Here is a 72,089-nt window from a genome sequence, read left to right on the forward strand (position 1 = left end):
GATGAAAGAGGAGAACACAGAAGGAAAAGGAGGGACTCCCCGATACCCTCTTGTCTTAGTTAGGGGTACTATTGCTGTGATGAGAAACCATGACCGAAATCAACTTGGGAGGAAAGGATTCCTTTAACATTGAAGGAAGCCAGGGCAGGAACTCAGGCAGGGCGGGAGCCTGGACCAGGAGCTGATACAGAGGCCATGGAAGAGTGCTGCTTACCAGTTTGTTCTCATGACTTTCTCAGTCTTTCTCTTTTTCCATTAATTAATTTGTTTATTCACTTTACATCCCAATTGCTGTCCCCTCCTCTCAGTCCCTCCCCTAATACAGTCTCTCCTTCCACCTCCCCTTCCCTTTTTCTCTGAGAGGGTGGAGGCTGCCACTGAGTATTCCCCAACCCTGGTATATCAAGTCACTGCAGGACTAGGTGCATCCTCTCCCACTGAGGCCAAACAAGGCAGCCCAATTAGGAGAACAGGATCCACAGACAGACAACAGCTTTCGTAAGACCCTCCTCTCCAGTTGTTAGGGGACCCACATGGAGACTGAACTGCACGTCTGCTACCTAAGTGTAGGGAGGTGTAGGTCTAGACCATGTATGTTTTTGGATTGGTGGTTCAGTCTCTGAGAGCCTCCAAGGTTCCAAGTCAGTTGACTCTGTTGGTCTTTCTGTGGAATTCCTATCCCTTTCAGGGCTCTCAGATCTTTCCCAACTCTTCCATAAGGCTCTCTGTGCTACCTCCAATGTTTGGTTGTGGGTCTCTGCATCTGTTTTGGTCAGCTGGGTGGAGCCTCTCAGAGGACAATTATGCTAGGCTCCTGTCTGCAAGCATAATAGAGTATCATTCATAGTGTCAGGTATTGGTACTCACCTATGGGATGAGTCTCAAGTTAGGGTGGTTATTGCTTGGCCATTCCCTTAGTCTCTGCTCCATCTCTCTGCCTACATTTCTTGTATATAAAACAAAATTTGGGTCAAAAATCAAGTGGCGCCCTTATCTCTCCACTGGGGGTCCTGTCTGGCCACAAGAAGTGGCCTGTTCAGATTCCACATCCCCACTGCTAGGAGTGTCATCTAAAGTCATCCCCATAGACTTCTGGGAGCCTCCCCATCCCAGGTCTCTGACAAGTCCTAGAGATGTCCCCAACATGACGGGGAGGAGTATGGGAGAGGTTCACGATCAGATGTGGGGTGAGAGTGAAGAGTCAGTCTGCTTAGGACAGAAGTTCTCTACCTGTGGGTCATAAACTTTTGGGGGTTGCATATTAGATATCCTGCATATCAGATATTTATATACCTGCATATCAGATAATTATATTACTACTATTACTGAGTAGTAACAGTAGCAAAATTACAGTTAAATAAACAAAATAATTTTATGGTTGAGGGTCACCACAAGATGAGGATCTGTATTAAATGGTTGCATCATTAAGGTTGAAAATCACTAATCTAAGACTATCAGCCCAGGGATGGCACCACCACAATGACCTGGGTCCTCCCTCATCAGTCACTGATTTAAAAAAAAATAATAATAATAATAATGCCCAAAGGCTTGCCTACAGCCTGATCTGATGAAGGCATTTTTCAACTGAGGTTCTCATCTCTCCAGTAACTCTAGGCTATGTTAAGTTGGCATTAAAGAAGCCAGCACACTTCTTCTTCTTCTTCTACTTCTTCTTCTTCTTCTTCTTCTTCTTCTTCTTCTTCTTCTTCTTCTTCTTCTTCTTCTTCTTCTTCGTCTTCGTCTTCGTCTTCGTCTTCTTCTTCCTTCTTCTTCTTCCTCCTCCTCCTCCTCCTCCTCCTCCTCCTCTTCTTCTTCTTTTCCCCAGCACACCTCTTAATGAGCATTTCTTTTATTTTTATGTCTTTTTATATGCTCTTCTTTGTCATGGACATTTCCTTCACTGTTCTCAGTCTTTTTCCAGCATTTACTTTACGTAGCTTGTGTTTTATTCTCTTTTAGGACATCTTCCTTGTTTCTCAGGCTAGATTATCTATACTTTCCTAATATTTCCACTGTATTGTTAAAGCACTGACACAATTACAGTCTAATTATCCCTTAAAACAGTTGAGAATGTGATTAGAGAAAAAAATAGTGGGAGGAGAAAATTCCACAGGGACAGACCCAGAAGTGACAGAGACAATGCAATTAGTAGATAAAAATAGTGTCATTTATTATATTGGGTTCCACGCATTTGAGACAGAAAGGAAAGTGAGTGTGTTTAATAGAAATGCTGATACCTGCAAAAGCCCAAGGTGAACTACCAGATATTAAATGTAAGTGAGGATTATGTCATATGGTAGTACTAAAAGTAGATTATTAGAATATAGAATATTTTAAAACCAGAAACAATATTAAATGGAAATAATAAAAATAACTGGTTAAAATAAAACAACTTCAGGCAAATTAATATGTAATTAGAATGGCAGACGGAGAGAAGAAAGTGAAAACAAAAAAATAAGCATTTGAAAAACAATGCCTAAAATACACAAACTGAATGTGAACAATAATTGCATGAATCTTCTAGGATTCTTGTACGTTCAGAGAATAAGCCAAGAAAATGGACAGTAACGTGCATCATAGCTGAAAATCACAAAACCAGTGATAGAGGAGAAAAGTCTCTCCTTTTCTCTTAACTCTTTTTTAAGAGTTAAAAAACTCTTAAAAATATATATATACATATATTTCCAAAAAGTAAAATATGGATTCTAAAAGACACACAAAAGCAAAAGGAACTCATCATCTTGCCTGTACTATTAAAAACTAAACAGTATAGTCTGCTTGGGGAATGAAGGGAAATTGTCCCAGAGGAAACCTGTGAAAAGAACCTCAGAAATTACGAATATGGAGGGTTTCTCTTGTGGCTGTTGCTTGCTTGTTTTTAAGAAACTTGGGCTGATACTATGGGTCAGGGTAAAGGCACGTGCCACCAAGACTGATGACCAAACTTGAAGTCATCCCCAAGGACAACCCACATGATGGAAAAAGAGACATCAACTCCCACACGTTATCCCCTGGCCTCCACCCAACGCTGTGGTGTGTACATGCATGTGTGCTATACATAATGCATGCATCCCCACACAACAGACCACGTTTAATAATTAAATAAAAACATAATGAAAATTAAATAAAAATGAAGTCTGATTCATTACTAAAATACCCTTGAAAAGTACCCAGTCACTTAAACCAAAATTACTCAGATGCGTTGGAGCAGGGCCTCTCCCAAAAGCATACTGTGTGACATGGTCTTCTATCTGGCTGCCTGGTCAGGCCTCGGGGAGAGAGGAAGTGCCTAGATTTGAAATGCCATGGTGGGGGAATACCCAGGGGGGCTTCCCAGAGGCTCAGAGTAGAGGCAGATGGGGGAAAGATTGTGGGACGGGGCGACCCGGGAAGAGAGCAGTGAACAGGATGTAAAGTGAATAAGTAAAAAAAAACGTAATTAAAAAAACTTATTTTTCAGAATGGAACAGAGGAGTCATGTGAAATAATAGTGCCTGAGAAATTTTTCAAAATTATGGACTGGAACCAAGCCATAAGTGTAGGAAAGTGAGAGAAACCAAGAGAAACAGATACATCACTCAAATACAGGCCTATTCTAATATTCTAACTACATATTCTAACTACATAGTGTAAGGCCAAGACAAACTACTGGGCCCTGAATCTAAGACCTCAGATGGGCTGGGCAGCATCACCAAGCTACATCCCCTGTCCTCTTTTTAGTTTTTATGAGACAGATTTTGCTAAATGGCTTAGACAGTCCTTCAACTCTCCTCTTGGAACCTATAAAGATCTTGACCTTGGAATGTTCCTATCTCAGGCTCAAGAGTGGGTGGGTTTCTAGCAAGGTTAGAAACTCTTAAAAAAAATCACAGGAGAAACACCTCATCAGTACAGGAACAGAGATTAAAAACAGCATCATGGTTCTCTCTTGTAGTGAAACAACCAAAAAGGTCAGAAGTAAAAGTTAGGATTCCAAAGAAAGCAGTGGCCATCTGAGGGGACCTGTCCATCCAATGAGAGTCTCTTACAAACGGAAAGGGGCAAAGGGTATTTCTTGCATAAACAAGGCAGAAAAACAAGGGAGAGCTAAGAATAAGGAAAATTAGAGAGATCAGAAACATGGTTGGAACAGGGATCAAAAGATGGCCCAGAGAGAGGTTAAGAGCACTGGCTGCTCTTGCAGAGAACGGGAGTTCAGTTCCCAGTACCCACGGGGTGGGTGGGTACCAAGCACCTCTAACTCCAGCTCCTATAAATTTGATGCTTTCTTCTGCCCTTCATGGGCCATCTACATGCACACATAAATGAACTGAAAAACAAAAATACTGTTTTTGGAAGAATGCTAGAGAAAGAAATTGAGAGCTAAAAGGGTGTTTGTTGCGTGTTCACGGTCAACACAGAAACATTCAGTGACCAAAAATATGGATTTTAATCACACCCCAAGTAATTCTCCAACTTCCTTCAGACTATAGCTAGTTGTCCCAAATTCAGCTTGTTTCTGCTACTTCCTGGTTAGTACAAATCCCCTAGCGCTGTCTCACAGGATGTGTCTCACTTCAAATACCCATCTTAGGAGGTCTGAAGATTACACACCGTTTCTATCCAAATTACCTAAGAGAGTTCAGATGTTGTCACAGCAGCTGTCAGCCTGCCTGGCATGTTGGTTAGGCAATGTCACCCCAGCATGAGGAGGTTGAAAAGGAGATATGGAGTTTGAAGACAGTCTAGGCTACGTGGAAAGTTCTACATTACCCTTGCCCTTACAGTGGAACTCTGTCCTTTTACACAGGTAAAATGTAGACAGCTGCTAACAGTTCAAGAGAGAGGACAGGTGACAATGGACAGGCTTGTGGCTGAGAGTACTGTTTGCCATAGGAGATACATGAAGCTCTAATTATCAGACTGGTGAAACTTTATGACCCAAGTCAATGGTTTACCTTCCCTTACCATTTAGCTGCAAGTTAATTAGCCTTTCACTAATAATGATGCATCGGTAGCTGGGGTATGGACTAGTCAATAAGGTGTTTGCCTTGCAAGCCTGAGGAACTCAGTCTGATCCCCCAGAACTCGCAGTTTGAAAGGTCAGATGTGCCAGTGCACATCTGTAACACCAGCTCTGGAGAAGTACAGGTAGATCTCCAGAGTTGGCTAATCGGGCAGTCTAGCCGACTTGGTGAGTTTCAGGTCAGTGAAAGACCTTGTCTTAAAGAGTAGGTGGACAGAACCTGAAGAATGACAGCTAAAGTTGTCCTCTGACCACCACACACATGAACACATATCTCTGTGCACACCAACAAACACATACACAGACACACACAGAAAGAGAAAACTAATTCATCGTATTAATTCTCCAAGTCGTTGTACATGCAGCATACTAATGCCCACTAACAAGCCACAGAACCCACACAGCCCATCCATGCACACTAACAAGCCACAGAACCCACACAGCCCATCCATGCACACTAACAAGCCACAGAACCCACACAGCCCATCCATGCACACTAACAAGCCACAGAACCCACACAGCCCATCCATGCACACTAACAGGTTTGGAAGCCCACACAGAAGCTGGAGTTTTAGCAGAGGCTCTTCTTCCCAGGGGCCCTGAATTCCATTTTCTCTTCAGCCTCAAAAGAATGCTGTTAACTCTTCTCAGGCTTCTCAGCCATGACTGTCCACCAGCAAGATCCTCAGCAGGAAAACCGATGCCAAATGTCAAATCTTCCCTGCCCTTCTTTCTACAGAATGTTGGATCCCTTAAAATCCCAGCTTTAATAATTCTCCATAACCTCAAGCCAGTTTTCTTAATGCTGTGTCTGAGTCTCATCATTTTTTTTACACTCTGTGCTTGTGTGTGTGATGTGCACATATACTGTGCATGCCTGTGTATGTGTGTGTGTGCTCGTGCACTCACACGCACAAGCACATGCATACCACAGCACATGACCAGAGGTCAGAGAACAACTTCAGGCATTGGTCTTCCCCCTTTACCTCCTTTGAGACAAGCTCCAGTACACCAGGTTCAATGGCTCACAAGCCTCTGAGGTCTTTCCTGTCTCTACCTACCTTCTCACCATAGGACGCATGGATTACAGATGCACTTGCTGCTGCATCTGGCTCTATGTGGGTTCTGAGACTATGCACACAAGTCCTCACACTGTGTGACTAAGTGTTCTACCCACTGTCTCATCTCCCCAGTCTCTCAAATTGGGACTTCTACATACTAGAAAAGTCCAATTGAAATTTCCAGTTGTCTGATAGCTCTCAGTCATCTCAAAATTATCTAGCCTTCACCCAGCAATTCCATGTCTAACTGCTTTTCTGAAGTCTTCACCGAAGGATATAAAGATGGACTTCTCAACCTTTGTTGAGACTCCGTTATTTGCCAGACATCGTTCCTAGTATTTTTTTTGTCTTTTTTTAATTCGATATATTTTTATTTACATTTCAAATGATTTCCCCTTTTCTAGCCCCCCACTCCCCGAAAGTCCCATAAGCCCCCTTCTCTCCCCCTGTCCTCCCACCCACCCCTTCCCACTTCCCCGTTCTGGTTTTGCCCTATACTTCTTCACTGAGTCTTTCTAGAACAAGGGGCCACTCCTCCTTTCTTCTTGTACCTCATTTGATGTATGGATTATGTTTGGGGTATTCCAGTTTTCTAGGTTAATATCCACTTATTAGTGAGTGCATACCATGAGTCACCTTTTGAGTCTGGGTTACCTCACTTAGTATGATGTTTTCTAGCTCCATCCATTTGCCTAAGAATTTCATGAATTCATTGTTTCTAATGGCTGAATAGTACTCCATTGTGTAGATATACCACATTTTTTGCATCCACTCTTCTGTTGAGGGATACCTGGGTTCTTTCCAGCATCTGGCAATTATAAATAGGGCTGCTATGAACATAGTAGAGCATGTATCCTTATTACATGGTGGGGAATCCTCTGGGTATATGCCCAGGAGTGGTATAGCAGGATCTTCTGGAAGTGAGGTGCCCAGTTTTCGGAGGAACCGCCAGACTGATTTCCAGAGTGGTTGTACCAATTTGCAACCCCACCAGCACATATACTAAAATTGGAACGATACAGAGAAGATTAGCATGGCCCCTGCGCAAGGATGACACGCAAGTTCCTAGTATTTTGTACGAGTTATTTGGTTAATTCTCACAACGACATAGAGATGGTAGACATAGTCCATGTGACCTGCAATTAAGGTAGGAGGCTAATCCAAAAGAGGACTAGGCTATAGGACAATCTGCTGCTGCCTCAGAGAATTAGTAGAGACTGCTTATTTTTAAGGTAACATTTGGATATAGACTAAACATGGTTTCAGAGAAGTGGTGTCTTCATTAATTCATTGTTGCTGCAACAAAATACCTATCAGGAACAAGTTAAGGGAGAGGTTTATTTTGGCTTACACTCCGGGGGAGCAGTGGTACAGTTCACACCGGGGCTTGTCACATCGCATCCACAACCAGAAACAGAAAAGATGACACTTGGTGATCAGCTGGCTACTTTGTCCCTTTTATGCAGTCTACAAACACAATCCACGGAATTATACAGCCCACATTAGGGTGGATATCCACACTTCAATTATAATTGAGATGATCTCTTCTCTAAGACTTGGTATCTCTAGTGCTGAGTTCACAGCAACTCTTTATTAATCACCCTTTGTTCCCACAGTGACTTCCCTGGATCGTCCATGGACAACTATTGAATAAATGACAGGCTGGATAAGTGTATGGAGAAATGAATGAAGAGGTGGTGGGAGGGGGAGGAGGAGGAGGAGGGGAAAGGAGCAAAATACTTCATAGCTAATACAAATCCTTTCCTTATATGTACAAAGAATGAGGTCTATAGTTTGCTGGTTTGTACATATTTCTGCATTCACACTTGATCTGCCTCCATCCCCCAAGACTCGAGTCCAGTTTTCGCATTTCAAGTGTACTGGTAGCGGAAAAAAAAACTACGGCATTTAAGTTTCTTCTAAGGACCATTTTCTCTTTTCACCTATGTGTTGTTTCATGCTTCAGAGAAAACAAGCACTGAGCATCTTCGGGGATGAGGGTCTGCCCACTGCCATATTCTCACCATAAAAGAACATCCTCTTCATGTTCACTGGCTTTTACTATCGTGTAGGCAGTGAATTCTGATACACCTCAGAGTGTCATGTCCAGTAGGTTCTGACCAGGTTTTACACACATCAGAACAGTGTAGATAAGAGTCACCCACACTCCTAAGGGCTAGGGAAGCAGTGGCCACACATGCTCTCTCTCTCTCTCTCTCTCTCTCTCTCTCACACACACACACACACACACACACACACACACGAACATTCCAGGCCTCTGCTGAATGCAGAGGGAGTTCCACTAACATTCCTCTCAGCACGGCAGATCTCAGGCAGCGGCGGCTGGCCGCAGAGCTCACGCTGAGGACAGGAAGAACACATATTTGTTAGATGATATAACAAACTGCCAATGGGGTTCAGCCAGCAGTAACCCCTCAGTTAATCCTGATACTTACTCGCTGCTCCCTAAGCAAAATCACCGTCGACATCGTCAAAATCACCATCTTTGAGTACCTACTGTTTCTAAGCCACCCTCTGTGTGATACATTCCGTAAAAGAAAACTATATTCACAAGAGAGAAAAACAAATCTGATATTCCCCCGTGAGTCAATTCCTGTCCTGGTTTCATTTCTGCTGCTGTGACTAAAACAACTGTGTGAAAACCAGCTTAAGTTTTTCCTGGATTGCAGGCCATCACTGTAGGGAAGTCAAAGCAGCAAGCCAAAGAAACTAGTCACATCACATCCAAGAGCAGAGAGGGTGAATATATGCAGGTACTAAGGTAGACCGCTCTACTCTAACACAGTCCAGGTCCCCAAATCAGGGAGTGAGGTTGCCCACGTCAATTAATAATCAGGACAATCCCCTCCAGATACGTGTACAAGGCCACCTGATCAAGATAACTCACTGAGACTTGCTTCCCTTTGATTCTCGGTTGTATCAAGTTGACAGTTAAACTAGCCACCACAGTGCCAAAGCCCACACTTCCCAGGCCATCTAACTGATTTCAAGTCCTTCAGCTCACTGGCCATGTTATGACACGTATTTGTTTATGCCAAGTTAAAACCGACACCCAACAGTCAGTAAATGTAAAAGAACCAAACCACTAAATATTGAAAAAATAGAACGACATGCACTTCTAACAGTTACAGAAACAGATACATTTGGGAAGACTGTCTGATATTATTTGATAAATTCCAATAGCCTTGGCTATATCTATACCAACATCTCTGAGCTGGAATGGCCCAAATGAACTCATTAATCAAAACAGGGTTGAAATTTAGGATTTCTGCCCAGCCGATTCTCCAAAAATAACAATAGTGGAAATCCCTTCCAGAAAGCATCTCCTGGGGCTAGAGAGAGTCCAGCCAGTAAAGTGCTTGCCTCGCCATGCAGGCATAAGGGCCTGAGTTCAATCCCCAGCACCCACAGGAAAGCTGGGTGCAGTCCACACCCTAATGATCCAAGACTGGGGAGCCAGAGACAGGAGGAGCATCAGGGCTTTCAGCCAGTCAGTCTCAGCATCAGCAATATTCGTGTTCAGTGAGATTCACTGAGAGAGCATCTCAAAGGTGACAGAAAAAGACACTCGGGGTTAACTTCTGGTCTCAGTTCACCTCTGCATCTGTGCATAGGAGAGCCCCAGGCAAACACACACACACACAAACATACACACATACACACACACACACACACACACAGACACAAATGCACATGAAAGGAGGGAGGGAGGGAGGGAGGGAGGGAGGGAGGAAGGAAGGAAGGAAGGAAGGAAGGAAGGAAGGAAGGAAGGAAGGAAGGAAGGAAGAGGTCTTTGCATTCATCTTTCACAAGTTGTTCATGCCTACATTCCTAACATTTTGTACCTGGTTTGAAGCTGAGGTCACAGGTGCCTTTAAGATCATGCCAAGCCTGTTGTGTGGGCCCTGGGATCCAAACTCATAGTTCATGGAAAGTGTTTTCAACCATTGGGCAGTATCTCCAGCCTAGTGTGCACCTTTCTGGTTCTTTTTTTCCTTTCTGTTTTCTTTCTTCCCTCCTTCCCTCCTTCCTTCCCTCCCTCCTTCCTTCCTTCCTTCCTTCCTTCCTTTCCTTGTAGAAAAGCAATGCAGACCTCATCTTGCTTCACATGTGCTGTCTCACCATCACCCAGCTCAGTCACCACTTTTGATTTTCTCCTAGCATTTTATCCGTCTTCTAGTTATCCAGCCTCTGGCACCAACTTAAAGCCCTGCAGTCTCCTGCACTGCATCCAGGACCGGCCCCAGTGGCTTGCACCCTGGGTCCTAAGCCCTTGCCATTCTCTCTAGCCGCACTGCATGCTGTTCTATAACAACTCACTCTGTGCAAGAAGCTGGCGCTGTCTGTCCTTGCATCTCCAGTGGTGCCTTCCCCCGTCCTGGTCAGGTTATCCTTTAGTCAGATGTGAGAGTTAGAGTCATCATCCCCTATGCCTGCTGCCGCCACCCCCCACACCCCATCACTTTAAGGGTATAATTTTGTTTGGATCTAGCTCTGTATCTGGATCACAGATGAGTTCTCATGCCCCAGAGCTAGTGTTATCACCCAGAGAGGGGCTTCTAAGCATGGCTGTGATAAAGTATCCAGATTGGGTTACTTTGAGGTGATAAGACCCACCCTCAATATGGACGGTACCATTCTATGGGTGAAGGCCCTGAATGATGTGGAAGAGAGCCAGTGGGCTGGACACCAGCACCCTTTGCTCCCTGCTTCCTGACTGCTGCGAAATTACTCAGGGGCCTCATGTTCCCTCCGCCAAGATTTTCCCAGGGATGGACTGTATCTGTGGACTGTGATCCAAATAAACCTTTCCTTCCTTAAGTCGCTCTTATCGGCGTATTCTATCACAGCAACAGGAACACAAACTAATGCAACTTACCAAAGTTTCCGACAGAATTGACCTCAGTGTGAAGTTTAGCGCTTAATTCTGGCAAGAAGCTCGAGGTTGGCACTTGAATGTCTAGAGCAACGCCTGAGGGGTTCAGAAGTTTTAAACATACTCCTAACCTTGATGCAGGAACGCTACCCGTGGGATGACAAATTAAGGGAAGATGTGGGATGCAGATGCTTAAGGTCACAGTGATACCTGAAGAGAGTTCAGAGCTCACACTCAGCTGCTGTTCCTTAGGTACCATCTACCTTGATTTTTAGAACGGGGTATCTCAGTGACTCACCAAGAGTGAACTCACCAAATGGAACTCACCAAGCAATCTAGGCTAGCTGACCAGTCGACTCTTGGAATCTCCCTGCCTCCATTTCCCCAGTGCCGGTGTGGTAAGTATGCACCACAGCATCTGGCTGTTCCCTTTTTTAATTGGGTATGTTAGCATCTGGGAATGCCTGTGAGCTGAGTCCCAGCATCCCTCTCCCTTCTTCCTCTCTGCTTCCTGAGAGTAGATGCAGCATGACCAGCTGCCTCAGGTTCCTGCTGCCATGCCTTCTCTAGATAGACTGTACCCTCAAACTACAAATCAGCAACAATCCTGTTTCATCATGGCAACAGGAAAAGTAACTAAGACACTAGGATTGAACTCGGGTCCTCATGCTAGCAAGTTTGATACTGATACAAGCTAGAAACCCTGTCAGGTGCCACAGAAAGGGCAGAAGTGAGAGACATTTTGTGAACTAAGTTGGACAGAGAAACAAATATAAACATCTGTTTTGTAGAATCTAAAATGTCATCTCAAAGTAGGAAAGTCCCGTAGCAATTATTAGTGACCAGTAACAGAGAGGATTGGGTGTTACTAAACACACACATACACACACACACACACACACCAGGCTGGACATCTCTAAAAGAGTGGTAAAGCCTTTATTAATGCTAATGATATCATTAGCATACAGCCTTGCATGTCCTGAAATATTGTACCATATTCTGTAAATACATACAATTAATGCTAAATAAGAAGGATAATTTTAAAAAGAAATGTCTAGATTGGTTCTGGTTCTACTGCATCCACGCCAGGCTTGAAAGGCCTGCGTGCCCCTATTTGGACAGTGGCTAGCCAGGACACCGGGGTCTCCTATGGGACTTTTCCAGTGTTCACACGGGGGTTGGTTCTAACCACAAGCTCTCTATCTGATAGTGGCAGATGGAAACAGAAACACGGAGAACTGTGAGCAGAAAGTTAGAGCGCAGAGAAAAGCGTTCGGAAGTGGGCGGGTGTGTGTTTAAAAAAAAAATGGGTGGAAACCTCATGGCCAAGTTGTAGAAAAAAATAGTTGAAGTGTGCCTATCTTGGAGCGGAGCCCCTCCCTTCTGCTGGCCGCGCGGAGTGGGAGCCCCAGGTGCAACGGAGAAGCGGGGTTCACGGTCCAGAAGCTGGTGACCCTTTCCTGGCCCCCATCCCCCCACCGCAGTGAGCCCCACCGCGTTCTCCCCGCCGCCGCGTGGCGATGAGCAGCCCGGTCAGCACGCCGCCTCCCGAGCGCCTCGGTGAGTACCGGGACTGTCCCGATCCCAGCCAGACGCGGGTCGTACTGTGGCGCACCGAACGCGCGGAGTCCGAGCCTGGGGGACCGCAGGCCGGGGACACTGGTCCGGTAGATGTCCCCCGGTCCAGAGAGGCCACCAGCCCCGCGATGGCGGGCTGTTTCTTTGTGTGGGGCTTGGGAAGGGTCCGGGACCCGAGGGAGGGAGAGGCCGAGCCTTCAGCAACCAGGCACCCACCCCACCCCCCTCGCAAGGCAAAGTCGCGCGGTCAGGGTCAACTTCGCACCAGGGAGCCGGGCCAACGCCAAGAAAACTCCAAGAAACTCCAACAGTTCTTTCTGGCCCACTGGCCCCCGGGACAGGCGCAGACCCTGCCGGATCCGCTGTCCTTGACTCTTTAGGAGTCTGAAACAACAAACAAACAAACAAGACTGTCTTTTTAAACGCTTTAACTTCTTGGTGACTGGAGCCCTGAGAGTCTCCGGATGTAGGAAACTTTGATGGGCCTCCCCGCCCTGCTCTCCTCCACTTTGGGGCTTTTGCAATCCAAAGTTTTGTTTTTAAAAGAACACGACTGTTTATCCGTTTTACTACTCACCTCAGAGAGGAGTTTGTCTACGTGCTGTTTTCTAACACGATTATAAAATAATAGAAACCTTTTTTTATTTAAATTTAATTTTAATTTTAATTTTAATTTTTGTTTTGAGACAGAGTTGTATGTAAGTTAGAATAGTTTGTAGCCTGGACCAGGCCATGTTGTCAAAGATGACTTCTACCACCACCTCCAAAGCACCACACAGAGTTTTTGCCATATTAGAGAGGGGACTCCAGGCTCCATGTATGTGAGGCAAACACACTACCGACTGAACAACACCCCCCAATCTGCCACCACTCTTTGCTTAAGTCCTGTAAATACAGGTGGTGGAGGCCTCATGGGACCCCTGTCTTGTGTGGCTTGGGGATAGGTAGGTGCCTTATACTGAGGGCTGTGTGGTCGGCGACTGTGTGCTGCGTGTGTGCATGTCACCAGTACATGTTCTCCTGTATGTTGCGTGTATTGGGATCACCTCCACCACGTCTCTTAGCTCCAGCTCAGCACCCACATGGAATATTCTCACTGGGTTGTAAGACTGCGGTGCATATCAATAAACACTTGGCAGTTGAGGCTGAGATGCACAGGTGTTTACAAATGTCTACCACCACCCCGAGGTGAACTTTACCAGAGAGTGTGCATTGCAGGGTCCCGCGCGCATTTATTTCCGAGTGTCTCTGACTCAAGTTCCTGTGTGTGGGTGACCCTGTGTGAACGCGTTTACCTCATTGTGTGTGGATGCACAGGCACACGTGTGAACACATGCTCAGGGCCTGGCTTACTCACACATGTGAACACGTGTTTAGGGCCCAGGTTAAGGAACAGGAAGTCAGGACTGCTGTATTCATTTCATCTCGGCACCAAGGAAGTCTAGGCTGATGAGGGTCACCTGATTCCCCCAAACAGTTCTCTGAAATTTCCACTTCAGGCCTTGCTTGACTAATAGGGACAAACACCTCTCTGCTGGGGCCAATAGGCTTATAACCTTTGCTTATGTCGTTTACCAGATTACTTTCCCTGTTGGATTAGTGGCAAGGTTCCTGCTATGGGAGACCCCTGGGATCCTGTTTCTTGCTGCTAACTCAGACAGGATGTATCTATATCCTGTCTCCATAATGAAGCCATAGTTACTCAGAGCCTCAGAGCAGAGAGAATTGACTTCCCTGTGTCAGATCTGCCATGACCTACCAGGGTTTAGGGATTCTGCTAGGCCTGATTGTCACTATTATTACCAGCATGTTATGCACAGGCAGTCTGGTGTCTTGCCCTTGGTTGAAAGGGGTCACTGCTCAGTGTAGAGATGCCAGGTTTGGCAGCTTTATATAGAATTTGCTGTTGCTGGCAGAAGCAGAGAGGGTGACAAGAAGTGCCAAGTGAAATTACATCTCCAGCCTTGTGCAATCCCTCTAGATATTGGGGACATTTCGAGTCTCTTGGAACTGGCACAGTAAGCACCCCGAACCTATCCCAGGGTACCCTTGGTTGGGCAAGTAATTTAGTGGCTTGCAAAACACTCTGGGAAGCAGGGAACTGTGGGTAAGAGACATGCTGTGTGTGCGGTGGATGTGGGTAACTGCTTCCATGGTGAGTGGGGAGAGGTTAGGTAAACCAAGCAGGTTACCTCTGGGTGGCTGGCACAGCCACCTTCGTAAGTGGAATGTGACCTACAGGTGATTCTAAGCTTTCAGGATAAAATTATAAGCTTTCGGGGTTAAATCTATGAGACAAATATTTTATGTGTTTAAAATGTTAAATATACTCGGAAACTGTTCTCCTAAAGGTCATGTCAGTGTGTGTGTGTGTGTGTGTGTGTGTGTGTGTGTGTTTACTTATGTATATGTGGGTGCACCTATTTATGCAGGCAAACAAGCCAGCTGATTGCCTCTGCTGTCACTTCTCCGGTGCTGCTGTTCCCCTTGTGCTTCTGACAGGGCCCGTCACTGTCCTGGAACTCACTAAGGGGTGAGAACTCTCTCCACAGACTGACTTGCTTGTGAGCTCCAGGAGTCTTCCTATCTCCATTTTCCCAGTGCCCAGCTTTTTACTCACACGATCACTCTGCGCATTTTCACGGGGGTCCTGGAGATCAAATCCAGGTTCTCTCTTGCACAGCAGGTCATCTAGGAACTGAGTAATCTCTCTGCTCCCACACCCGTTTCTAGTGTCCATGACCACTTACTAGTCACCACGTGCTTCCTTGGTCTCACCGTCTCCGCTGGGTAGGAAATGTGGTCACCTGGGTACTATGCCTGTCCATCTAGAAGAGAGTCTAAGCGTGTTTTTCAGCTCTGATAAGACATGCTATTACTTTTGGGGGGAAATGCCTGCCAGGGCTCAGTCCATCCATTTCCCTATCTGTCCGTGTGGGGTGTCAGACCTGGGCGTTCACCGGCTTTGGGAGGAATCACAATATCTCAGTGTGTCAGCTTTCTCCTCTCTTGGTGGGAAGAGCAACCAACCAGCTTCACAGGATTAAGTCGGGAACGGAAGTGACTCGGAGTCACGCCTAACAGTGCTGGCTTTGAGGAAAGTGGAGTGGCTTACAGATGTGGGTCCTCTCTGCCATCTCCCAGCAGCGGTGGCTATTAGTTCACAGTGTGACGACAGTATTAGTGCTTTTAGGCCAAGCCCTGGTATGGACTTTGAATGGGGCACCCTGCCATGCTTGAAGTAATGGGTATTTGGCAGAAGAAGGACTGGAAGTTTGGGGAGGATTGAATGGCTCAGGCTTCCAACCTACTAAGTACAAAACCAGGCCGTCGGGCCCGCCAGACATGTGAGGTCCACCTGAGTGGACGTCTGTGCACAAAAAGGCCTGTGGTCAGCGAGCACATGCAAGGCCCAGTGTTCAGTTCACTGCACGAATGGCATCTGAGTAGCCAAAGCAGAGCCCTGGGTGACAGCTGCCAGGCATTCTGGAGTTCTCCGCTCTGGTCTGTGATCCCACCACCATCCATGCCCACCTCCCAGCACCACCGCTCCCTTTCCTGTGGTCAGAGCTGCCTCACTCTGCACGCACCTCCCCTGATGGGCCATGCTGTCCGCCTTTCCAGCTTCAGCCTTCTGCACAACCTGTATCCAGCTCCTAGATGTCAGGGCGCCTGCTCCTGAACACATCTGCTTGCTTGTCTATCGAGGGCTTGTTTGTGTAGTCCAACTCATAAACCGCCCCCCCCCCCCCGACCTTGGAAGCCATCCACTAGACAAACCTACACAGGGGATACTTTGCTGTCCCCGTGGGTCTGCTCATGCCCCTTCTCAGGAATCTGACCTCCTCCCCTGTGTCCCACTGTTTCCTGCTTAGGTCCTGACACAAAGAATTGTCAAGTGAGCTATTCAGAAACAGGTGGTGACTGTGTAGTCCACATTAACACTCAAAGGTAGCACCATTTCAAGGCCACAAGCCCCTTCAGGTGTCTTTGAGAAGTCACCCCTATAGATCCTAGGCCAGAACTCGACATATTCTGAAAGGCCAGTAAATAAAATGTTGAAACATGCAGACGCCACACCAAATACAAGACATGCAAAGCACACGACAGCTGAATAGCAGGCTTATCTCCCCTCCGCCCCTCCTGCCCCCTCCACCCCCCAGCTTGGCCTGGTGCTTCCTTTTGATCCATATATAATCTGACCTTCTGGGGGAGTGCTAGCTGCTGCCCTCAGGTTTATAAATTTTAATTTTTGTGCATTCCTCTAAAACAATGTTTTTTGTACAGGCCTTTAGCCATGGTAGAAAGAGACAATGGCCTCTTTCCCGCCTGTTGGCTAGAACCCAGCCCAAGCCTCTGGATTCCATGTGGGGGTAGGTGGGATTGGTCAGGACCTCCCAGCAGCTGCTAGAAAGCCCTGTGCATAGCTGCTTCCATGTCTTAGGGAGCCCCGAGCTTGGGAAAGTGCCTGCTGTCCCTTTGACCTCTAACTCTGAGGCCCTTGCTCTTTCTATTGCCTTGATATTCTACACCCTCACCTCTATCTGTCACCTCTCATTCATATCTCTCTGTGTGTCTTAGTCTCTATTTCCATGTGTGTGTGTGTGTGTGTGTGTGTGTGTGTGCGCGCGCGCGCGCGTATACAGATACAGATGTCATGAGTACTATGGTGTACTGGCTAGTTTTGTGTGTCAGCTTGACACAGGCTGAAGTTATCACAGAGAAAGGAGCTTCAGTTGGGGAAGTGCCTCCATGAGATCCAGCTGTGGGGAATTTTCTCAATTAGTGATCAAGTGGGGAGGGCCCCTTGTGGGTGGTGTCATCCCTGGGTTCTATAAGAGAGCAGGCTGAGCAAACCAGGGGAGACAAGCCAGTAAGAAACATCCCTCCATAGCCTCTGCATCAGCTCCTGCTTTCTGACCTGCTTGAGTTCCAGTCCTGACTTCCTTTAGTGATGAACAGCAATGTGGAAGTGTAAGCTCAATAAACCCTTTCCTCCCCAACTTGCTTCTTGGTCATGATGTTGTGCAGGAATAGAAACCCTGACTAAGACACATGGTGTCTATGTGGAGGTCAGAGGACAATGTGGGGTGTTGGTCTTCCAACCTTTTTTTGAGATAGGCTTTCTCTTGCTGGCCCAAGAACTTCCAGGAATCCTCCTGCCTCTGCCCCCATCTCCTTGTAGGTTCAGATGCCTACACTTCTACTTCCAACTTTTACGGTTTCCACATGGCTTCTGGGGATCCAAACTCTCGTTGTATGGTAAACACTTTACACAGTGAACCATCTCCTCATTGGCCCAGAGCACAGCAATTCGTCTAGACTATCTGACCACAGAATCCTCTTATCCCTGCCTCCCTAGTGCTGGGTCAGGACAGTCAACCCGAGGTCCCCATGCTTGAGGTAAGCGACTGGGCCATCTCCCAAGCTCTCTTCTGTCGTTTTTAAAACACCATGTAACACAAATAGATTTGGTCCATGTGCTGGTGGTGAAGAGGCTGCCTGGAGTGGTTAGTGAGTAGGATTTGGAATCTGGATTTGCTATGAACCAGCAAAGACCTTGGGCAAGTTGCTGGGCCTCTTTATGTAACCCTGGCTGTCCCACAAGGACCTGCATGCAGAGGATGCTCTATTCATCTCCTGCTCCACTACTGCTGTTTTTGTCATGTATTAACAAGGGGTCCACACTGTCATGCTGCACTGAGTCCCAGAATGTTATAGCTAGCCTTTGCCCAGTTAAGGGATGCTGACAATCTCTGTATGAAGGGAATATTCTGAATATTGAATATCTCCTGGCAGATTAAATATTTCCTAGGCTGAGGTGATGAACTAGTCAGTTAAACCCTTGCCCTGAAAGCATAGAAGCCAAAGTTTGATTCCCCAGGATTCACGTAAAAGAAAGAAAGAAAGAAAGAAAGAAAGAAAGAAAGAAAGAAAGAAAGAAAGAAAGAAAGAAAGAAAGAAAGAAAGAAAGAAACAAAGAAACAAAGAAAGAAAGAAACAAAGAAAGAAAGAAAAAAAGAAAGAAAGAAAAGGAGACAGCAGCACATGTTGGCTTACACTGGGGAGGCAGAGGCAGGCATGTGCCCTGGGGCTCACTGGCCAGCCAGTCTAGCCCACTGGAAAGTTCTAGATCAATGAGAATCCCTGTCTTAAAAGACAAGGGGGAACTCAGTCTTTTAGGCCCCTAGGAACAATACTTAAAGCTAACTTGTGGCCTCCACGTGCACATGACTATCAGATCCTGCAAGTGGGCAAGGAGGACCTCCCCACAGTGTCCTTCCCCTCCTGTACCATGGCACAGCTTTCCCTCTGAGACAGGAGAGCAGCCTCCACAGCACCGCACAGCACAGACCAGACCAGCACAGACCAGACCAGCACAGCACAGACCAGCACAGACCAGCACAGACCAGACCAGCACAGACCAGACCAGCATAGACCAGACCAGCACAGACCAGACCAGCACAGACCAGACCAGACCAGCACAGCACAGACCAGACCAGCACAGACCAGCACAGAACAGCACAGAACAGCACAGACCAGCACAGACCAGACCAGCACAGACCAGACCAGCACAGCACAGACCAGCACAGACCAGACCAGCACAGACCAGACCAGCACAGACCAGACCAGCACAGACCAGACCAGCATAGACCAGACCAGCACAGACCAGCACAGACCAGACCAGCACAGACCAGACCAGCACAGACCAGGCCAGCACAGACCAGCACAGAACAGCACAGAACAGCACAGAACAGCACAGACCAGCACAGACCAGCATAGACCAGCACAGCACAGCACAGCACAGCACAGCACAGCACAGCACAGCACAGCACAGCACAGCACAGCACAACACAGCTCAGCTCAGCACAGACCAGCACAGCACAGCTCAGCACAGCACAGCACAGCACAGCTCAGACCAGCACAGACCAGCACAGCTCAGCACAGCACAGCTCAGCTCAGCTCAGCACAGACCAGCACAGCACAGCTCAGCACAGCACAGCACAGCACAGCTCAGACCAGCACAGACCAGCACAGCTCAGCACAGCACAGCTCAGCTCAGCTCAGCACAGACCAGCACAGCACAGCACAGCACAGCTCAGCACAGCACAGCTCAGCACAGCACAGCACAGCACAGCACAGCACAGCACAGCACAGCTGTCACAGCTCAGCTCAGAACAGCACACACAGTACAGCACAGCTCAGAACAGCACTCCCCGTAAGCCAGGAGGGCAGCCTCCCCTCACAGCATGCCCCTTCATGTTTAAATCCATCAACTCTGTGGGGAGAAACTGTTATTCCTTAGGAGAGGGTCACCAACCCTGGGCAACACCCTGCCTCTCAGTAGCCCAAGGTGGACTGTGAGCAATTGTTGGCTCTGCCACTAGTATTCAGGGTGTCTCCTAGCCTGTGCACAGTAAAGGCTCAGCCTGCTCCTGACCTCTGACCTCAGGCTCTCTGTCCTTCAGTGTCTTCACAACCAGCGTTTCATTTCTTTTTCCTCTGTTCCTCTGCGCTATGCTCTGAGCATCCACAGTTGGGGCCTAGGCTTTGGTTTCTTTCTCTCAAGAGGCAGGCCTCTTCCTCTCCCTCCTCCTCCTCCCTCTTCCCCTTCTGCCTCCTCTTATTCCTTCTCCTCCTCCCCTTCCTGAGGAATGACACCCTCCCCTTCCCCTTCCCCCATCCCTTTCCATTCTCTCCTCTCTCGCTGCCCACACAGCAGGCTCCTGAGAGGTCCTGAGGGGAACCAGGCCCCTACTTTATTGGATCCTGTCCCTGTGTGTGTGTGTGTGTGTGTGTACACGCGCGCGCACTCAGGGGGTGGAATATGATGTTCTCCAAATGCCACTCCTTCCTTCCATTTCTGAAGAACCTCTCATTTTAGGAAAATGAATCTCAGGGATGCCTGAAAGTTCCTTTTTCCCCTTGTCAGTTTCGAGGTCTCTCTCTTTTCTGAACCTCTCTTGGCACTTCCTCCTACTCCTCTCACTGTGGCAGACTGCATGACTCAAAGCAGGGAGAAGACACCGCCTGTGAGCAGCACACACACGTTATCTCATTTCACCCCTGAGCAGCCCCAGGGGCGGTATTTTTATCTCCCTTTGCGTGCAATGGCACTGAAGCCAGGGAGGTGACAGGGGACTTTACAGACAGCCCTGCCTGTCCTCTCCTCCCTTCCTGTCTCCTCACCAACATCACTGAGAGTGTGGGTGAGGGGTTCAGCCAGGCCCATGCACCCCAGGACACAGGAATTAGAGCTCACTCACGGTACTGCCAGAGAATCACAGAACCAGAAGGGAGAAGTTGATCCATGGAGATGAGCAGAGCACTTGTCTTTACAGCTACAAAATATAATATTTGTCATAAAGAAGGTATCCCCAAGAGCAAAGATCTGTGTCTCAATGGTAGGAACTTGTGGTCCAAAGGCTGGGCTACCATCCCACACCTAGCTACCTGCCTGCCTTTCTGTCTGTCTCTCAGCATCTCTGTCTGCCTGCCTGTATACCTACCTCTTTCTCTTACTTTATTCTTTTGTAAAGATTTTGTATGTTACTATTGAATGGAGGGAGGCATGCTATGTGCAGAAGTCAGGAGGCAACATTTGGGGGTCGGGGGACAACTCTCGAGAGTCAGTTCTGTCCTTTCACACTGAGGCATGGGAGGTGGGTCTCTTATTTCTGCTGCGCTGTGGATTCCACAGGCCTCCAGGGCAGCGGCCACTCTGCCTCCTCTTTCACTGTAAGAGTGCTTAAATTACAGATGTGAACCACCACATCTGTCTGTCGGTGGGTTCTGCTGACCTAACCTTTCTTCATCAGGCTAAGACTACAGCACTCTTACCCACAAAGCCATCTCACGAACCCTTCTTTGGCATGTTAAACCATGAAACTGGGTTATCCTTCATTTAAAAGGATTTAAAAGTTTGAGACCTGTGGTTCATTATTCCAGAAACAATGGTATTGACCTAAGAATTGTAGGTCAGTGGGTAGAAGAGGATACTCTTTAGGGAAGACAGTGGCTTGAAAATACTTAGGAGACACACAAGCAACAACTAAAAGTTGTTAAGAGGGAGTTAGGCAGAAAGAATTAGCAGAGCATCCTGATGGAGAGTCTAGGGCAGTGGTTCTCAGCCTTCCTACTGCTGCGACCCTATATACAGTTAGTCATGTTGTGGTGACCCCAACAGCAAAATAATTTCATTGATACTTCATAACTGTATTTTTTGTTACTGTTATGAGTCATGATGTAAATATCTGACATGCAGGATATCTGATCTGTGACCCCTGAGGGTCATGACCATTGGGTTGAGAACTGTTGGTCTAGGGTTTACACTGACCACTTGTGTTCGGTGTATAGTCTAGTGTGTCAGTCACTTTCCCTGTTGCTATGATGGTTCCTGACAGGAAGCCACTTGAGGAAGGAAGGATTTATTTTGGCTCACAGTTTGAGGTGATTTAATCTGTCAGGGTTGAAAAGGCATGGAGGCAGGAGGAGACTAGTCACATTGTTACTGTAGTCTGGAAGCAGAGCACAAACAGGAAGTGGGGAGGAACTATAACCCTCCAGGCAGGCTGGAGTGACCTACTTCCTTCAAGGGTCCACAGCCTTCTAAGATAGCACCAGAGAGGGGCTGAGAATTTACAAACACACAAGCCTGTGAGGGGTGTTCACGTTTTAATCACCACAGAGATGGGCAGAGCCTGAAGTCAGGGCCTTAGCCTAGGCATCCAAAGAAAGGCAGCAAGTGTCACATGGCAAAGACCCACACCACCCAACTCAGGGTCACACATGCAGCCTTTCATCCGACCACAATGCCCTCTATGTAGACGCTACTAATTCCAAGTTATAACAGTGGTGCTAGGGGTTCAAAGGCCATATCCTCCACCTTCTAATGACTATCCCCTCACCTCCACCCCTGAGGGTGCCTTGGTACCAGATATGTCTCCTCTTCCCCAGGACTTGGTCAGCTGCCAGGCTGGGGCTTTCTACTTGACCCCAGAAAGACCCAAGGTCATTCCCATATCTGGTTGTTCACAGAAGGAAAGGCCTTCATTTCTTCATCTTCTTTCCTTTCTCTGGGTGAGTGCGTGGCCTGCGTGTGTTTATGTATTCCTGTGTGGGGGCATGTGTGTTTATGCATGTGCATGTGGAAGTCAGAGGTCAGTTTTCTGTTTTCAATCACTTTGCACTTTACTTTTTGAGGCCATGTATCTAATTGAACTTAGACTCAGTGATTTGGCTAGACTAGCTCGCTGCGATCCCTGTAGATTCCTGTATTATACATGTGGTGCACACATATAATACCATCCGGTGCTGGTATTATACATGTGCACCACCTCATCTGGCTTTTTATGGGGGTCCCAGGGACCAATCCCAGACCTCATGTGTGGGAACAAGCACGTCACCAGCCCAGCTGTCTCCTGAGACTTTTCCTTTTCATATCACTGTGAGCTTGTGCATGTGAGGCACATGCTGGACCCACTGCCTTTTTTTGCCTCTTTTAAATTCTAAGACAAGGTGTCCACAAGTCATCCAGGCAGGGCTTGAACTTGAGACTCTTCTGTCTCAACCCACCAGGTAGCTGAGACAAGAGGCCTGTACTATCAGTCACAGTAAAAAAAAAAAAAAAAAAAAAAAAAAAAAGCCTCAAACCGTTGACCTATCCCTGGGGCCTGCATTTCCTCACCCATCTTGCTTGTCCATCTGTAACAGCAGCTGGTAATGCTGTCTGCAGACAGATACATAATGGCAGTTTGTAGTTGTGTGGGTCCTATCTGTGCATCCACCCGCTTCTTCCCCAAAGGGGAAACAGTGGGCAGATGCTTGCTAGGGTTGCTGTCAGGAGACAATAATGCCCTCTGTGAGTTCTGAGAATATCTCCACCCCAGAGCTGCTATGGGTAATGCTGTGTATATGTGTGAATGTGTGTGAGAGCGTGCCGTGTAGGTCACAGGACAGCCTCTGGTACCAGCCCTCGCCATGTACCCTGTTAGAGTTAAGGTCACTTGTTTTTCATCACAGTGCATGCCAGGCTAGCTGGTCTGCAAGCTGTCAGGGATTCTTCTGTCCCTGTCTTTCCTCACGTTATAGGAGTGCTAGGATTACAGACATGTCACCACACCTAGCTTTATGTGTGTTCTGGGGATTCAAACTCAGGTTCTCACCCTTACACAGCAAGTACGTCTCTTACTGAACCATCTCCCAGATTGTAGGCAGTGGCTTTAATCCAATGAGTCCTGTCTGAGTGAGGCGTGTAGGAGACAGAGAGAGAGGCACATGGATACTGGTGACTGGAACCTGGTTAGGAAGTCAAGACCTAAGAACCCGAGAGAACCAAGGTGGTCTGTGTCACGTGGGAGCACCTGGTACAGCCTCACCTAGTTCAGACACATCTCACAGAACTGGAATCCTTGCCACGTGTCCCTGAAATTTCAAAAGAAATGGCTTCCTTCCCACCTGAAGTTCCCCACCCTAAGTCATGCTCATGAAAATGACGGAATTACCTCAAATTTCCACTGCAAATATTTTTAGTTTTAGTTAATTTTCTATCACCAACAGTATCAAGTCATTAAAAAAAAAGTCTTTGTTGAAGTACAAAAAAAGAAAGAATCTCCAGGTGAGCCTCTGAGTAGGAAGAGGCTGAGGAGCCACACTGCCTTGGGACCCTCGTGATGTCTAGCTTGAGACAGAGGTAGGACGTGTGGCCCAGTGGCTCTCAGCAGTTAGCCACTGCTTACTCTGCTCTCCACGAAGACACAAGGGCTTGGATCTCCACAGGGCCGTCTAGACGACTGATTTCTACCACGTGAAGTTGTAAAGGTCTCATCATAGTTTGTCATTCACCAATGTCTAGACCGCACTGTCATTTTACCAATTCATCCCAGGAAGAAAACTCTTTTTTTCTTTCTTTGTTTGTCTATTTCTAATTTTGTTTTTTGTTTTTCAAGACAGGGTTTCTCTATATCCCAAGTTGTCCTGGAACTTGATCTGTACACTAAGCTGGTCTGAAATTCAAATTCAGAGTTCTTCTGTTTGCCTCTGCCTCCCTAGTGTTGGGATGAAAGGTGTGTGCCACCACCAGCCGGCTTATGAAAAAAGTTCTTAACCTAACCTCAGCAAAGCCAGGTTGACACCATAAAGAAAGTTTGGAAATTTGGGGACTGGTGAGATTGCTCAGTGGTTAAGAGCAATTATGAGGATATGAGTTCAAACCCCCAAACCCACATCAAGCAGCCCTTAACAGCCTGTAACGCCAGCTCCAGAAGATCTGAAGCACACACATGAGCAATACTCACATACAAACACATATTCACATGCACACACATTAATTCAATAATATTCTTATTTTAAAAAAAAATAAAGAAAACCTGGAAAGTTGAGAGAGAAGCTGGATAGAAAATTCTAGAATGGAAACAGCTTATTCACAGATGTTGGCGGACTATCTCATGCACCTATGTTTGACCATATGCAGAATAACTCCACCTTGTCATGGCTCTCCAGCCTGAGACGTGAAAACAATTAGGATGCCTACACACAGAGCATTGGGTACAAGTCATGTCTGGAATACAATGTGCCCAATTCTGTCGAAGGGCATTTTGTTGCACAGACTCAGCTTTGGAATCCAACTGCCTCATGTCTTCCTAATGGCTGAGTTAATATCTAAACAGACATGTGGGCCTTTAAAGAACAGATCCAAGAAGTTTGTACTCAGCCTGGCCTCAACCAGCTCTTCAGCTACTGCTAAGTTATACTGAATTTCTACTTAACATGATATAGTTTCACATAGCTGAATCAAAGCAGTTTGTCTAGGCTGGGGCTATAGGTTACTAGGGAAAGCACTTGCTATACAACCAGGAGTTGTTTAACCTTAGAAAAGCATAGCATAGGGGTATAGGTAGCCCCTGTGCAGGACACATAGAGACTAGTGGCACTATGGAGTTTGCCATCCAGCTAGCCTTACGTTCTTGAGATCAGAGTGCCAGGCCAGTGGGGAGGCCCTGTCTCAGATAATGAGATGAACAACACTGAGAAACAGTCTCCAAGGTTCATCTGTGGCCTGAACACATACCCTAACATACGCACGCAACTACACACATGTGCATGAACACACACACACACACACACACACACACACACACCACCTTGTACTGAAGAAGCAAACTCTCTGGGTTTCTATGTCACTTGAGGCATAACTTAGAGAATGAGTTAAGTCAGGCTGAATTGGAAGGACGACAAATAGAAAAGTGGGGGGTTGGGGTGCAAACAAGCGGCCTGGCTTCCAGAAGGCATCACCCACCTTCCTGTGCGATGGAGGACTGAGTTATGTGTATCCTATCATGGAGCACAGAACCTCCCTGTGAGTGGAGAGGGGGCTATGGTCTAAACTCAGCATGACTCCTTAAATGTCTCTTCTGTAACACTATCCCTCACGTGTGCAGGAAGCGAGGGGTTTTAGAAAAAGAGTTTTCATTCACAAGATTGAAAGAAAGTTCCTTCTCATGAGCTGAGCACGTTTGTTCTTTGCCAGGCTTTGGCAGTTACCCTTGGGTCATTTCCTACGTGAGAATCCCAGATCCTTTAGAGCCAGCTCAAAACAATGTTTTTAAACATTGGAGCGAAGTGATGCTTGCTGTTCACAGGGAAAACAGACAATCCTAAAGGAAGGGGGGTGCATCTTCGAGGATGCCCCAGTCAACGGCGGGAGTGGCTGATGCTAATCTTAAAACACGCAGATGCCCAAAAGCCCACGTTTCCAACTCATGAGCACCACAGAGCCTTCATATCAGAATGTATCATTGGCTCAGAGCTGGCCAATGCCTTCATTCCTCTGTATCCAGACTGATGCTTCCCTGCCCCTCCCCCTGAATACAGCAGGCTGCCCAGCATCAAGGCACTGCCTGGTTTCCTCTGGTACATTTCATTTGTTTGTTTCTTTTGGTTTGTTGTTGTTGTTTTTTTTTTAATGTATGTGTGTGGGCAGATTGGTGTGCATGTTCCTGTGTGAGGGTGCATGTGTGTGCACATGCATGTACAGACCAGAAAACAGAAAACAATCTTAGGTTTCACTGGCTCTCTTCTTGACCTGGCACTCTCCAATTAGTTGACTGGCTGGCCGGCCAGAGGGCCCTGGGATTCTGCCCACCCACACCCCCTTTACAAGCATGTGCTCCCATTTTTGCATGAGTTCGAGGAGGATTAACCTCGGGTCCTTGTGTTTGCAAGGTAAACCACTACTGCCTGAGATATCCTCCTAGCCCTGCCGCCTGTTTGTGTAAAGTATATCTAGAACACAGCTGCAATGTCTCACTGTGATGGCTGAGCTGTTGCCACAGACTGACCTAGCCTAAACTGTTTATTCTCCAACTTTGTAGAAAAAAATCGGCCAGCTCCTCACGTAAACAGACAGAGTGATGTAACTTCCAAGTCGAGACCCAGCCTATCCCATTATAGCTGTCTAAAGAGACCAGCTTCAGGGCTGGGTATCTATGGAAGGGAGCTCTGCAGCTAAGGTCAGGGTCCAAGCAGCAACACAAAGCCACCCAGGCCACATCTGGCTAACTAATTTTCCCCAAAAGCACAATAGCACCTATCCCTGATCTTCATTGCCCTGGTTGCCAGCCAAGGGCCATCTTATAGTTGATCCTGACCATCTCATCACCTCCTGTGCAAAAATGGGCACCCTAGGCTCTGCCACCGTCCTTCAGAGAAGCCTCAGGTCACCTGAGCAGGTTCAGAAGGAAATGTGGAGCAGGCATATCAAGTATCAGACCGGCTCCCCCTGAGCCTAAAGCTGGGACTCCTCGATTGCTCTCCCATGTTCATAAAATGGTATGTGGCACCCCAATATGGGCAGACTTCCCACATGGGAGGGCCAGACCAGGCTCACTTCATGTGTCCTACTGAAGGTATCCCTACTTGGGAAACAGTCCTCAGTCTTGGAAATTGAGACTCTGGGGTTAAGAGTACCTGTATCTGCCCCGTGTAAAGCAATATCTCCCAAGCATAGGCAGGATTCTCTCTGACCCTGAACTGGCCTGGTCTTGCCAGCTGTGCCTGTGACACAGTGTGACAAGTGTCCCAAGGAGTTTTCTGTGTGTGGAGACAGGAGAGCTGTCTGGATTCCGATTCCCGAGGTAGAGGGGAGCTGAGGCAGGAGTGGGGGCTGGCTATTGGTGGTTAGGAAGTCATTGGTGGTCTCTGTGTGTGTCATGAAACTTCATCTACAAGTACCACCCTGACCCCCACACTGGAGGTGTCCCCTGTATACCTGAAATGTGTGTGTGGGTGCCCTTGTGTGCAAGGGTGTGCACCTGTGCATTCCATAGGCTAGAAAAAGTGACAGGCACCTGTTTGATCACTCTCTGCCTTAATTCCTTTGGGGCAGGGTCTGTCCCCAAGCCTGAAGTTATACTGGAGGACAGCCATGTAACCGAGGGTGCAGCTACAGAGGCAGCCAGACTTCACCCTTCACATGGATGCTAGAAGGCAAGCTCAGGTCTTCATACATGCACAGCGAGCACGCTTACACTGGTCCATCTCCCCTGCTCCCACAATGGATGGTTTTAAAGTCACACAAGGGATGCTGAGATGCACTGTCGGTAAATGCACTTACCATGAAGTAAAACTTGAAAATGGGAGTTCAGTCCCTGAGACCCACATGATAGAGGCAGAAGACCAACTCTCACACATTTTCTTCTGACTTATGCATGTGAGTCATAGCATGTGCATACCTGTGTGTGTGTGTGTGTGTGTGTGTGTGTGTGTGTGTTGACTGGAGTAAGTGGGTTACATGCAGAGAGATGACTTAGGGATAAAGAGCAGGTAATCTATGCAGGTTTGCCCTCAGTTTCCCTTTTTGCCTCTTCAACCAGTACCAGTAAGCCCAGAAATTATATGTTAAACATCAGTTATGTGCCAGGCCCCAAAGATGTGACAATGAGGGTCACAATCAGTCATTCTCAAGAAGAGTGATGTTCTAGTGAGAATGGACGGACACATGGAAGAAGGCTAAATCCATCGGATAGTACTAATGGTTAGGGATAACATTCAATCGGAAGAGATGAGGAAAGTGGAGAAGAGAAGGGATGAGTGTGATGTGTGTCTGTCTGTCTGTCTGTCTGTCAGACTGACTGTTTCTGTCTGTGTATGTATACATGTGCATGCATGTTCATCTATATGAAGATGCAAATGTGAGAGTATGCATGTATCTTAGTCAGGGGTTCTATTCCTGCACAGACATCATGACCAAGAAGCAAGTTGGGGAGGAAAGGGTTTATTGAGCTTACACTTCCATGTTGCAGTTCATCACTAAAGGAAGTCAGGACTGGAACTCAAGCAGGTCAGGAAGCAGGAGCTGATGCAGAGGCTATGGAGGGTTGTTTCTTACTGGCTTGCTTCCCCTGGCTTGCTCAGCCTACTCTCTTATAGAACCCAAGAGCACCAGCCCAAAGATGGTACCATCCTCAAGGGGCCCTCCCCACTTGATCACTAATTGAGAAAATGCCCCACAGCGGGATCTCATGGAGACACTTCCCCAACTGAAGCTCCTTTCTCTGCGATAACTCCAGCCTGTGTCAAGCTGACACACAGAACCAGGCAGTACAGCATGCATGTCTATGCCTTCGCATATGGAGGTCTTGGATAATCTCGGTTGTCGATCTTCAGACACCATCCACCTTAGGCTAAAATTTGGTTGGGTAGGACAAGGTATCTATCTCATCAGTCTGAGTCTCCCTGCCTGACCAGGGAGCCTTAGGGATCCCCTTATTTCCTCCCCAAGCCGTGAGATTACAGAAACACCACCATACTTTTCTTTAATGTGAGTACAGAGGATCCGACTCAGATCCTCATGCTTGGAAAGCAGGCACTCTACCAACTGAGCCATCTCCCCAGCCTAAGGGAGTGTCATTTTATAGGGTAAAGCCAGAGGACATGGGCAGGTGATGTTTGAGAAAGATCTGGGAGAAGCAAAGAGAACTGGGTGTCTGAGAGGTACAGCATGCCCTGCGTACAGCTCTGCACACCACGTCAGCACAGCCCCAGGCCAGTGGGACACCTGATCAAAGGCTAAATGCAAACCTGTCAGCTAACTAAGCCTTTTCCTCTTCGTGAATCTGTGGATGAAAAGCTGGCTTCTGCAGGTACTCATAAATTTGGCACCACATGGAAGAAGCAGAGAGTAACTGTGACAGGGCCACAAGCAGTGATGAAAAGCAGACCCAAGACAAGAAAAGTAGGTCACTCATGGTGAGACCACAGTCTGTGTCATCTTTCCCTTGGATCATCGTGTACTTTAGGTGACTTCATATCAAGGGGAAAATAACTTCGTGGTAAGCACAAACACATACACACACACACACACACACACACAAACAAACACACATAGAGAGAGACACACAGACACACACACACACAAACACACACACACACACAGAGACACACAGACACACACACACACACACACACACACAAGTTAAGGAGACCCAGATGGCTCCACCACATGCAGGCTTGGCCTCCTGAGTAGCGCGTGTCCAGCCTCTGCTCTGCTTCAGATCCCAAGCAGTTTTGAAGCCTAGTTACTTCTTGAGTACGGATGCCCATAGCATCTTGTTGCTTAATCATAAAATCATATCGATATCTTCCTGAAAAGTGAAATGGATCCTGTATGCCAGCCAGGGAGAGAGGGCAGCTGAAGGGAGAGACAGCTACCATGGCTGTGTATGAGTGTGAGGGTTTATATTTCTTCAGAGAGCTTTTTCCCTCCCTCTGTATGCTGATAGAAGTGGGCTCACTACCCAGGTCTGCCCCTGATAAGCCTGAAACAGTAGCTGAGCCTCTTATCAGGCAGCCGCAGTGGGATATGGGGACTGCACTGTGCAGTTGGTGCCGATAGAATGGGCCTGGGCCAGGCACTCAGCAGCTGCTGCCTTGGACCTGTCCCTAGAGCTGCAGTTCTCAGAAATAGGAGTCTGAGACCCAGGAAATCTCATTCACTTCCTGTACACCACAGCAGGTCGAGCTGATAATAGACTTGGCTGCAGAGCATTGTTTGAGCGGAGCTACTGAGGGGTTCTTGGGAGCCAGTGTGGCATTACAGATGGAGACCCAATGGGATCATGGGGTTGTGAAGTGAGAAATGTCATAGGTTTGTGTGAGGCTGGCACTGCAGTCCCTGTTTTAACACTGAGACATTGAGATTCCTGCAGAGGTGTCAAGATATTTCACCTAAGGTATAGTCAGATTAGAAGCCATGTTATCTGGCCCCCAGGTTGCCTTTCCTTCTCCTAGAGGGCCAATTAAACTTTTCATTGGACCTTCACACACACACACACACACACACACACACACACACACACCACTTGACAACATTGTACACAAACTACCTTTAAATTCCACATTAGCGTCCAAGCTTCTCTGGTTTTGTCCCTCTAGGTATTTCAGATGAACATCTATGGGTCCCGAAGACAGTATTTGGGATCTACTTACACTAAAGCACTCTTGTTGTTTATTTTAAAATGAAGCTTGTCAGGATATCGCAGTTTTAGGAGATAATCCTAATAGACTTGGACCTAGGCAACAGGGTTTTGTTTTTATTGAGGTGGTGCCAGGGATAGAACTCAGAACCTCACCCTTGCCAAACACATGCTCTGCTAGCATACTCACGCTACACACTCAAGTCTAGCATAGTTGTTTTGGAAAGAGTTCTAGGTGACGTGTGAGAATCAGGAGTGAGTGTGACCTTCTGCCATGAATGGTGGACCAGGTCACCAGGGCACAGGATCCCCAGTACTCCAAAGGAAGTCTCTGGGAAGTGTTTCTTACTCGTCTGTTTAGTCCCTATGAGAAATGCCTCCCACAACACTCAGCAATATCTATTTTTCTGTATTTGGTGCCAGGGATGGAGCCCAGGGCCTCACATATGCTTAGCTAAAACTCTCACTTACTTACATTCCCATGTATAATAACTATTTTATGTAAATTTGAAAATATGTGGTACACCTTTATTTTTAATAGTTGAAGTGATTTTATGATTTAATAATTCCATTTACAGAAATATAGAATAAGTTATTCATAACCCTCTTGCCTCTCCCTACTCATGGGCAGTCCTTTCATTAACATTTAAGCACAGTCCGGCTTCAATCTCTGACCTTTCAGCAATATTAAGGTTTTCCTTCCTGGGACCTCGACCTCACCATGTGGGTCCTGAGGCTTGAAATCAGGTGTCGGGCTTGTCAGTAATACCTTTACCTACTAAACCATCTTGCTTGATCTGAAAATATTCTCTCCCTAATTGTAGTTGCCCCTTCTCCAGGATTTATAAAGAACATCTCTGTCTTAGGGTTTCTGTTGCTGTGGAGAGACACCATGGCCAAGGCAACTCTTGTAAGGGACAAGATTTAATTGGGGCTGGCTTACAGGTTCAGAGGTTTGGTGTCATGGTTGGAAGCATGGCAGCACACAGGCAGATGTGGCACTGGAGGGGTAGCTGAGAGCTCTACATCTGGATCAGCAGACAGGAGGAAAGAGAGAACATTGGGCCTGAGTTGAGCATTTGAAACCTCAAAGCCCACTCCCAGGGACACACTTCCTCCAACAAGGCCACACCCCCTAATGCCACTCCCTAAGCACTAAATATGAGTCTATGGGGGCCATTCTTACTTAAACCATTACCCCCTCTTTCTAGAGCCTTTCTCCCACAGTACCTACTCAGTGTTCACACAGAAGGACTCAGCTTTCACACCCTCTTGATGACCTTTCCTCGTCTGTCACTCGCCCAGGCAGACAAAGGACAAAAACTTATTAACACGGGATATGATAGTGATCGTGGACTAAGTAATAAGATAAGGAAAGGGGGGAAAATGAGCCCATGATAATTGTGGAGTTGGCCGCTCATATGCGCTTGTTCTTCTCTCCCAGAGTCTTACCTTTTTAACTCCCCAAGCAAAACTCAAAAGGAATAAATTGAAAGGTATAAGATAGAAAACTACATTTGTTCACATGTGAAACCATCCATACATCAAAAGAATGCAAGAATGTGAAATCTGTCCTGTTTTTAGATTGTCTTCTGGGTAAGAAATTTTTATTCTTGCTTGAACAATGGACCTAATCCTGTTAGGTTTCCTGGGGTAACTGACTTTATTTTGTTATTCAGTTTGATGAAACAAAATATCCTCACCTTTAATAAAGAAATAATCCCAGCAGCCTGTTGGGAGGTTGCATTTTGATGACTCTTCTTCCAGGACAAAAAAAAAAAAAAAAAAAAAAAAAGCTCAAGCAGGACTCAAAGCTTCTTCTGAAGAACAGAGACCCTGCTCTTCAGTGGTGAGGGATATGTCCTTGGTTATCGCAGCAGGAAGCTGTCTCAGTCTGCCAACCTACCAGGGTTCAGACTTCACACTTCCTGCTATTAAAGGAACCAGCAGGAATCCTGTGGATTCCTGATGTGAAAATAGGTCTGTGTGTGTTGGTTTTCCTCTGATTAGTCTCTGGTACTTATCACTTTCTATCAAAGAAATACTTAATTTACCTGGCAGCTGGCTTGTGTTGTGGGACTTCAACTGACAAGAGGAAGGGTTATATATGCATCTGTAACTTCTTTGCTTTAAAAAAAATTAAATTAATGTGGGCAGATGTGAATTACAAGACCTGGAAGGGAGATGGAGCAGGAGCTTGCCAAGGGTGACAGATTGAGAAGTTCATAGAACATTCCAGCAGCTAGGAAAACAGTGGGAGCAGGGCATAAAAGGAATCGTGGGGCAGGAATGGTGGAGATAAACAGCCTATCCTCCTCCAAGCACAGAAAAAGACATGACAGCGGTGGGGCCATGGCCTGGCAGCTTCCTGATTCCATTCCAGATGCAAAGAGGAAATGAACTGGTGACTCCCATGAGTGTTTTTCCTGCTCTGATACCTAACAGACAGGATTTGGAGGGGTGAAGAAGGATAAATTGCACATGGGAACCCAAATGGCTCAGATGATAAATAAACACTGGCCCTGAGCCTTCTGTCATCTCAACCTCCACAGCACAGGTCCAGGCTTCTGGTTTCTGAGGCTCTGTGTATACACGTGGTGTGTGTGTGTGTGTGTGTGTGTGTGTGTGTGTGTGTGTACTCATGCTTATGACCACTTGTGCTCTCTATGTCACCCACTGAGGAGACCTCTTGAAGAACTGTGAGGTGACCTTTTGAAAGGATCATGTTATTTTATTTGCATACTGCTGTCTTTACCCCTACCCAGCCCATGTGTTCCCAATACTTAAACCCAAATGAACTCTGTCTTCTGCCATACCCTTTTCAAATGTAAGTCTAGCATTTGAGTAAAACTGTAGTTTTGCCCAGAGAAGCCAAAGCAATAGATAGCATTGAGGTTCTGCACAAAGAATGTCCACCTTAAAAAATTTGTCTCTTAAATACCCTAAAATAAAAGTCTTTTCCTAAAGTCTTTTAAGAAAATTAAGTTCAATGTAGGAAAACTTAGTTATCTGAGGAATATACATCCAGCCTGTGGAGAGCTAAGCAGTTTGCGCTGCCAGGAACAGCGTCCATGACTCCCGCCTGGGCGTTATCAGTGTGGTTTCCTGCAAGCCAGAGCACAGCCCTCAAAGAGAAGTTCTCTTCTGCATATTCAGTACCCGTCCTGTAGCCCTGAAGCTCTCTCAGAGTCTCCCAGGATCAAGAGGAAAGGGCACTGCAGAAAGGGCAGGAAGGACACCCACGTCCTGCTCCCCTGCCCTTCCTTCCCTCCAGGATGCTTTGCCAGTGGACTTTCCTCTTTGGGGCACACGCTGCATTCTGCTGCCTTGGAGGGGAGCACTCGGCCCTCTCTGGCTGTTGGAGCTCTGCTGTCTGCCTTGGATAGTAGAAGCTCAGCCTCTTATCAGGATAAGTCTGATCCCCAGAACCCATGTAGAAAACCCAGCAGGTTCCGGTTGTGACACTTGTAACTCCAGCACTGGGAGGTATAGACCGGAGGGTCCCTGAGGCTCACATAACCAGTCAGCCTAGCTAACTGGAAACCCCTAGGTTTTGGTGAGAGACTTTGTCTCAAGAGTCAGGATGGACATTATCCTGGGGGAATAAAGCCAGAGAGTGGCCTCTAAGCTGTAACCCCCACACATGCACGCCTGCTGACATGCCCACTCACACCCACACCCAAGGAGACTATCCAAATGAAGGTCACATGACTCCTTTTGACCTGCTCCTAGCCAACTGTGCTGCTTGTCATGGACATGGGTTCTGCTGCTGCCCAGGAAGGAAAGGACACCTTCTTATCCTTGTGCAGGCAAACAAGCCTCCTAGAATTAGCATGGCTAACTAAATCATTATTTACTTGTGTAATCTGATCAAGGTCATTGAGTCACATAATTAGGTACCTAATTATACTGAAAATGCAACTGTCTTAAGTTGATTGAGTTCTTTAGAGAAGGGGCCAACATGAGCATGCGAGAGCCAGAGGGGAAGCAAGGACTCAAACATCTGTACAGCGTGACTCGGGGCTGCGGGGCTGCTGACCTGTGCTTGAGTCACATGTATGAGTGTGTGCAAAGCACATATGGGCACACATGCATGAAGAAGACGTGACCCTCAGCCTCTGCCCATGGGGTTCACACTAGGAACCTAATAAATGACAGCCGTCTGTGTAGCTGGAAGCTTAGCGTACGTCCGTGGGCTCACTGTTCAGAGAGCCTCAGTGTGTACTAAGTATTTGTATAAGAAGTACTTAGAGGACCTCAGAAAGCACTTACTGTGAAGTGCACGCTCCTGGGTAGGATGTGCTGTAGATGCCAGAGGACAGCTTGAGGTGTCATTCTTCAGGAAGCAATTTTTAAGACAGGGTTTTACTGGCCTGGCACTCTCCAGGGAGACTAGGCTGACTGGCCAGTGAACGCCAGGAATTCCCATGCTAGAGTTACAGGTGTGCTTCTGACTTTTTTTTTTTTAACACGGAGTCTGGTGCTTGAACTCAGGCCCTAATACTTGCAAGGCAAGTTTTACTAAGTCACCTGCTCTGCCCCTACAAAGGGTTTCCTATAAATGAGTCACTCTGTAAGCTTTAATTTGTGTCCTGGGTTTGTACAGTTGACTAATCAAGCATGCCTTTGCCTTATTAAATATTTGTGTATTCGTTACTCTTACATCTCTGTGCCTGACAGACACACTTAAGGGGTGCATGGTTTGTTTCTCCCTTGTGATTTGGGAGGGAACAGACCATGGTAGTGAGACAGACGAGTGGCAGAGATGCCAAGAAATCGTGTGTCCCTATGACCCAGAACCTGGGGACACAGAGTGGAGCCAGTGCTGGGCATAACCTTTACAGGAGTTACTAAGGCCAGAGCTCTTATAAGGCAGGCTCTGACCATCCTCAGTAACCCAATGAAAGAGGCAAATTAACAGTAAGAGCAGAAAAAGGCTGTTTTGTGAATCACAGGGGCCCAGTGATTCCTCCCCTCACATAACCCACTTCCTCTGGTGGTACTGACATGACATACAGATTTAAATTCATTGCGAGAGGTATGCATAGCTGATATAGTCCTGCAATGGAGGGTGGGGAGAGGGGGCAGAGTCATATCCATCACTGTTCTAGCATTATGTGAGAGAGAAAGTTAGACACAGGAGTTAGACACAGACAGACAGACAGATTGGGTCTGGTATAGACTTTTGAAACTTCAAAGTCCACCCCCAGTGACACGCCTCCATAAGGTCACACCCCAAATACTTCCTGATCAGTTCTACTCCCTGATGACAAAGCATTCAAATATATGAGTCTAGGGGGCCGTTCTCATTCAAACCAACACACCATCTTAACCCAAAGTCATGACAACAGTTCTGTCTTAGTTAAGGTTTTATTGCTGTAAACAGACACCATGACCAGGGCAACTCATAAAAGGCAACGTTTAATAGGAACTGGCTTATAGTTTCAGAGGTTCAGTCCGTTAGTATCGTGGTAGGAAGCATGGCATTGTGCAGGCAGCCTTGGTGCTGGAGGAGCTGAGAGTTCTATATCTTGATCTGAAGACAGCCAGGTGGAGTATCAGATTCAAAACTGGGCGGAGCTTGAACAAAGGAGCCCTCAAAGCCCGCCCCCACAATGACACACTTCCTCCAACAAGGCCACACCTCCTAATAGTGCAATGCATTCCCCATGGGCCAAACATTCAAACACATGAATCTTTGGAGGCCACGCGTATTCAAGCCACCACAGATAATAACAGATATTCAAATGACGTGACCTATGCCAGGCACTGGACTTGATCCTTAGCACATATTAACAATAATCCTACAAGGTTGAGCCACCATCTTTAATGTGAGAAACAAAACATAAATACAACGTCACTTCCCAAGGACAGTCTGGGCCTGAGTGGCTGCCACACACTCCCAGTCTGCTCCGTGTGGTACGTGTGCTGACTTTGAAGGGATGTGGGATGGACAGGTGAAGGCTCTATCAGTGCCTCGTAACATCCTCTGGTGCTGTGAATCTTCTCTCTCCATAAGTTCCCGGATGGGGATGTAGGCCCTGTGCTCAGGTCTTCCTGAGCTACAGCTCCCTCTTAAGAAGCTCGGGGCTGTGAGGACAAAGCTGAGGATGAGCAATCCCCTCTCGGCTCCTCATAACGTCTGGGGATATCTGTCTCCACTGGCATGTGGGTAGTGAAGAGATCTTCCTTCAGAAAAGCATTTCCCCACCAAATCATCCCAGACCAGTAATCGGCAGTGGTAGTTTTTCCTTCAGTTGTTTCGTTGTAATCAGCAGCGGTAGTTCCTCAGCGTGTGTATTCAGCCAAGGATTTGTTTAGCCTCCTTTGTTTAGGCTGAAAGCACTGTGGTCTCACAAGCCATTGATCAGAGGGATACATACATGAATTTCAGAGCCAGGCACAAGAGTTCTCTCCCCTACCCCAGCAACAGGTATGGGGCAGACAGAGGAACAGGCAAGTGACAACAAGCTCTCACCCTCAGTCGTGCTAGGTGTTCATCGACATTAGCTGGCTCCTAAAAAGAAAGGAGACACTAACCAAGATTCATGACAGAGGGAGCTATGCTGTGGTTTTGTATTTATTTAATAAGAGATTATGGGGGCATCCAGTCCAGTCACCAAAGCCTAGTGGCATCACCTTCTACCGGAGGTTTAATGCTTAGCATCTGAACTGTGCCGTACGCTCTGTAGATGCAGTCATAAGCTCAGTGGTCCTCAGATCAAGGCTCCAACACCAGCAGCAGCCAAGAATATATGAGAAATGGGAATTCTTGGATCATTTGGGGACATGGCACAGGTGGTGAAGTGTTTGCCTTGATAGATGAGGACCTGAGTTTGTGCCTTCCGAATCCACGTTTAAAAACAGCCACATATGGAACCGCATGGCTGTAACCTTAGCAACAGGAAAGCAGAGATGGGAGGATCAGAGAATCCCTAGGGTTAAGCCAGCCTAGCCTAATCAGTTAGTTAAGGAGAGACCCCGTAGTGGGAAGATCCTGTGATGACAGCACTTAGGTTGTTCTCTCTCTCTCTCTCTCTCTCTCTCTCTCTCTCTCTCTCTCTCTCTCTCTCTCACACACACACACACACACACACACACACACACGGAACTGCAATTTCTCAGCTCCCATCTTTGACTTGATTCTTGAGGTGAAGGCAGCAGCAATCTGTGGTTCCTGGGGATGCTTACACACGCACTCTTCAGTTAGAGTGCGAAGGTGAGGAGGATCCACCTCCTTCATTACCTGCAGGTCTGGGTTTCCTACCTCTGCTTTACAGAGATGGAAAGGAGCCTCCAAGAGGAAAGAATGCTGACAGGAACACTTTTATACTCCCCCAGGGGGTGACCCTACCACAAGAAAGGTTAGAAGGACTGAAGAAGGATGAAACTCCAAGCCTGTGTAACTCCTTCCCTCCATAGGGCTGACATCTTGTGCTCCATATGATAAAGGCAGTGATCTCCTCCTTTACTGCCCATTAGCCAAACACTCTGGTGAGACAGAGAAGGACATGACAGTGACAATTCCACCCTCGACAGCCTAAGGAGAGCCCTTAGAGTTTTCTGGTTCCGGATTAATTAATTCAAACCAGAATTCAGTGTTGGCACTGAAAAGGGTTTCAAGAGTAGCTGGGGTAACAAAGAAGAGATATAATATGCATTAAGATATTTTAATACAGACTTAAGATAGAGGTCAGAGGAAAAGGGCACTCAAGGAGAAAGAAGACGTGCTGAGAGCCTGAGTGCGGACCTTCTCAAAGATGCACAGAAAGTAAGACAATTCCCAAATCTCTCAAGAGAGAGTCTCGGTGAACTGTTGCAGCCTTAGCTCTTGGTATCAGTCAGGGTTCTCTAAATGGATGAATGTGTATATTAGTAGGGGATTTATTAGATTGTCTCATAGGATGTGGTCCAAGTAGTCCCAGAAATCAGTGTCTCCCACTGGAGAGGCTGAGAATCCTGTAGTCACTCAATCCACAGGACTGAATGTCTTAGTTCCAATCTGGCACTGGAGTGCTGGAGATTCCTGTAGAGTTGCTGGTCTTTGGTCTGTGTTGGAATCCCAAAGAAGTAGGCTCTACTATGGGTGAAGGACTGCAGCAACGGAATTCTAGAGTGATAGCCCACGCCTTTCCTTATACCCCCAAGACATGCCCTGCATCCTTTATTCTCTCATTGTTAATTATTAATCACCATTATTATTATTAGTGAGTTTTCTTTACTTCTTTTGTGGTTTCCTTATTTAATGTGGGTGTGGAGGTGTGGGGGTGCACATGCGTACCTGTCATACATGAGTACATATACCTTGGAGCACACGGGAGGCCAGAGGACAACTTTCAGGAGTCCGTTTCTTCCACTGTGTAGGTCCCAGTACTCCTTCATGGCTTCCAGAACCTGCCTTGAGTTCCTGCCTTGACTTTTCTCGGTGGACTGTGACTCGGGCTACGTAAGCCAAGTAAACCTTTCCTCCTCAAATTGTTTTGAGTCATTATGCTTTATCACAGGAATAGAAATGTTAAGTAAGGCATGGGAACCCCTCATTCGACTCATTCAAACTGCCACTTGCCTCATCCGAAAGCCAGGACGTCAAGACTTTCCACAGTAGAACAGCTATACATTGGCTCCAAGCTACCTGGGACTAAAGTGGTGTGGTGTGTGTGTGTGTGTGTGTCTGTGTGTACCTGTGGATAATACAGAGGCCAGAGGAGGTCTTGGGTATCTTCTTTATCACTGTCTGTTTTATTCTCTTGAGACAGAATCTCTCACTGAATATGAGGCTAGGCTAGCAGCCAGAGGACTTCAGCAATGTCCTGGCCTCTATCCCTCCCCCAACCCTGGGGTTACAGGTTCATGCAGTCACACCAGCTCTCTACAGAGGTACTGAGGATTTGAACTCACATCCCTGAGCTTATGCAAAAAGCCTTGTCAATCACTGAGCCATCTCCACCACCCCAAAATTAATGACTTCTGCTTCTCAGGAGTGGGCTGTTTGACCCATGGAAGATGCGCTTTGGGGGACTTTACATCCAAAGTCATCAAGCAAAAGTAATAGCTCACTGGGGCTGGCATGAGCTAAAACATTCTAAATGCTGAGAACAGCATTATACCCCATGGTATATAGGAAGAAATTACTAATTCTTTCTTTTTGAGACAGGTCACACTATGCAACTGTAGATTACCTGGAACTTGGGGTCTTAAACTCAGAGTTCACCTGCCTGTTTCCAGAGTGCTTGGACTGAAGGTGTGTGCCACCATACCAGGCCCCCAATTCTTTCTTAAAAGTAGATGTTATCCTGGAGACATCTCTCAGTGTTAGGACAGTCACCTAGTACAAAAGATGTCTTTGAGCTTCTTGGCTAACTGTGGTGACTTAAGCAAGTGCTTTTCTTTCTTAATGATCTTTAAGGTACCTGTGGTTGAGAATGATCCAAAATCCAGCTACTAATTCCATCCATGCGTGTGTACAGGATTCATTCATATGTTGGATGAATATTTATTCAGAGCCCACTCTGTGCTCTATATTCGATCGCAGGCTTCCATTGTTAAGACTGAGTCAGAGTCCAGCATCCAGTTGAATTTCCTTCTTCCTGCCTGTTAGCCTTGGAGTACTTTGAACTAACCATAGAGCCCAGGTACTGCTTCCAAGAACCCCTGCCCTACCCCAGGTCTGTGCCTATCTGTCTATTTGCTAACTTGATGCCTGTGGTACCTGGTTTTATCCTCCCATCCTGTAGCTCAGTGCTGACCTCAGGCTGCTATCCTAGCTGTCTACTACATACTGCTCCCTCCAGACCCTAGCAGCCAGTGTCTTATCAGATCGAAGATGTATATATGACGATGGCCCTGGGGAGAAAGCTCTCATTGTACTGCAATTACAGCGGTTACTGAACCTTATGTGGCCTTCTCTGCTTTAATTTGTAGGAACATTTCTAATTTAGTACTGCTAGTTCCATAGTCTAATAAATTGTTTCCTCTCTTGTGTTCCTAAGGAGAGGAGATATCATGCATAGTATCTAGAGATACAGATCTGGTTGTGCCAGATCCGAAAGTTGCAGAAAAACACTCAAAGCAATTTCAGGAACTTGGATAGCTCCATAGGATGGGCCTTGTCCACTGGACGGTTAATCCAAACACCTGAGTTTGGGGAGAGGCTGAAATAAAGAACATAAACCCTAAAGAAGTAATAAAGTCCCAGCCTCCCCTGAATGAGCCGTGTGACCACAGGCACACCACGTGCCAGAGTTTCAATATCCAGTCTATGAAATAGGCTGCCAATGGCCTGCATCTCTCTGGAAGATTATTGAGATATTAGAAATAAGTCAGTAACAGAGCCACACGTGGCATGAGCAGACCATCAAGTGGCCTTTGGCAAACGTGGTGGTAGAGGTCTTCATCCCACCATAAATAACCTACTGGGTGTCAAGCCAGTGTGGGCCTCTGTGGTTAGAGACAATAATGTTGCATTAACTTTTCCTGGGGAGATAGAAACAGTTGTCTATTTGCCCCAGATATGGCTGCAACAGCAGACCAAAGTAATGATTCTATCAAAGTTCAATTTTGCTGACCAGGAAGGTGTTCTGGGCTTTCTTACCTAAAGCCTAGGTGAACGTTTACTTACATAAGGGTGGATAACCCAAAAGCAAAAACAGACACATCAGAGGCTGGGGAGACGGCTCTGCTGGCATAGTGCCTGCCGTGGAAGCATCAGGGCGTGAATCCATTGAACCCATATAAAGCAAGCAGGTGTGGCAGGGTGCATCTGCAATCCTAACACTAGAGGGGCAAATGCATCTACGAGGTCAGCCATCCTAGCTGAATCAGTGAGCTTTAGGTCCGTGATGGATACTGTCCCCAAAAGTGAGATACAAAGTCACCAAGGACAGACTCAGGTCTCCACACACAATTACACAGGCACCCACCTACATATTTATACAAACACACAAATTTCAAACATAAACACATGTGTGTGTGTGCACATGAACATACATACATACACACATACACACACATACACACATACACACACACACACACGCACACACACACTGGTTGCATTACCACAAAGCCCTACATCTTAGATGGTGAACTCATGAGGCTGTATCCTAGAGTCTACTGGGTCCTGTATACTGTAGTATCTCCAAAGATCACTTGTAGCTGGGAGAAGCCCGAGGAGAGTAATGGCTTTTAGTTAAGGGTCCTAAGACTTTTGTTTCTTCCTCCTATTAGAGGATATCAAAAACTCCATTGCCATTATCATAAACATAGCTGCCTCTGTATTTTTTTTTTGGCTCACTGAGTTGCCATGGATACTTAGCCAGGCAGTCTCTAACTCCAAGATGGTGATCATATTATACCTGGGTGGAAATGGCTACACTGCAACCAGAATCTACAAGATATGAGCATGGACATCTGTGACATAATTCAATGGGGAGCTGACATGGTTCGGGAGTGCCCTGGAATTCATGAGGTGTTCTCAACCTGGTTCTGTAGCCAGGCAGAGCTGGGTCTGTGCTTTCCAGAAGAGGTCTATGTACACTGTGTTCTTCTCTTCGCAGGCAAATCACCAGGCTGCTTGCAAGGGATCAGGGGGTATATACAGGGGGTACATACAGGGGGTACATACAGGGGTGCATACAGGGGGTACATATAGGAGGTACATACAGGGGGTGCATACAGGGGGTACATACAGGGGATACATACAGGGGATACATACAGGGAGTACATACAGGGGGTGCATACAGGGGGTACATACAGGGGGTACATACAGGGGGTACATACAAGGGGTACATACAGGGGGTGCATACAGGGGGTGCATACAGGGGTGCATACAGGGGGTACATACAGGGGGTACATACAGGGGGTACATACAAGGGGTACATACAGGGGGTGCATACAGGGGGTACATACAGGGGTGCATACAGGGGGTACATACAGGGGGTACATACAGGGGGTTCATACAGGGGGTGCATACAGGGGGTGCATACAGGGGGTGCATACAGGGGGTTCATACAGGGGGTGCATACAGGGGGTGCATACAGGGGGTACATACAGGGGGTGCATACAGGGGGTGCATACAGGCCAAGGTGCTTCTGACTGTGGCCTTCCTTCCTCACCCCGTCTTGCTTTTGTCCACAGAGCCTGACCCAGGGATGTCCTACGGCGTTATGGAGATCGCCATCATTGCAGGTGAGCTGGCTGGCAGTGTCTTTCTAGCAGCCAAGAAAGATCCCGGTCAGAACTGGCTAGAGCATCCGTGTGGAATGAGAAGTGGCGGCGGCTGCTCCCCTCCTGTTGTAGTTTGCTTCCTGTTGCTGTGATAAACACCTCGACCAACAGCAACCTGAGGCATAAAAGGTTTATTTAACTGATCCTTCCATGCCACGGCCCATCACGGAGGGAAGCATTGGACAAGCTAAGCACAGGCGGGACAGGAACTATGGAGGGAGGCTGCTGACCAGTTACTTCTGGCGTGCTCAGCTGTGTTTCTTAAGGAGCCTAGGCCCGCCTACCAGGGGACGGAACCACCCACAGTATTAGCAGCAATCAGGAAAATGCCCCAGACACATGTCCATGGGCCAGTCTGGTTAAGGCTGTTCCTCAACTGAGATCCCTCCGTCTAGGGGTGTGTAGATTTATGCCAAATTAACAAAATCTATGTGACTGCCCCCAGAGGGGACTTTGGGGATGAAAATGAACACTCCAGTCCCCGTAGGAGGTGTCACATATGGTGCTTAATGGGAGTGGGGACAAAAGGGTGAATTCCGTGTCAAAAGACATCCTTTCTCTGGACCTTAGATCCCCAGAGGCACAGGCAGGAGAATAAGTCATTTATGTTATAAATAAAAACTTATTTTAAAAAAAGATTAGTAGGAAAGAACATTGAGACAAAGTCCTCTACAGAAGAGCTTTCCTACAGGGGCAGAGGTCACAGCAGCATGGCTCCCAGCAGCCAGTGTGAGGCTCTGAGCAGGGGGAGCATTAGGAGAGGGGTGCCATGAATAGTATGATATGGATTCTGAAGGGAGAGCTCTTCAGTCCCAAAAAGCAAAGGCAGGCTCTGACTCTTACAGTTCAGGATACTGGTTGGAAGTAGGGATGGTTCCATGCCATGTGACCTAGTCTGTGTCCTGGGAGTCACAAAGCAGGAAAGCATTAGATAAAAAGCAGAGTTATAATCCAAGGTTGTCAGAGCTCTGGACACCAGTGAGGCTCGCTGCTCCCAGATGCAAAGGGTGAGGGAGACTCGATTGCTCCTGAGAACTGCAGGGTCCCAGCCACTCCCCATGGCTGGATTTGGAAGAGACTGCAGGACAGTTGCCTGATTTTTATGAGCAAGAGAGCAGCAGCTAACAGGTCTGTGACCTAACTCCGTAAGTATGAGGCACAAGTAGGTAAGCTAACCCAGGTCTGGAGGACTTCACATGTCTCTCGTCTCTCATGCCAGCTAGCCCCTGCCCTGGCTCACACCTCCATCCTAAAGGCTGGACCCTGCGCTTCCAGCTTGTGGCTTAAGAGCGACCAAGCTTGGGTGTCGTGCCCTGCTCCCATCTTGGCGATCCAACCCTCTCACTAGCTGACGCATAGCTCAGGGATCATCTTCAGCTAAAAATAGAGAAGCAACAGGAAGCTATCAAAAACACCTGTTGATTTCAGCTAGCTGACCATTTTCTCGTTCCTGTGGGCCTTGGGTCCTGAGTCCTTCCTTCTCTCGAGGAGCATTAACAGTTCCTGTCACAGTTGTAGGGAGCTTAGGAAATTGTTCCATACAAGTCAGACACGGGAGCTACATTCCCCAACATTATTTGCGCAGTGACCCTGTAGGTTGATTCTGTAGCTTCAAACCTAGTGACTGAATTTTAAACACCTCCCATAGGTCTATTGCCCCTGAACCTTGTAAATTTCCCTTTCCAGATCCTAAGTAATCTGACCCCTCCTCTACCACCTTCTGCTCTGTTTCTCTGATTCCTGGAAGTTAGCACCTCCTTGGTAATACCCTGGGCACATCACCCATTGAATGACCAAGTCCACCTCTTCCTGGAGACCTAGAAAATCCTCACCCCACAAGAATGAAGGGTGCAGCTGGAGAAGGACAGCTCTCCCAAAAAGCACCTCCCCTACCCCATCATATCATACCCCGCCATTCTCATCTGTCCCCAACCCCATGGACTCTATGGGAAGGGTAACCAGTATATATGTTTTCAGGACTGACTGTTTGGCACTAACCCACCAAGTGGTCTTCTTTTCCTTGGGGAAGACCACCTCTCCCATTTCCTGCTTTCCTTGGTTATCTGTGGATCTTTAAGTAGGTTGAGGCCTCGTGGGACGTTTCAGGCATGTTTGACAAGTTTATTGTTGTCAGTCTTGTTGGGATCACTTTTGGGCAATCATTGAGTGAATTTCTATGTTGATTGATGGGATCTGGCTATGTGAGCCTTTGTATACCGGGCATGTCCTTTCCCATGATGCATCTGATTTTAATCATATGCATGCTCAATCATGCATAAACCTAAGCTAGTAAATAGAGATTATTTTTCCTCCAGTGAGGATTTTGGACAATAGTTTCACAGACCCAGACATTTCTGCACTATATTGCTGATTGGTCTAGTTACCTGATCTTGCCAAAGTGTAGTCATTTCCAAGATGGCATGATGCTATTTCCAGAGGAAAGAGTCATGCTGCAACACTACCCCAGACTGACCTGCGTCCTGTCTCCCTCTTGCAGCTGTGATCACTGCTGTGGCCTTGGTCCTGGTCTGCCTCCTCTTTCTCATGCTTCGATACCTGTACAGGCACAAGGGCACCTACCACACCAATGAGGCCAAAGGCACAGAGTTTGCAGAGAGTGCCGACGCAGCCCTGCAAAGTGACCCCACCCTCCAGGATGCCGGGGACACCAGCAAGAAGGAATACTTTATCTGAGAGGGAACAGACTTGACATCCCTGCAAGATGCTTCTGGTTGCAGGAGAGAAAGTACCCCCACTGTGTGACACCATTATCAGCACCAGGAAGCCCTCAAGGGCACCCCAAGACTCTTACTGCAGAACACTGGGTGCTTGCCAGGAAACCAATACCGATGGGAGGAATCACAGTGCAGAGTACCTCTTCCAGGGACTCAGTGGCCACCCAGTGGCGTTGGCTCCTCAAGGAAGGGAGAACATCTGGATACACAGGTCTCCCTGGGCAATGCAGGTGTCATCTCACCAGCAAGAAAGTCCTCCTCAGTATGCATGAGGTGGTCTGGACCTGGAAATGGGGTGTATAGAAGCAGCACACCTAGAAGCTGCCTGAGATAATGACATCAAGTGTCAGTCACCCACATTTGGGAAGACCAAAAGGCGCCTTCATCTCCCGTCAATGCAGCTCAAGATGATTACAAATAAGTCTGAGATGTAACTGAGCGTTCTGTATCAAATGGCACTACTCTAAGTGTCTGGGAAATGTAAATGCCACCCGTTGCTGGCTTTTCTCTGGTATGACATTGTGTCTGTATGCACGGGGCAAGGACTGCCTAGCTCTGTCAAAAGAAGAGGGGGAAGGATGACCTTTCCCCTCACCAGCACCAGCACCGGAAACGAACAGGAGGATACACGGTAACTAGGCCACTGGCTGAAGCACTGATTTCCTGATAAACAATTTTAAAAAGAGAGTTGTGTTCAACAACCGTGAGTGACCTCCGTCGTGCCAGAGTCGAAGTGAAAATGCTTGTGTTAGAAGAGACTGCAGATCCCCAGGCCTGGCTTTGGCTCCTAGCTCCTCTTTGCTGGTCTTAGGACCTTAAGCCATGTATTTGACCTCTCCAGATTTAATGTTGGCTTTTCCCAAGCAGAAATGGCACAGACTGTGTTGCCTCTATTTCCTAACTCCCAAAATAGTAGGCCAGAACAGAGGCATCAGATGCTAGGCATTCTCTCTATCCAGTGTCACTAACACACCGGTACATGGCTTGCCTATGTCGGCCGATAAGAAATCATCGTTGCATCACCTCCAAAAACCTTCTAAGAAGTCACTAATTTAAATTTAATAACAGGGAGAAAATGAGCTAATTAGCCAACCCTTTCCAGGTCAGATTGCCAGTGGCTCTGCAGTCCCTCTAAGGCCATCATTGCTGTGTTTAAAGAGCACCCCTCAGGAGCCCTCTCAGCTGTGCTGTCTCCACCTAGCAGTCAGCAAAAAAGGAGCCACCTCATGATTCCTGGGAGACTAATGAGGATACAAGCTCAGTCAAGTGTGGCCACCAGCCAAAGGAACTCCGGTTCCTCAGAATGTTCTGGGGAAGAAAAGCAGCAATTCAGTTATAACGAGGTGTTATAATGGTCAAGGGCCAGATGGCCCCAGATTAGAGGATGTCTGTTCTCGTCTACAAAATAAAAGGCTGGCTACAGGTGACACCCACTAATCTAGAAAGACCTTATCTGAAACCCTAGCGGATGCTTGAAACCCAAGGCAGTATTGAATCCCCCTTGTATTTGGCTTTTCCTCACATACTTATGTCAAGATTTAATTTATAAATTAGGCACAGTAAGAAATTAACTGCAGTAACTAATGGCACAATGGTATAATTAGAACTATAAGCTGTAATAAAAGACTTTTGAAACTATGAATTGTTTAGCTTTGGATTTTTTCATTTAACATTCTCAGATGATAGTTGGCCAAGAGCAATTACAACTTGAGAAAGCACCTATGGATGGGGTCTGCTATTATATCCGCGCCCACTGGAGACAACACTGCACAACAGTAGCCTAGGAAATCATCAGTAGAAAAAACAAACCAAAGGTGTAGTCAAGAAGCCGAGAAAAGATCATAATTAAGCAGAATTCTAAAGGAGGTAGTTGAGAAATGTTACATGTTCAAATGGGCTTGGCTCACCATGCCTTCACGGAATATTTGTGGATTTTCTTCATATTTATCCTTCAGAGGAAATCGTGAGGAAATTGTTTCTCTCCTGTGAAGTGAGGCCTGGGAACATGTCTAGGAAACACTAAAGGACTTCTAATTTCCTTCTTTATGGTGACATCACTTCCAGCTTTTCAGGGTGCACCGCTCGGGGCGTTGTCTTCACAGATGTGAGCACAGTGACTGTTCAGTAGGCTCAGAAGAGGCTCCCAAGCAGGCCCAGGCAGACCCCTCCTTGCAGAGGATGGTCCGAGAGTCCCTAGGCCTCCAAAGGGCTGACTTTCCTGTCTGGAAAAAAATCTCTCCCTCCTTCCCCTAGTAGGCCCAAGTGCATCTGCGATGCCTGTGGAACTGAGGAGCAGTTCCCTGTGCTCACAATGCCTGCCTTGCCTCCTCTCAGCCTCATTAACTGCCCAGAACCTAGAAACCCTACTGGGACAGTCGAATGCCCAGTGCTGCCTGGCACGGTTCCAACAGCAGCAGTGCCGATTCAGGCTGCAGGACTGGCTCATCAAGGGCGGTTCAGTCAGGTGCCACCAGCAATGGTGTAATCCATTGCTATCTCTGGTAACTACAGAAGGCAGAAGGCTGCACCAAAGACTAAAAGGAACAAATGAAGTAGTGCATATACACATGCATGAACCTGTGGGAGTGCATACATGCATGGGACATGCACTGATGGGGGGGATGCAGGGAAGGAAGGATGGGGGAGAGAAGAGAGAGAGAGAGAGAGAGAGAGAGAGAGAGAGAGAGAGAGAGCAAGCTTATGCCTCCGTAAACCAAGGAGTTTTTTTTTTTTTTATCTTTCCCTCAGCACTCTGCCAAAGTGAAGTACCATGCCTGCAAGGAATGTATGTTCTGGGACTGCATGCACAGTTGTATCATGCCTGCAGGAAATGTTCTGGGAATGCATGCACAGTTGCATCATGCCTGCTGGGAATGTGTGCACAGTGTATGCTGAAATTTTCATAAGCTAGTAAGGAGTTGGAGAGGAAATAAAGATGGAGAGAAGGGAGAGAAAGAAAGGGGACCTCCCAGAGGAAGGCTGGAGGAAGAGGTAGAGGTCTGAGCACACAGTGAGTTCTGGCTCCACAGTATGAACCTCCCCCCACCCCTGCAGTAATATGCAGATCCTCTCCTGCCCCTTAGATCAGGAGACTCAGAGAGGTTGAGGCTGACGGAGCTCATGCTATTCCTGACAACAGAGGAACATCGGACATTTGGCAGCTTGAAGGTCATGATCTGGGCCATCGGTGCAGGAACAGCCAAGGCTTGGAATTCTAGAACAGTTCACTGGTCAAGGAACCAAGCATCCCAACCAGGTGTCTGCTGTTCAGAACCTTGGCCCACAAAACCTGTGACCTAGGACACCATTCCCATCTGTGGTAAGAGCTGACAGTAAGAGACCCTGATGTGAGGGTGATGATCACGTGGGGCAGCTGGCCTGCCATTGAGAGTATAATTAAGAAGGCAGCAGTATCTAGTGGGAGATACTGAACTCATCTGTCTCAGTTAGGGTTTTACTGCTGTGAACAGACACCATGACCAAGGCACCTCTTACAAGGACAACAGTTAGTTGGGGCTGGCTTACAGGTTCAGGGGTTCAGTACATTATTATCAAGGTGGGAACATGGCAACATCTAGGCAGGCATAGTGCAGGAGGAGCAGCGGGCTGCTAGCAGAACACTGGCTTCCAAGCAGCTAAGAGAAGAATCTTAAAGCCCACGCCCACAATGACACACCTACTCCAACAAGGTCACACCAACAAGTGCACCTTCTGGGCCAAGCATATTCAAACTATCACACTATCTGTGCCTCGGAACTTGAGCTCAACCCAGCCCACTCTCACATGCAAAAGAAAATGGACCACCAGATGACAGCATGACAAAGCAACTGTGACAACCCTTTGAAATGATTTAGGCTGCTTTCTTAAAAAAACAATCGTCCTGCAATAAAAGTAACAATAAATTGTCCTTGATCTGATCCTGTAAAACCATCGTCGATTGAAGACTTCATTACATCAAGATGCATTTTAGAGGATGAAGCTCAGTAAAGTGCTTGTCTGCAGGCATTAAGTTCAATCCATGCAACCCACATTTTAAGAAGCCACGCATGATGACATACATTTGTAATCTGTGATGGGTGAGGCCTAGAGGTGATCATGCCCCCTACCAGCCCTAGCCTGCTTCGATGGACCCCAGGTCAATAAGAAACTCTGCCTCACAAAGCAATCACACACATACACACGCACACACAGAATACATACATGCATGCATACGTGTGTGGGAGCACACACTGTGTCAGAGACTCTTTAAATGACTTACCATCCTCTCTCTCTCTCTCTCTCTCTCTCTCTCTCTCTCTCTCTCTCTCTCTCTCTCTCTCTCTCTCTCTCTCTCTCTCTCAGAAATCAAGCCATGCCTCATGTAGCTCTCTTCCTTTCTCTGGGACATATAGCTAAGAAATTGTACTGTGGCCTTGAAGCTCCTTCCTTTAGTGGCTTCAAGTAAATTTGTGGTCCCATCAAGTACCTGGCTCCACATGTGCCAGGAGTCACATAGATTAAACCACAGGGTGTATACATACACACACACACACGTATATACACACACTATTCCCTAAAACCTCAAAAGTTATATATCTCCTTAATTCTGGGGAGGATTTCTTTGAAGTAGCTCTCCCCCTCCCCCTTTACTCTCCCTTCCTCTCCCCCCTCCTCCCCCCTTCCCCTCCCCTATCTGTCTCCTTCAACTCCCCATCACATTTTATACAAACAAATATCTCTTTTACCCTTTCTTTTACTTTAAGCTGTCTCTCATAATAGTCATAACTCTCTCCCACCTCAAGGCCTCACCATGTACCCTTGGTTGCAAAGAGCTCCAAGGGTTTTAGGAAACACATCCTAAAACACATTTGAAAGCCAAACCCTGACATTGTAGTAAGCATGCTTGTATTCTAAGGGTGGGGTCGGGGCGGAGACAGACAGATTCCTGGAACAGCCTGAGTAAGCTAGTAAGAGACCCAGATTCAACACCACGGTGTCCCGCCTTAGTTCCCTCTACAGTCTATCCTTTCCTTAATGTATTTAGGAATTCCCATTCCTTAATTTGTATTTAGGAGAGGAGAATCCAGGGCAGAGAAGAAATGGGTCTGTGTGCTCAATTCCCTGCTATCGAGTGATTAGAGAGGGTTTTAAGGCTACAGACAGACTTGATGGATGAGATAAATGATGAGGACAAGGCCTAGGAGGAAAGACTTTCTTGAAAGACCACAGCTATGACCTTGCTACCCCAGAAACATCCAGATTTGGAATGTCAAAATAGCACAGACTAGAGTGGGCTTTCAACTGTGCTCACTGAAATGGCGTGGAGGCTGAGCTCGGACAGCCTTTCCCAACAGCCTCACACAGTGTGCTCACACCTCTCCTTTCCTCTGCCCTCCCTCATCCCTGAGAGACACATCTACTCTCCAACCTAGACTCCAGAGGGACCACAATTACACTGCCAGGCTTAGGTGTCGGTTATACAGGTGGGAGAGTGTAGCCCACACGGGTCTGATCCAGACAGCTTTCCAAAGAGCAGTCACTCTGCTGCTCTTTCCTATACAGAGGAGACTTACATGGGGATTAAAAACAAAGCATGAGAGGAGAGAAACACTGCAGATTCACCTCAGGCCCCCCACACATGCTGTGTGCCTGCACCTGGACACGCACACAAACACACACACACACACACACACACACACACACACACACACACCACATACACACAGAGAGAAGTTGAACAGGCTCACTCTCTGCCTCTGTGATACCATTGCTAAGGCTGGAATCTACAGTATTCATCCCATCCTGTCAAAAGAGGTGTGTATTTCAGCCTCTCCAGGAGGCAGGGCAATGGGTCCAGGGCTCAGAGCCAAGCACTGTATAAAACCCAGAGGAGAGCTTTATCTCCTCGGAAAGAACTCGCGGCACTTTTATCTTACTTAAGCCTCGAGATTGTTTTCCATGCCGTTCCTGAACATTTTCTCAACAGAGCATCGGAATGCCTTAGGGCCCACAGGATTTTTAGCTGGCTCAGTCCCACGAAGAGAACTGCAGACATTTCAAGTTCCCAACTTAGTGTCTCATTGTAGTATTATGTAATGTTGAAGCAGGAGAATGGTTCTGGGATAGGCTAGAGTCAGACAAAACGCTCGCCTCAAGCTCTGACTCTCTATGACCTAGGAAGAATTACTTGACTCCTCCACACTCCATGTTCTCATGAGCAAACCAGAATGTTGGAACTTTAGGGGTCTTGAACGAGGGAGGGGGTTAGGGGGGTGAAGTGCATGTATGGGAAAGGGCATGCACTATGTGCAGGTGGGTGGTGGTCAGAAGACAACCTCAGACGTCATTCCTCACGGTCCACACACCTTGCTTCCTTTGTCCTTGGCATGAGGCTCAGAAGTTAGAATAGACTGTGGAGCCCAAGGAGTCCGCCTGCCTCCACCTCACCAGCACTGGGATTAATGTGTTTCCCCATGCCCAGCTTTGATGGGCAATGAGGATCAACTCCAGGTGCTCACGCCTGCACAGCAAGTGTTTTCTAGACGACGTTTCCCTAGCCTGACATCTCTTTGCAGAAAGGTGTGCGTTGGGAATTGTGATGGATCTGAAATTTTACCTGTTTTCAGGTCAGTTCTTACAGTTAGCCTGTGACAGCTGCATGGATATTGAGGGGTGACAGGAAATGGACAAAGAGTTGACCATCAGCCCAGCAGAGGGCAGAACATCAGCAGAATCAGATATCCCCTGTGGTTGGTGTAAATGAGTCCAGACGATGCTTGCCCACACTGTAGGCTGAGCTCCAGAAGAGAAATGAGATCGTATGCAAGGTAGACCCTGGATGATGGGCTGGAAGCTTACCTACCCTTTACCCTTGAGGAACCACCCACTCTACCTTCTGTTTGGAAGGCTGGGGAGTGAGTTCAGTCCAGTAAAGCTCTTTCTATGCTAGCATAAGTACCCCAGTTCCATCCCCAGAACCCATGTTAAAAAGCTGTATAAGGTGGCATGTGCCTGTAGTCCCAATATTGGGGGTGCAGAAAAAAGAGGATCCTGGGGCTTTCCGAACAGCCAGCCTCGCCTGTTTGTAGGGTTCCAGGCCAGTGAGACACACTGAAAAAAAGCTACTTAGATCTGGGAATGGTGGCACACATCTGTCGTCTCAGCACTGAGTCGGCAAAGGCAGGCGCGCGTCTGTAAATTCAAGGTTAATCCAGCCTATGTTTCAAGTTACAGGCCACACAAAACTATATAGTGAGAGATTGTTTCAGAAAAAAAATAATAAAAGTGACTGAGGAATGACATCCAAAGCTGTCCTCTGTCCACACACACATGCAGCAACACAAATTGCATGATCACATACATGCATGCACACACAACATATAGATGTCATTATATACATACACATACACACACATATATATATGTAAAGATAAATATATGCAGATATGAAAGATGCTTCAGAACAAAGGACATTTCCTGGTTTACTTCTCAGATGTCAAAAATGTGAGACCCATGAAGAATTTCCTCCCCAACACAACAGGCGACACCTTGCCCAGGGCCTGATACCCTGTGAGTGCCTAGTACCTGTTGCACACAGAGGCACATACAGTAAGCCCTACAGCATGATAAGTAACTAGGTGGTGGTCCCTTAAAAGATCTCAACCTTTTCATTGAAATCCAGAATATCTGCTTTGTAAGGCACACAGGATGTGTTTTAAAGTAGAAAGCCTTCTCCGTTCTCTTGCTGGTATTTGAGGAATCTGACCACAGTGTCACTTGTTTGAGTGGTTTTCTGTCACTGGAACACATGGGAACACACAGCTGGGGAAATATCGGCCCCTGGCTGGCTCCACAGATCCAGGTGAAGCTGAGAAGACTCTCCCAGCCTCTGTGTCCAAGATCCCTTGTGACTGACAGCAAGGGCAACGCTTCCCACCCAGATTTCCTGGTCTTCAACTTAAAGCTGAACCCTTGAGCCAACCCCTGTTTTTAAGTAGCTGGAATCATTACTCTTTCTCTACAAACCATGCCCAGCCCTAAGTGAGACATTTATATGACTCTCTGCGGGGCTCAGGGAACACATGAAAAGAGGGGACGGAGAGAAGAATCTGATGAAGGAGTGGAAGTCTGTGCAAAGCCACTTTCTAGGCATGGCATGCCTGTCACGCCAGCCATGGCCGCATGCTCAAGATTGCCTAAGATTAGACTCACCATCATTGTGTGATGAGGGAGACGGTCCGAGAGGGCCCAACGCCTCCCTGAGTATCTACTAAGGGTTACTACGGTATGGAGAGTGGTAAATTACCTATGGGTCTGTGAAGAGCTTCTAGCCCATACTCTTAAGTAATCCCAGTTAAACTCTTATTTTATATATAAAGACAGGAAAGTTTTTAAAGTAGTAGGAAATTTGAAGTAGTAGGACATATTTTCATATACATTAACTCTTTTTATGTTCATCCCTTTTTTTTAAGATCAAGCACCCTCAGGCTACTAATGCCCAAGAAGCAGAAGGACCATGTAACTTAGAGATGTTCATGAGTTTTAATGTATTTTTCCAATGAAAGGGGAGAGTGATAGAATGAGAGGATTGTGAGCATGTATCCACACAGTGAGACTGTCACATTCTACATCTGTGGTCCAAGTTTACACCATGTGGCAAGCACGTTAGCTGAAGAGGATTTGCCATGGTCGTTAAGGTATTAATTAAAATAGCTGCAACTGTTGGAGGCCAAGAGAACTCAACATCCTGAGAAGAAAGGCAGGGAGGGAAGTTTGGAAATTGATTTCTGAGCAGAGGTCTGTCTGAGTTATATTAGGAGGCTGGAAGTTGTGATTGTGTGTTCTTCCTAGGACATGCGTGCACTAGTCACACACAGTTCTCTGGAGGACCACACCCACTGGAATGAGCAGCAAGCAGCAGAGAAACAGAGCTGGAGTCTCAGTGGCGGAAGCACGAGCCCGGCCTGTGGGTGGATCCAAGGTCCCGCGATGAATGCTTTGAGTGAAAAAACTCTTCCCCAGGGTGTTACAGCTCAATAAAACGGCCACCCTCAGATGATTCTTGGTAAATAACTTATGCACTTTATTCCATGTGGATAGGGTGTTTATAAACACTTTGGTGTAGGGTGGGATTCAGGGGTGGATATAAGGATTCTCTATTTGCATGGGGAAGGACGTTAGGTGTTGTCCTTATGTGTCTGATTGTCATCGCCCTCTCAATGAGGTGTCATGGTTAGGTGTTCCAGAACAAGTCGAGTTTGGCAGGGAGCTGGCCCCATGCCCGCCACTCTCAGTGCTGAGAGTTCTCGGGGTCTGAGCCTGCTTAACTTTACCAGTTCTTCGTCCACTTGCCCCACAGAAGTTGACATTAAAACCAACCATCAAATACATGGAAGGGTTGTAGTGAGGATAGACTGAAGCCAGAAGCTAGGAAGAACCAGATCACCAGGGTCTGGGCCTCCAAGTTGGGGATTTTGGATATTGTCTTATAGGTACTAAGAGTCCTTGGTGAGGGGGTTTGGGGGAGTGAGGTCTATGTCAGAGCACAGGTGTGCCAAATTGCTTTGGCAGCTAATGCTGAAGATGAGTTAGAAGATGTATTCTGGAAAGAGAATGGAAGCTATTCAAGCCCAAATACACCTTTACTTTCTTATTCTTTGAAAATTTTTATACACGTATACATATTATGGTGGTTTGAATAGGTCTGGCCCCCATAAACTTACGTATTTGAATTCTTGGCCCACAGGGAATGACTTATTAGGAGGTGTGGCCTTGTTGGAATGGGTGTGGCCCGATGGAGAAAGTGTGTCACTGTGTAGGCAGTGCTAGCTGCTCTGTCCCTGAAGAAAGTTACCTCAGCAGTTAGAGTATTCTCAATGAGGCCGCCTCACACTGGGCAGGATGACGACCATCCAGTAGTTGCCCAGTCCGTAAGGCTGGGTCTCCTAGTGCTCACACTCCATCCAGGGTGGAAGAGAGCCTCCTCCAGGATGCCTGCAGAAGACAGCCTCCTCCTGATCTTGGATCAAGACATTGAACTATTGGATCTTCCAATACCATGCTGCCTGAATGCTGCCCTGCTTCCCACCATGATGATAACGGCCTAAATCTCTGAAACTGCAAGCCAGCCCCAATGAAATGTTTTCCTTTGAGAGTTGCCATGGTCATGGTGTCCCTTTGCAGTAATGAAATGCTAAGACATATATCCTTATTATCTCTGCCGCTGACTCCCTCCATCCAGTTCCCTCTAGACTCCCTCAACACGTCTTACTCCCAAGTTCATGTCCTTTTCTTTTTTTGAATAACTATTGTCTTGGTTACCTTTGTATTGGTGTGAAGAGACATTATGATCAAGGCAACTTATAAAATAAAGGCGTTTATTGGGGGCATTACTTATAATTTCAGAATGGAGTCTCCAATGATCATGGTGGGAAGCATGGCAGCAGGAGACAGACACGGTGCTGGAGCAGTAGCTGAGAACTTGTGTATTGACACAACAACCATAGAGCAGAGAGAGAGAGAGAGAGAGAGAGAGAGAGAGAGAGAGAGAGAGAGAGAGATTAAATGGTGTGGGCTTTTGAGACCACAAAGCCTACCCCTGACCCCTGTGAGACACTTCCTCCAAGAAGGTTACACCTTTTCCAATAAGGCCACACCTACTAATCCTTCCCAAACAGTCCCACCCCCTGGGCAACAAGCATGCAAACATATGAGCCTATGAGGGCCATGTTCCTTAAAACACATCACACCCATTGAGTCCTATCAGTGCCTCCCACATATACTCACAGATATTGTCATCCACTGTCATACTCACAGATATGGCACAGATAGTGTCATAGGCACATGAGCAACCTAACAGTAGTTACTTCCCAAAGAAAGTGACTGTGTCTTCCCCAGAAGCCATCCATTAAGTGTCAATAGCCTCCTGCTGTGCTGTGCTTCTTAACTGAGTTGCTCTTGGCCAGATGTGAAACACCTTATTGGAAACCTGACAGATGTGTGCGGGGCCAAGAACCTGTATCAGTCTTTAGCCTGTATCAGCTGTTAGGCACCACATACATAGATCACTACAACCCCTGGGGCAAAAGATCAAAGCGAACTCTCTGGGTTTGAACAAAGACTGAAACATATATAACATGGGTCCAGCTCTACATGATCACCTCAATCAGTGGTCCTTCCTAATGCTGCAACCTTTTAATACAGTGACTCCCCCAACCATAAAGTTATACAAATATCTGTGTTTTCCAATGATCTTGGGTGAGCCCTGTGAAAAGGGCCATGACCCACAAGTTGAGAACCACTGAACTAGGCACACTCCATTGGTGATAAAAAAAAAAACTTGACTAGAATCTGAAAGGAAAGATTAAAAACAAAAGATTTAAGATGTCCAATATGGCCTCTCAGATACCAAGGTGTGCTGGATAGTTTCATCTCAACTTGACAGAAGCTAGAGTCATCTGAAAGGAGGCAATCTCACCTGGGAACATGCCTCCATAAGATCCAGCTCGTAGGGCACTTTCTTAATTAGTGATTGATGGGGAGAGCGCGGCCCCTTGTGGATGATGTCATCCCTGGGATGGTATCCTGGGTTCTATAATAAGTCAGACTGAGCGAGGCATGAGGAGCAAGCCAGTAAGCAGCCTCGCTCCCCATCCCCATGGCCTGTGTCAGCTCTTGCCTCCAGGCTCCTGTCCTGCTTGAGTTCCTGCCCAGTCTTGGATGATGAACAGTTATATAAAAATGTAAGCCAAACAAACTCTTTCCTCTCCATCATGCTTCTTGGTCACGATGGTTCATCACAGCAGTTGACAGAAGGAAAGGCCATTCTACCCGAATTTTCTTCAAACTACTAGCTGCTTGATTTTTTTTGCTGCCAAAAATGTCAGACAAAGGCGACTCCTAGGAGGAGTTATTGTTCCCAGTTTAGGATATAATTCATCGTGGTGCAAGAGGCTGCTGGTCATGTTACACCCACTGTAAGGAAGCAGAGAGAGATAAGTACCCAGGCTTGTGGTACTTTCTTCTTCACATTTGGCGTCGAACCCCAGTCCATAGAATGGTGGCATTCACATCCAGGGTGTTTCTTCCAACTTCAATAGATTAGATCTAGATATGTAGCTGGATTTACTACCTTGTGGATTCTTCTTTTTCTGACCCTTTATCCATCCTCCCAACCCCAGACTCACACACAGCTTCATCCTCTATCACTAGATAGGAGAGAAAAAAGGATAGATGGGAGAGAGAGATCTCTAAATCTAATTACTTCTTTCAGCACAACTAATAACAAACTACAACCAGTCCTCCCAATGACCAAGAACCACCAAACCATTGGTGGTTATAAGAGTAATTGTAGAAACTCTTTGCAGCTGACAAAACCATGTCTCTGCTAGAGCATGAGGCAAATCCTAGTCAGCTGCTGTGGACAGTCTGAAGCAGCCCCATATCCCACACCTGAGATTAAAATGAAAACACTTTCTTAAATATTATTTCTGTGTTTTTTAAAGAAACCAAAATTCCAGAATTCTCATTACAAGATAATCTCTTATAGATATGCCAGAGATTCTTTCCATGGGAATTTTATGTAGCATCAGGTGGACAATCAAAAGTGTAACAGCACAGAAGGGGTGGATGTATGGTACAGAGGCAGGTGACACAGCAAAGGATACGGGCAGTTACCATTTCAGCATTGTATCAAGGCTCAGCTATGACAATTTCCTCATGTCTAATGACGACCCGGGCATTGAGAAACTAGATACAGAGAAAAAGTTGGAATAAAATCAGGTTAATCCACAGGGTATTTTAAAAGGTCACAAAGAATAATATGAGATTATGTCTTGTCTTCTAATTTTCCTGGCAGGTGATAAAATGGCAATTTGGAGATTCCAAAGGATATGGGCTCTACACACCTTTTAAATACTGGGCACATGTTCAATACCAGCATCTCAACTGAACATCCATGCCACACCAGGCATCCTTGACTTAGTGTATACTGATGTGGTGTTAAGCACTGACCTGGACAAACTCCAATATGTCCTGCAGCTCCATAGACTTAGCCCCAGCACATGACAGAGCACAGTGTTACTCTAGTCCCAAACCTGAGTGACACTGGCACCTGTTACCTACTGGGGTGAATGGCTAAGGTTCTAAGCAACGTGAGTATCAGACACAGAGTTTATAGCTGAAATGAGCCTCTTGGGGTCTTACAGAGGACTGCCACTACTTGAAGAAGACAAGCTGGAGTATCCTCTTGGAGAGTTGAATTCCTATTAACTTAAAAAAATATATGAGAGATGGCTCAGTGGGAAAGAGTTCTGACTGCTCTTCCAGAGGTTCAATTCTAGAAACTATTGCAAAAAGTATAATAATAATAATAAATACTGCCCCTCCTTTTCTCATGAAACTACTAAAATAAATCAATGCTGTGAGATGCAATGATGCTTAAAGGTGAAGAGAGCTTTGTGTTGTTGTGCCTGTTTTGTGAACCCCAGAAGACAACTCAGGAGCCAATTCCAGTGCAATCACACTAGGGTCTCTTTAGTACAACTCAAGCTCAGGCTCACTCACCGCTGACCCTGATGCAGCGGGACAGGTTAGGGAAGCAGCCCCAAACCCTCAACAGGACAAGGTTTTATAAGAAATGGAGAGCAAAAGAGGGGGTTTCTAGCCTGGCGAGCATCAATAAGGGAATGACTATTGTAAGCCGACAGGTGGGTGCTCTGAAGCGAAACCACACAAGCAGTCTGAAAGAGCATCTGAAACAGTCAGACTGATCTTCGTTTGGCTGTTGTTAGGAAGTAGCTCAGGAGTAGCTCTGGGACGTGGGCCAAGAACAAGCCATAGGGTCCTTCCTGGTCCTGGGATGTGGTTGGGGTTCAGCTACAGGTCAAGTTGCTCTTAAGATGGCGTCTGGTTCTAAGGTGAAGTAGGTTTGGCCTCTCAGTGTGGACACTACTGTAGAGGTGCATTTCTTGTCGCTGTGATCAAATACCTGCAAGGAAGGAAGAGTTTGTCAGAAGTCACAGCAGCAGGAGCATGTGGCGACTGGTCTGATTGCTTCCACAGTCAGGAAACAATCATCGATGAGTGCTGACACCCAGACCACCATTTTTAGTCAGTCTGTGGGGTCAGCCCACGGAATGACATGACCTGCCTTTAAAGTATCCCTTTCAATATCAATTAAGGTAACCTAGCAAGGTCATCACAGATACACAAAGGTGAGATTCCTCATACAGTGAACTTGAAAATAGCAATTATCCATCACAGATCTTTTCCATTCCTACCTTACAAAGTGCTTTTTATTTATATGAAGGCATGTTTGACTGAAAAAAGGAGACTAAAAATTGAAACATCCAAGATGGATTCGATTCTTGGCAGCTAGCTGAAGCTAGCCTCTAGGGAGATAGAAGGAAGTTCTCTTTCTGTTTCTGACCAGTATCAATCACTTGCCACTAGAAAATAAGTCTAACAGAAAACAAATGTGCAGCTGCATTAGTGAGAAATAAAATACAAATACTTGTGTGTACATGTATGTATTAATACATGTACAGGCACAGCAGCATGGGAATGGATGCCTGTATCGTAATTCTCCATGGTTGTTACAGTGGGATTATTTCAGGGACGCTCAGCAGTACACGGAAGCTTTTCTAAAACAGACCAAATCCCAGGACAATTCAAAATGACTGAAATCACAAATTGCATCCTCTCTGAGCACAATGCAATAAAACTTAAAACCGACACCAGACAATGCTTAGTAAATACACAAACTCACGGAGATTAAACAACTCAGCGTTTAATGATGGGTGGGTCAAAAACAAATCAAGAGAGAAATAAAAAAATGTCTTGGAACTAAATGAAAATGAAAACACAGCACACAGAAAAATCTCTGGGGCTTGAGCCATCCTGTGAGGGAGATTTGCAGTTCTACATGCCTGCACTGAAAAATCAGAAACAAGCAAGTGGCCCGATGATTCCAACCAAAAAGTTGGAAAAACAAGAACAAATGCAATCCAAACCCAGCTGATGGCAAGAAATAACAAAAAGCAGAGCAGAAATCAGAGAAATAGAGACAAAGAGAATAATACAAAAAATCAACAACTCTAAGCGCTGGCTCTTTGAGAAGATAAACACATGGACAGACCCTTGGCCCGAATAAAGAGGGGCGGGGCCCAAATGAACAGAATCAGAGCCGAGCAGGGGAACATGACACAGACATCAAAGAAATTCAGAATAAGGGAATATTCTGAAAAAAGAAAAAAAAACCTGTACTTTGCTAGAATGGAAAACCAAAAAGAAATGAATGGGTTTCTATATCCATCCAAACCACCAAAGTTAAGCCAACAAGTCAACCACCTCAACAGACCCATAACAAAATAGAAGGTTGAAATACAAATAAAAGACTTCCAGCTCAAAACAAAACAAAATAAATAAAAAACCTCCATAGGCAAATAGATTCACAACAGAATTCTAGCAGACATTTAGAGCGATAAGACATCTGAAGCACATCAAAGGGGAGACAAATTGGAGGAGATCAAACTATCTTTATTTGCAGATGATATGAGAGTATACACAAGTGACCCCAAAAATTCTACCAGCAAAACCACTCCAGCTGATAAACCCCTTCAGAAAAGTAGTTGGACACTGAATTAACAGAGAAAAATCAGTAGCCTTCACATATATAAACAACAACTAGACTGAGAAAGAAATCAAGGAAATAATACTTTTCACAAAAGCCTCAGAAAACCTAAAATATTTTGGGTAACTCTAACCAAGCAAGTGAAAGACTTATCTAATTAAAACTTTAAGACATTGAAGAAAGAAATTGAAGATGATATCAGAAAATAGATCTCCCATGCTCATGGATTAGTAGGGTTGATACAGTGAAAATAACTATCTTACCAAAAGCAATCCATAGGATGAACACAATCCCCATCAGAATTTCAAGATAATTCTTCACAGAAATTGAAAAAAATTCTTCAACTTCTTATAGAAATACAAGATAATCCAGGATAACTAATAAAAAAATAAAGAAAAAATCTCTCTCAATTAGAGAAACATGTTTGCTCTGAGGCACATAAACAGAATGAGGTGTGTATCTCGCTTCATGGCCCTGAGAAACTCTGCCCTGAGTAACGCCTCACCTACAGTCCGTTTGCAACCACTGACACAAAACACCCAAACCCGAGGGGCTCCGAATCTCTTTTATCTGGTAGGTTACAAAGCAAAGGCAGGTCCAAAAATCATTCCACATAGGGAATCTCCTGTGCTTTATGTTATTTTATATACTTTCAGAAATTATGACTCCAGCCAAGAGAACACAAATAAATTTCATTATATTCTGAACATATGTATTCAGAATAATATATAGGAATATGAATAGTGAATATATATATATATATATATATATATATATATATATATTCAGAATAAGGGAGTGGGGGGCTATAAGATTAAAAGGGAAGGTGCAAACACCAGGTGGGCATTTCTGTAGAGTCAGATAAAAGAACCATGAGGCAAAGAGGCACCAGCTCACTGAGATAGACACAGGAAGCTGAGAAAGTCCAATTCTCACAGAAATCAGACCTCCTGAGAACGGAGAACCCAATTAGCTTCACACCTCCACACTCACACCTTTGCGCAGCCTAGGTGGTTTGTGAAACCACGAAGAGCAGAGGAAGGAAAGATTACCTCCTGGAGAATGGCTTCCCCCAGCAGCCGAGGAAGCCAGAAGGCAGCAGGTAGCTGGGAGATCTGCCTGAAGATCCATCTTCACAGAACGGACTGTGTTCTCCATAGGAGGTCTACCTTGAGGTTTGTCTTCCACAGTCCTAACTTTGTTACTGCTGGTATTTAAAAAAAATTAGTTTGACAGGAACAGAAATGTATCACAGTTTTGGTAGCTGGTACTCCAAGGTCAGTCAACACGCTGCCAGGTTTGGTGTCTCCCAAGGACATGGTCTTTACTTCCAAAATGTCATCCTTAAGTCTTCCTTCAGGCCAGCCCCAGGTTATACTTTGAACAATTTAAACAGAGAAAGGAGACACAAGTCTGTCCAAAATGGGAAATTTACACAGTAAGCATTGCCAAAACTATTCTCAACACACTGTCGTATGATTAAAAGAGAACTAGTTTCCACCTCGGTCTGGGACGTGAAAGATTTAGTGGATCTATCTAGCATCACTGCTTTCCCAAAGGAGCTACCTTATGGACTGCCTCTGACATTGCCAGGTTGGGGACCCGGACAAGTCCACCACGGTCCAGAAGCATGCGAAACGCTGGAGGTGGAAGTTGGCCTGATCACAGCACTGCTCCCCAGGCTCAGTGTGACACGGATGGATGAGAGTCAAAAGGGCGCCTCCTGGGACTTCAAGATCCTTGTGTTCTAGGACAGGGAATTGGACCGGAGACATGTAGGTAACGGCAGAACAGAAGCAGTTCCTTAAGAAAGCATGTGTCTTGGGGCTGCTCACAATACAGTCAGTAGAGTCCACACCTATGTGAGGACCTCGGTTTCATTTCTTAGAATCCATGTGATGAGAAAATCAAGTATGGCGTCATGTGCTTGTGACCTCGATCCTGTGAGATGGAGCCGGGAGGACCCATGCCCTTCCTCCCCAGTCAGCCGCTCTAACTGAATGAGTGGGTCCTGGGTTCCACTGAGAGTCTTTCAAACGCTAAGGTAGAGAGTTCCGATGAGCTGCCCCACCTAGGGGAAGTCTTGGGGCCTTTTTCCTGGAGAGCCTCCTCCAGAGCTGAGGCTGGCGGAGAGGTGAGAGGAAGCCTCTCCCCTTCGCCCCTCGCACTGCCCGCTACCTTGGTAGTCTTGAGCCCTGTCCAGTAGCCTTCAAGCAAGAAAGGAAGTAACACCCCCATGGCACCTCTCCTCATGGAGTCCCGCTGGGCTTTGTCCAGTCTCTGCAGAAATCCCATCCCAAACGCCAGCTGAGGGGGAAGCAGTACTACAAAAGTTGCTAGAAAAATACACCATCCCATTAAGGGGATAACGACCTCTCCGTGTCTTTAGCATGGCTCTAGACAATCAACCTTCTTAGCATTGGAGGGGAATATAAGGACAGAGAAAAAGGAGGGAGGTGATCGGAGAATGGATGGAGAGAAAAGGTTTATGGGACATATGGGGAGGGGAGGATCCGGGAAAGGGGAAATTGTTTGGAATGTAAACAAAGAATATAGAAAATAAAAATATTTAAAAAAAAGGGAGCTGAGGGCGGCGGCGGCGGCGGCGGCGGCGGTAGCAGTAGCTGGTCCAGCTGAAGGGCCATCAGCGGTGGAACCAAGGCGACACAGGGTCCAGTTAGGCCCTGCGCCCACGACCACTGACCTTCGCTGACCAGCCGGGCAGCAAGCAGCTGCGGTTCTGCGGAGCCTTTCGCTGCACGGAAGCCACTTCAGAACTCGGCTTCCCGCCAGTCAGGAGAGACTCACCTCCATCTTGATTCCGGGCTCCAGAGATCGGTCAGACTGAGGTACACAAACATAATCCTAGGCCCAACACCGCAGGGGTCTGAGCCTGACGGGCGTTGGCCTGCACCCAGGCCCTGGGCTGTTCGAGTGGCCATCGGGGCGCCAACCCAGCCAGGAGTTTTTTTTGCCCCGGCCGGCGCACGCGCCGCCATTTTGCCTACAGGAGCCAGAGTGCTCGGGAGGGCAGAGACTGCTAACAAGCGTAGCCTGAGGCTAACAAAACGGGGGTCTAGGCCCCAAAAGGCACAGGACTGACCCCAAGAACTGGGCGGCTTGGAGGGCCATCTGTGTGTCAACCCGCCCAGGAGGTTATTAGCACAACAGACTCTCCCGGTGCTTTCGGGGAGCGCGGACGCGCAAGCCCGCCATCCGGGTCACCTGGCGGACCCAAATAACAGTCATAGCCCTAGGGGAACTTTGCTCGGACCTTGGCCTCCCAGGCTTTTGCCTGGACTCAGGGCCCGGGCGACAAGGCTAACCTAGTGTGCGCCAGCCCGGTTGGGGAAATCGGCCGCCCAGCGGAGTGAGCGGAACACAGGGGAGGTCACAGCAACATACATCGGAGCTCCCTGGGGGTGCACACGGGTTCCATCTGGCCCACAGACACAATCTGGGGCAAGGCCTCAGGCAGAAGCCTTCAGGTCAACTCTCTCCGCTTCAGATCAGCCTGGGTGGCCGCCACATCTCCAGGTCCCTCAAGAGGCTAGTGGGGGCTTCCGGGCGGCCAGCTGGGAGAAGTCGGTGTGCTCCAATAAATCCTGCGGGCCCCAGCAGGAGCCTTCAGGTGCCTGCTTCGGGATCTGAACAGCCTGGACAACAGCACCCTGTCTACAGGCAGTGCAGAGTGTAAGCTGTGCACCAGAGGCCAACGGGGAAGGGGCAGCTTGCACTGGTGAGTCCAGCACTGACAAGACCAAGTAACACCAGTGAGAGCTAGATGGCAAAAGGCAAACGCAGGAACGTCACTAACAGAAATCAAGGCAATATGGCAACATCTGAACCAAATTCTCCTCTACCAGCAAGTCCTGGATACCCCATCACACCAGTAAAACAAGATTTGGATTTAAAATCACTGGTCATGATGCTGGTACAGGAACACATGAAGGACATTCAGGAGAAAATGGATCAAAAGTTAGAAGCCCTTGCAAGGGAAACACAAAAATCATTGAAAGAAATCCAGGAGAATACAAAAGCCAACAAAGAGGAAATGCAAAAAACACTTAAAGAAATACAGGAGAACTTTGGTCAACAGGCTGAGGTCATGAAAGACAAAACACAAAAATCTCTTAAAGAAATACAGGAGAACTTTGGTCAACAGGCTGAGGTCATGAAAGAAAAAACACAAAAATCTCTTAAAGAATTACAGGAAAGCACAAACAAGCAAGTGAAGGAGCTAAGCAAAACCATCCAGGATCTAAAATCAGAAGTAGAAACAACTAAGAAAACTCAAAAGGAGACAACTTTGGAGATAGAAAGCCTTGGGAAGAAATCAGGGGACAGAGATGCAAATATCAACAACAGAATACAAGAAATAGAAGAAAGAATCTCAGATGCTGAAGATTCCATAGAAACCATGGACTCAACAGTTAAAGAAAATGCAAAATGCAAAAAGCTTGTAACCCAAAATATCCAGGAAATCCAGGACACAATGAGAAGACCAAACCTAAGGATTATAGGCATAGATGAGAGTGAAGATTTACAACTTAAAGGGCCAGCAAATATCTTCAATAAAATTATGGAAGAAAACTTCCCTAACCTAAAGAGAGAGATGCCCATGAATATACAAGAAGCCTACAGAACTCCAAACAGACTGGACCAGAACAGAAATACTTCCCGTCACATAATAATCAAAACACCAAATGTTCTAAACAAAGAAAGAATATTAAAGGCAGTAAGAGAAAAAGGCCAAGTAACATATAAAGGAAGACCTATCAGAATCACAGCAGACTTTTCACCTGAGACTATGAAGGCTAGAAGGTCCTGGGCAGATCTCATGCAGACTCTAAGAGAACACAAATGCCAACCAAAACTACTATATCCAGCAAAACTCTCAATCACCATAGATGGAGAAACTAAGATATTTCACGACAAAACCAAGTTCACCCAATATCTATCCACAAACCCAGCCCTAAAAAGGATAATAGGAGGACAACACCAATACAAGGAGGGAAACTTCACCCTGAAAAAAGCAAGATAGTAACCTTTCATCAAACCCAAAAGAAGTTAAGCAATCAAATTTAAAAAATAACGTCAAAAATGATAGGAAGTAACAATCACTATTCCTTAATATCTCTTAACATCAATGGACTCAATGCCCCAATAAAAAGACACAGACTAACTGACTGGATACGTAAACAGGACCCTACAATTTGCTGCTTACAGGAAACACACCTCAGGGTCAAAGACAAACACTACCTTAGAGTAAAAGGCTGGAAGACAATTTTACAAGCAAATGGTCTCAGGAAACAAGCTGGAGTAGCCATTTTAATATCAGATAAAATTGACTTTCAACCCAAAGTCATCAAAAGAGACTCTGAGGGACACTTCTTGCTGGTCAAAGGAAAAATACAACAAGAAGAACTCTCAATCCTGAACATCTATGCTCCAAATGCAAGGGCACCCTCTTTCATAAAAGAAACTTTATTAAAACTCAAAGCACACGTTGCACCTAACACAATAATTGTGGGTGACTTCAACACTGCACTTTCCTCAACGGACCGATCAGGAAAACAGAAACTAAACAAGGACACAATGAAACTAATTGAAGCTTTGGACCAATTAGATTTAACTGATATATATAGAACATTCTATCCTAAAACAAAAGAATATACCTTTTTTTCAGCACCTCATGGTACCTTCTCCAAAATCGACCATATAATTGGTCACAAGACAGACCTCAACAAATATAAGAAGATAGAACTAATCCCATGCCTCCTATCTGATCACTATGGAATAAAAGTGGTCTTCAATAGCAACAGAAACAACAGAAAACCCACATACACGTGGAAATTGAACAATACTCTACTCAATGATACCTTGGTCAAGGAAGAAATAAAGAAAGAAATTAAAGACTTTTTAGAACACAATGAAAATGAAAACACAACATACCCAAATCTATGGGACACAATGAAAGCAGTGCTAAGAGGAAAACTCATAGCCCTGAGTGCCTCCAAAAAGAAAATGGAGAGAGCATACATTACCAACTTAATGACACACCTGAAAGCCCTAGAACAAAAAGAAGCTATTTCACCCAGGAGGAGTAGAAGGCAGGAAATCATCAAACTCAGGGCCGAAATCAATCAAGTAGAAACAAAGAGAAACATACAAAAAATCAACAAAACCAGGAGCTGGTTCTTTGAGAAAATCAACAAGATAGATAAACCCTTAGCCAGACTGACCAAAGGGCACAGAGAAAGTATCCAAATTAACAAACGTAGAAATGAAAAGGGAGACATAACAACGGAAACTGAGGAAATCCAAAAAATCATCAGATCCTACTACAAGAGCCTGTACTCAACACAACTGGAGAATCTGGAGGAAATGGACAATTTCCTTGACAGATACCAAATACCAAAATTAAATCAGGACCAACTAGACCATCTGAACAGTCCCATAAAGCCTAAAGAAATAGAAGGAGTCATAGAAAGTCTTCCAACCAAAAAAAGCACAGGACCAGATGGTTTCAGTGCAGAATTCTACCAGACCTTCAAAGAAGAGTTAACACCAATACTCTTCAAACTATTCCACAGAATAGAAACAGAAGGAACACTACCCAATTCCTTCTACGAAGCCACAATTACGCTGATACCAAAGCCACACAAAGATCCAACAAAGAAAGAGAACTTCAGACCAATTTCCCTTATGAACATCGATGCAAAAATACTCAATAAAATTCTTGCCAACCGAATCCAAGAACACATCAAAACGATCATCCACCATGATCAAGTAGGCTTTATCCCGGGAATGCAGGGTTGGTTCAATATACGGAAATCCATCAATACAATCCACTACATAAACAAACTCAAAGAACAAAACCACATGGTCATTTCATTGGATGCTGAAAAAGCATTTGACAAAATTCAGCATCCTTTCATGCTTAAAGTCTTGGAGAGAACAGGAATTCAAGGCCCATACCTAAACATAGTAAAAGCAATATACAGCAAACCGGTAGCCAGCATCAAACTAAACGGAGAGAAACTTGAAGCAATCCCACTGAAATCAGGGACCAGACAAGGCTGCCCCCTTTCTCCTTATCTTTTCAATATTGTACTTGAGGTACTAGCTCGGGCAATTCGACAACATAAGGAGGTCAAAGGGATACAAATTGGAAAGGAGGAAGTCAAACTATCATTATTTGCAGACGACATGATCGTCTACCTAAGTGACCCAAAGAACTCCACTAGAGAGCTCCTACAGCTGATAAACAACTTCAGCAAAGTGGCAGGTTATAAAATCAACTCAAGCAAATCAGTGGCCTTCCTATACTCAAAGGATAAGCAGGCTGAGAAAGAAATTAGGGAAATGACCCCCTTCACAATAGCCACAAACAGTATAAAGTATCTTGGGGTGACTCTTACCAAACATGCGAAAGATCTGTATGACAAGAACTTCAAGACTCTGAAGAAGGAAATGGAAGAAGACCTCAAAAAATGGGAAAACCTCCCATGCTCATGGATCGGTAGAATCAATATAGTTAAAATGGCCATTTTGCCTAAAGCACTATACAGATTCAATGCAATACCCATCAAAATCCCAACTCAATTCTTCACAGAGTTAGAAAGAGCAATTATCAAATTCATCTGGAACAACAAAATACCCAGGATAGCTAAAACTATTCTCAGCAACAAAAGAAAATCTGGGGGAATCAGTATCCCTGACCTCAAGCAATACTACAGAGCAATCGTGTTAAAAACTGCATGGTATTGGTACAGTGACAGGCAGGAGGATCAATGGAACAGGATTGAAGATCCAGAAATGAACCCACACACCTATGGCCACTTGATCCTCGACAAAGAGGCTGAAAACATCCAATGGAAAAAAGATAGCCTTTTCAACAAATGGTGCTGGTTCAACTGGAGGTCAGCATGCAGAAGAATGCGAATTGATCCATCCTTGTCTCCTTGTACTAAGCTCAAATCCAAATGGATCAAGGACCTCCACATAAAGCCATACACTCTGAAGCTAATAGAAAAGAAACTGGGGAAGACCCTTGAGGACATCGGTACAGGGAGAAAGTTTCTGAACAGAACACCAATAGCGTATGCTCTAAGAGCAAGAATTGACAAATGGGACCTCATAAGGTTACAGAGGTTCTGTAAGGCAAAGGACACTATCAAGAGGACAGATCGGCAACCAACAAATTGGGAAAAGATCTTCACCAATCCTACATCAGATAGAGGGCTAATATCCAATATATATAAAGAACTCAAGAAGTTAGACTCCAGAAAACCGAACAACCCTATTAAAAAATGGGGTACAGAGTTAAACAAAGAATTCTCACCTGAAGAACTTTGGATGGTGGAAAAACATCTTAAAAAATGCTCAACTTCATTAGTCATTAGGGAAATGCAAATCAAAACAACCCTAAGATTTCATCTTACACCAGTCAGAATGGCTAAGATTAAAAATTCAGGAGACAGCAGGTGTTGGAGAGGGTGCGGAGAAAGAGGAACACTCCTCCACTGCTGGTGGGGTTGCAAATTGGTACAACCACTCTGGAAAGCAGTCTGGCGGTTCCTCCAAAAACTGGGCACCTCACTTCCAGAAGATCCTGCTATACCACTCCTGGGCATATACCCAGAGGATTCCCCACCATGTAATAAGGATACATGCTCTACTATGTTCATAGCAGCCCTATTTATAATTGCCAGATGCTGGAAAGAACCCAGGTATCCCTCAACAGAAGAGTGGATACAAAAAATGTGGTATATCTACACAATGGAGTACTATTCAGCCATTAGAAACAATGAATTCATGAAATTCTTAGGCAAATGGATGGAGCTAGAGAACATCATACTAAGTGAGGTAACCCAGACTCAAAAGGTGAATCATGGTATGCACTCACTAATAAGTGGTTATTAACCTAGAAAACTGGAATACCCAAAACATAATCCACACATCAAATGAGATACAAGAAGAAAGCAGGAGTGGTCCCTGGTTCTGGAAAGACTCAGTGAAACAGTATTTGGCAAAACCAGAACGGGGAACTGGGAAGGGGTGGGAGGGAGGACAGGGGAAGAGAAGGGGGCTTACGGGACTTTCGGGGAGTGGGGGGGGGCTAGAAAAGGGGAAATCATTTGAAATGTAAATAAATTATATCGAATAAAAAAAAAGAAACTAAAAAAAAAAAGGATGTACTCTCTTTACCAAGTGATTGACAGGTCCAACTAAGTTAACTCCTTGTTAAGTATTTGTTTATTTTTGTTTTATATGTGTGAATGTTTTACCCACATGTATGTATTTATGCCATGTGCAGTCAGTACCTGTGGAGGGCAAGAGACAACATAGACTCCCCTGGAATTGTAGTAATAGGATGTTGTGTGCGGCTGTGAGGGTGCTAGGAACCAAATCCAAGCCCTCTGCAAGAGCAGAAAGTGCTCCTTATCCATCTCTTCAGCACCTAAATCAACTCTTTGAAAAAGAGGCAATGGTAGCTACATAATGCTCTAATCTTTAAGACAAATCAAGATACCGCTTCTCCACTCAGGGCCAAAGGTAGATTTCAATCTCCTCTTTTCCGATAAAAAAGCAGTTTCCTCTCTGCCTTAACAGAGTCCTAATATCCATCCCAAGTGGCCTCCAGATCTACTGTAGTATTTTCCTTCTCCACTGTCCACAGGAAATGGATGTGGGTAGCAAGCCAGGCTTCAGCAAACACTTGCAAGAAAAAGCTCCAGCCTGGCCTGCCGTGTCATAGTTAGTCTGTCTGGAGCCTCTTGTACCGTGCATAGCTCATGTCTGTTTTGACTGCACCATCTCTAGCAGGATGCAAGCTTATTTTCCCAGAAAAGCTATGGATCCATACCAAGCCAAGGCTCCACTCATTGGGTGAATGCGGTGAATGCACCAGGCTTTGGCAGGAAGACTGGGCCCTCACTTAAAAGAGCTGCCCGTGTTTAGACAGATGTACAAGAGAAGCAACCTTTCCACATGTGGTCTATTAAAGTCAGAACAGTTAGTGGACTGGATAGCGAGTGAGGGCCCAAACCACAGGTATTCCCTTCATAGGCTGGCGCCAAATCATTGCAACCACATGTAATACGCACATAAATTAGTGTGTTGTACTACAACAGAAGCTTTGGCTGCAGGCATGCTTGTGGCTTTGACTCTGAACCCTTCTTACGCCCTGTCATAACCTGCATAAAGCATTACTTCACTGACAGCCACCGCCCATGCACACAGGTGTATGCCAGGCTTTCTGGGAATACTACTTCATCGGGTTCCTCGGTCCGACAGCACCAGCTCCAGGTAACATTGAAAGGGCTTCAGCAGTCACACTCAGGGCTTCATCAGTAGCAAATGCAGACTGGCAGGAAGCAGCCCCAAGACCATCGGAGGATCAACGTGGTGCCACTGTGCCAGCAAAAGCACAGGTTTCTGCAGAAGATTGGCTCGACTCTCCACCAGCATAAATACACAAATAAGTGAAATGTTTGGGA

The 72,089-nt window shown here is 46.3% G+C and overlaps 1 protein-coding gene and 1 non-coding gene across 2 annotated transcripts; both read left to right on the plus strand.

Moving 5' to 3' along the window:
* Positions 1–7,045: 7,045 nt before the first annotated feature.
* LOC127664309 (U6 spliceosomal RNA) lies at positions 7,046–7,152 on the plus strand. The gene has a single exon (XR_007973157.1). It is a non-coding gene; the product is annotated as a U6 spliceosomal RNA (small nuclear RNA).
* Positions 7,153–12,261: 5,109 nt separating this feature from the next.
* Gypc (glycophorin C (Gerbich blood group)) lies at positions 12,262–47,612 on the plus strand. Its single transcript, XM_052156087.1, has 3 exons — positions 12,262–12,523; positions 43,150–43,200; positions 45,737–47,612. The coding sequence occupies exons 1-3, from the start codon at positions 12,484–12,486 to the stop codon at positions 45,931–45,933; spliced, it is 288 nt and encodes a 95-aa protein (XP_052012047.1). The 5' UTR covers positions 12,262–12,483; the 3' UTR covers positions 45,934–47,612.
* The last annotated feature ends 24,477 nt before the right edge of the window (positions 47,613–72,089 follow it).

The sequence above is a fragment of the Apodemus sylvaticus genome, chromosome 13 (assembly GCF_947179515.1).
Source record: "Apodemus sylvaticus chromosome 13, mApoSyl1.1, whole genome shotgun sequence".
In the NCBI taxonomy this organism is placed as follows: Eukaryota; Metazoa; Chordata; class Mammalia; order Rodentia; family Muridae; genus Apodemus; species Apodemus sylvaticus.

What these genes read in the sequence shown, in the direction of transcription:
- Gypc (XM_052156087.1), top strand. Translation starts at nt 12,484, where the DNA reads ATGAGCAGCCCGGTCAGCACGCCGCCTCCCGAGCGCCTCG. An exon ending in GCCGCCTCCCGAGCGCCTCG is followed by an intron (nt 12,524 to 43,149) that starts GTGAGTACCGGG and finishes TTTTGTCCACAG; the next exon opens with AGCCTGACCCAGGGATGTCC. An exon ending in GGAGATCGCCATCATTGCAG is followed by an intron (nt 43,201 to 45,736) that starts GTGAGCTGGCTG and finishes TCCCTCTTGCAG; the next exon opens with CTGTGATCACTGCTGTGGCC.